We start from the raw sequence: 72,089 nt of genomic DNA, 5'->3' as shown, positions 1-72,089 counted from the left end.
GTAGGACTCTATAGCAAACTCTGACGTCAAACAGAGGTAGATAACGGTCTCAGCTTCATGCTTACAGGTAATACACCTGTTACACTCCTCTCTGCACAACACCAGTATCTTGTCAGTTGAACACATTTCCTGATAAAAAGAATAAAGGTAGTACGTTACATCCCAGCCTTTTTCCTTCCAGCTTGTAGGTGATTTTGAGTGCGTCTGCCACTAGTTTCTACTGGTATTACGAAAATCTTTACCAGCAGGATAACACCAGTTGAACGCCATCATGAATTTTTGAGATTTATTGCATTTTTAAGCGGTCTTTGTGTAGCGCTAAACGTATAGTTGTGTAATTAGGACAGATCTGTATGATTAATTAGTAATTAGGACCGATCTCTTCTTCAGTTTCCCAACGAAAATAAACAAAATATACTAACCTGAATTTGGACCGTTTCCATGTGTTGGGGAGGTGCACTTGGGCTTTCCATCCATGAGGACCAGGGTCTAAGTCCTGGAAAGCGCACTGCTGTTCTGAATTTCCCTCCTATTTCTGTGGGAGGAGGTGGAGTTAGACGTCAGCAGAGCTCTGGTACAAAGAATTCCCCCCAAATTTCGAAATTCCCGCTAAAATTCGAAATTACTCAAAAAATTCGGAATTCCAGGCAAAATTCGGAATTCCCGCCAGTAGGGTAGGTGGGGGAGGGTGAGAGTGTGAGATGGGGAGGGGAAACTGTGGGAAACCACGTTGAAGCTGGGAAAAGACATGATATCATCTGGGACTTTTTTTGGCTGGGGTAGGAATGAGTATGGGTGTGGGGGTAGTTAATTGATCAATTTAATTAAATCGCATATCAATCTGATATGAAAATTGCAGCCGCAGTCCAATCTCCCTATTACTGAAATCTACCTTATTTTGGTCCTCAATGCTTTCTTACTCTGAATAATACTAAACAGATTTTCAGAACACTTCCTCACGATTCCTGTACCGTAAATGTTTGTTGAATAAAATGTTATATAACAATACCATGTCCAAGCAAATGGTTACTATTTACCTCTGACAACAAGTGTTGTATATTGACCGCTGTCAGTCAGCAGCAAAGTTCTCTAAACGAGTTTTGTGAGATATTGCGGAGTGACTAGCTTCACTATCGCACTTTTGATTTATTTACAGTATTATGAGTAAATGGTTCCACATGGTTATGCAATGAATTTACCATCTTACTGCCAGAAAACGTTTCACAACATTTGTGCAATCATCAGTGAGTCATAATTGATTCAGGTTAGGTTTTGTAGGACATTCCTCATAAATTTGTATAGCTGGGCACAGTTTCCTCTGTAGTTCTTGTCCTCATGTCCTCTTATTCATGAAACATTAGTTTTAATAATCAGGGAAACCAAATTCCCATACTTTAATCTGAAAGACAGCTGCTTTTACAGAAATAAAATGACAGCAAATCTACAATACACAGCAAATCTACAATACACTGACCTGAAACTTTTTTCTTTTACTTTTTGAGAATGTAGCAATTGTCGTTCGCCGTATAAATTATTGACACTGCTAACTGAAAGTCGCTTTTGCAAGTTAATTTGTTACTTTTCGGCAATCGGACTCGAAAATGGGAGTATCACATAGAAAATAGAGTTGTTACCAAATAGCACGTGCGTCTTATACTTTTCAAATGTAAAACTATATCAGTTACGAAATCTAATGTGACGCTCTGAGATAATAACCGAACAAACCAATATAATTTCGTTATAATTATCCGTTTAACACGTAACACACACCTTATCAATGACTATGGTCATCCAGTCTCACATCCACAATAAAGCTTATTCATGCTGAACTAACTATTTCTGTATTGCATTACCACACTAATTTAATAGTCAATCACTGATCAGTGAAGCCTTTTAGTATATGTTCCAATAACAAAATGTTCCGCCACGGAAGTTACTGATTAACACTCACTATGCTGCTTCGTCTGAGTCAGTGCCGACTCTTTTTTGTCGGTTTCGTTGACGTTAAAAGAAAGACAACGCTGCACCAGAGGGAAAGCACGATCACCTACAACAATTTCAGAAGCCAGCGATGAGGAGGGCGTACAGAATCACCACGGTATAATCCTAAAGATAGCAGTACTTCTTACAAAGTCACTGCAGAAAGCTTTCAAAGATAATGCACAAACCAAAACCACAGACATTTTACCGTCTGCACGATGTAGCAATAATCGAAATATTACTATTACTATTTCATGTGAATCTGACTTGTATGTCAACTATTATTATTAATCTTTAACAGTTCGAATGCAGTTAATTCCTTCAGATACTTTCAGAATGGTTCGGAAACCTGCATTAAACAACGTCATATAATCTCTAAAATTCAATTCGATGTATTACTGAGTTATTAATTAATAAACAATTCACCACAAACGCATGGAGAATTCTATATGTAATACATGAACACTTTTGTTTTTTTATTGTCTACCATTCCCTTCCTCGAAGCGTAGTTGAGGTTATTTGAGATCTAGCCCAGTTTAGCACTCGATTTAAATCCTCTGCAAGCTGGAAGCTGGGTAGAAGGGTTCGGAATCGGGAATATTTCGGTTGCGTGCCAGTCCCATACTGTACCTTACGATCAATGTAAGCTTCACAAAAACCACGGGTGAGCTCTATTGTTCTGAAACGAGGAAATATATGTTTGTACCCAATTCTTTTAACCCACATGCAGGCAAGACGGGACGACGGTATTCATCATCTGACGGTAGATGAGAAGGTATTACTAGTTTCGGTATTTGCCTTAAGACGAAAGAAAACCTCGGGACAGTGTGCGGCGAGGCGGATTGGTCTCTCACTATTCATTTGACAATCATCTCACCTGCCTGGCTAGGCTTCAGGCTGTCTGCCCCTTCACTCTACGATGGTACATACTGGTTTAGCCGACAAAAGCAAAGTCGACTTAAATTCGACTATACAGGGTGCGTCACCTAACGTTACCGCTGGATATATTTCGTAAACCACATAAAATACTGACGAACCGATTCCACAGACCGAACGTGAGGAGCGGGGCTAGTGTAATTGTTTAATACAAACCATACAAAAATGCACGGAAGTATGTTTTTTAACACAAACCTACGTTTTTTTAAATGGAACCACATTAGTTTTGTTAGCACATCTGAACATATAAACAAATACTTAATCAGTGCCGTTTGTTGCTTTGTAAAATGTTAATTACATCCGGAGATATTGTAACATAAAGTAGACTCTTGAAACCTCCGATAGCTGCAACATACATCGCCTTTCTACAGAATGATCTGCCAACGTTGCTCGAAAATGTCCCACTGGAAACGCGTCGACGTATGTGGTATCAGCATGATGGTGCACCTGCACATTCCGCAATTAACACTAGGCTGACCCTTGACAGGATGTTCGACGGGCGTTTCATAGGACGTGGAGGACGCATAAATTGGCCAGCCCGTTCTCCTGATCTTACACCTCCGGACTTCTTTCTGTGGGGTACGTTAAAGGAGAATGTGTACCGTGATGTGCCTACAATCCCAGAGGATATCAAACAACGTATTGTGGCAGCCTGCGGCGACATTACACCAGATGCACTGCGGCGTGTACAACATTCATTACGCCAGAGATTGCAATTGTGTGCAGCAAATGATGGCCACCACATTGAACATCTATTGGCCTGACATGTCGGGACACACTCTATTCCACTCCGTAATTGAAAACGGAAACCACGTGTGTACGTGTACCTCACCCCTCATGGTAATGAACATGTGCGTCAGTGAGAAAGACCAATAAAAAGGTGTTAGGATGTGGACGTAATGTTCTGTTCCAGTCTCTTCTGTACCTAAGGTCCATCACCGTTCCCTTTGGATCCCTACGTGATTCGGTGCTCTCCGATGCACACGATCGAACAGCGGAGGAGTGGTACTCAAGCGTCAACTTTAGGTTACAATATCTCCGGATGTAATTAACATTTTACAATCCAACAAACGGCACTGATTACGTATTTGTTTATATGTTCAGTTGTGCTAACAAAACTAACGGGGTTCCATTTAAAAAAAACGTAGGTTTTTGTTAAAAAACATACTTCCGTGCATTTTTTTATGGTTTGTATTAACCAATTACACTAGCCCCTCTCCTCACGTTCGGTCTGTGGAATCGATTCGTCAGTATTTGATGTGGTTTACGAAATATATCCAGCGGTAATGTTAGGTGACTCACCCTGTATATCTACCACGCAAAGGGCACATCAGCTCCAGTCCATGAGGTAGTAGCTGAAAGTTAGTTAAAATATCGACTATTTTCCGGATTTTTCCACGAGTTGTTTGAAAAAAAATGTCAAAAATTTCGTTTTAGTTCGTTTATCTTTGAAACAAGAAAAATGGCTATCAAGCCCGTATTTAATATCCCGACGTCAATTATGCAATGTTACTTACTGTCTCTGTAACAAGTTCACAAAAGCAGCCAGAGGGTATTCAGTCCGACCCGATACTTTGAAGTCCTAAAAAGTCACTGACACACGACTACTTGCGAGTTAACATAGTCAGTCGTTCAGCAGCTCGCCGTAATGTCTCGTAATCTGCTCAAAACACTACACACGAAGTTTATGAAAGACTTGAAATGTTCACACGCGAAGCTCGCCCGGCCCAGTAGCCAGACCCAGCTCTTCGAGCTTGAGTACAACATCAGCTCTCCTCCCGGCTCCACGACAAGCTACGCTTTCAATGAAAGGAGACACCTCGTAATAATTTACTACGTGACAAGTGGGAATTTTAGTTTTGGGATAATGATGTTCACCACAGCAGATACAAATTGAATTGTGTCTTGACATTTTTCAACACAACCATTTTCAAAGTTACTACAAGCTACATCAACCATATTACACTGGTACCATCGCAAGTCCGAAAGCAAAAACAGGTTGGTGTAACATTAGTATTTCATAGTTCAAGACATGTTAAATTAATCAACCTTTATGTGAGATTTCTTTTGAATTTTCAATGCAGAGTTACTTTATCAGCTACTTGTGTTTCTTATTACTTTTTTAGGTGTATGAAACTAGCGGTACATTGTAACCGCTGTAATTATTTCTTAAATATTAATTTGTAATTAGCTTTAGAAGTTCACGACTTTTATTTTTTTCCATTAACGCAGGCATGACGAACCACTCATAGAGGCTGAAATCGAGAGACAGTTGCTGAAAGTAACAGAAGTTGTCAGTAACTTTAGTGACATAAGGAACGTTATGAGGCGTAGTGCCCTGCATCGCGTCTATTTAAAAGACAGACAGACAGCTACATACGTAAGTTATGTCTCGTATGATAGATGACATCGCATCCAGAAGCTTGCTACACGTAGTTTCGGCAGTGATCGAAACGTGTCAGCATCTTACAGACAGTGAAATTATCAATTATATTAGGGAACAAAGCAGTGTTTACTGAGAGTATTGCGAGTTTCATGAATTATTTGTAACATGTTTAATTATTAGTGTGAATGCCAAGTATGAGACAAATGAATATTGTTATGTCTGTTACTGAGTTTACGCTGGTGTGAGAACTGTACACTGGGAGAGTGAATCATACTAAGGGGAAATTATTAAGAGCATTTAGTCAGTTTATCGGACAGAGGGAACAAGATACATTTTACTATAATTCTGTTACTTAAAGAGGAACTTATTTTGATATCTGTGAATGTCATAAATTTGTTCATTTAGTAAGTTTCTCATAAAAGCTATTAAGTTATGATTCGTCGAACGTAAAAGATGCAGGATTGCACGGGTTAATACTATTATTGCCGCGCGGGGTAGCCGTGCGGTCTGAGGGGCCTTGTCATGGTTCGCATGGCTCCCCCGTCGGAGGTTCGAATCCTCCCTCGGAAATGGGTGAGTGTGTGTCGTCCTTAGCATATGTTAGTTTAAGTTAGTGTGTAAGTCAGTGTGATCTCAGCAGTTTGATCCCATAAGAACTTACCACCAATACTATTATCGGACTGGCTATGATGTTTATCAGCCAGTCAGAGGACAGTACGTTAGCGCGTATTTTGTGGGCTAACGAAATGGTTTGTGAAGTCTTAAGAGTTTAGTTCGATGTCAGTTGTGATCATGTTCGGATAAGGAACTCTGAATACATGAGAAAATCTTACGGAATAATTGTTAAAACTTGACTGTGAAGTGCTACAAAGTAGACGCAAACGTGTGAAAAAGACAAACCCCTGAAATTATGATTTTAATATGTACACTGTGACTTCTGAACAACCAAAATCCCCGTGGCTTGTTACACAAGGCGCGACGGCAAAATGAGCTTTTGCAGAGGTCAAATTGCGTAATATTAGGGCGAGCATTCTGTCACAGACGATCTGTTTGTTAATACTTTCGGTAACGGGTGTGTTAATTACCATAAGCTGGCAATTACGAGTGAGTGTGATTGCGTGGGAATGTCAAAACCGTAACTTAAAGTTTAGCACAGACCTGGCCACATTTTGTATCAAAGAAGTCACAATATATTTAAGTTTTTACTCGGAACCTACCTTCCAATTAATCGTTCAGCTAATCTGATACAGAAAAACATTTGTGGCACCGTTAGTGCATAGTGTGCCCGTCCAACGACAACTGATCGTCCCGGAACACAGTGCATCGCATTATCGTCGCAACAGGTGTTCAAAGTGGCCTCCAAGGGAAGCAATGCAAGCGTTCACTTGTCGCATCATGCGTTGCCGCACTCATTTGCACGTCCTGGACTCTGTTCGAATAGTGTCACAGGTGACACGGATTTGCTGATCAAGGGCCTGAACATCAGGAGCCACAACATACACAAAGCTATTCAGATGCCCTCAAAGGTAAAAATCCCAGGGGTTTAAGTTCGGTGATCTAGTACGCCATACAACAGGCCCTCTGAGTTTCACCCACTATCCAGAGATGCGGACGTGGAGTGGTGCTCCGTCATACAGAAACAACACAACCTGCCTTATTGTCAAAGGCACGTTATCAAGCACGCCAGGCAGCGTATTTCGCAGGAAGTCCTCCGTCGAGGCGTTCTGGAATAAAAACGGGTCCAAGGGCGTGGTCGCAAAAATCCCTGACGACACATTGACGCTGAACCGATATTGACGAGACGCCTAAACCATTCTCCGGAGATTGTCTGTAGCCCACAGATAACGATTATGCAGATTCATGATGCCAGTTCTGGTAAAGGCTGCTTCGTCGGTAAGTAAGACTTACGACAGAAATCCCATAATTGTGATGGTCTCGTGCAAAAACCACTGACAAAATCCTTCCCATAGAGGGAAATTCGCTGCTAATTGTCCTTGCACTCGATGCATGTGATAGGGATAATACCCGTTGTCATACATGATCCACATAATCGTACTTTGGCTAACACAGTGATGGCGGGCCATTTGCCTGGACCTTGTACTAGGGTTCGTCTCAATCAAACCTATATAAGAATATATAGCCTACAGTTGCAGGTTACCTTTATCGTTTACCTAGATTTCAACGTTAGTAATAACGTCTTCTTCAGAACCTGCAAAAAGTTAATATTATAATGTGCTAGTAAATTATATTAGATACGGTCATCCTACAGGATGCAACGTGTAGTACTTACATAAAATATTATTTAAATGTTTGCCTAAAACAAGCCATGTCCTAAGTCAACTCTATAAATCTTGATGCATAACCATAAGGTTTTGTCACTTCTATTGAACAAGCTGTAGCAAATTCACTTTAGGCCCGTTGTATGGGCCTCGTCGGGTGACTAGAGACTGCGGACCGCGAGGGCTTACTATTGTAAGTTAATTACAGTATCCAGCATGACTACGTTTTACATTCTACTACAGAGCCTAATAAACTGACCAAAAAATCTCGTATGAAAACCTGTAGGAAGGGTTCTATTTTTACAGAAACTGTAATGGTCACATGTTCATCCATCGATACTTTTTATGCTCCAGTCATACTGTGCCTTGTGTTCTTTTAATTGTCGCAGTGTGTGGCTTTTGTGTGCGCTACTTTTACACAGTTTTTTATCTCCATTTTATAGTCGCCCCTTTTTTTGTCTATTGCCTTCCATGATGTTCCCCCTTTTTTATATCTATGTTCACCATATTTTCTCCTTTGCATATTTTTAAATGTCTTCGATTGTTTGTTCTATGTCTTTTGGCTGAAGAGCAGCGCATATGCTGCTGCCAGCCCGCCCCGATGGGGAATTGAAATTCAATAAAGAAAAAAAATTGTCACATGCCTACTCTTTCTCCCTCTCTTGTGCCCCCTTTCAGTGTCTCTGCGTTCCCTCCTGCCCTGTCTTCCCTCTTCATCTCTCCCCCCCCCCCCCCCACGTGTCACCTGCCTCTCCGTGTACCCGCTGATGCCCCTACTCTCTTCATCCCGCCGCTCCCCCTGCTGCCCCTTGCTCTCCCATCCTCTCTGACCTTTCCCTCGGCAAGTCCCACCTGGCAATTTTATTCTTCGTCGTGTGCACTACAAGTGGGTTTTAAGTGTGTTGTTCTGTTTTTAATACTGTGGCCGACTTTCTGGTGACTTTTTTAACTGTCCCACAGGAACATCTCCATGTCAGTCTATTTTTACCTCCATTTTCTCCCTTTACTCTGTTTTATGTTCCCTATTTTTATCGCCTTATGTATGTAACATTTTATTCTTATTTTAGTTGCCATGTCACTCGGCTGAAGAGCGGCGGATTGTGCCGCTGACAGCTCTCCCCTGCCCATATGGGGCAGGGGAATGAAATCACAATAAAGAAAAGAAATGGTCACATACATTATGAATTATTGTAAACCTAATTATAGGCTGGAAGCCTTCGAAGTATGCCCTATTTTTTAGATACAGTTGTTTGTTCAGTAAATTGCCTCTATCTGTAATTATGTGTGCATAAATTTGTAGTTCCTCAAGCGTGTCGAGTCTATAGCCCTTAACTTCATGATGTAGTAGCTCTATGTCACGTAAAGGTTTAGGTGTATGAGCCATTTGCACCAGATGTTCCACAAAGGCTGACCCCGTGTTCCTACGCCCTTTATTGGAAGATGTTCTTTAAACCTTACTGCTATAGCTCTGCCTGTTTGACCTATGTAATAACATGGGCAATCATCACACATAATCTTATATACGCCTGATTTTGCTGCCTTATCACAGTATTTCTCAAGGGTATGAACCGAATTTCGCTTTAAACTAATACTCGTCGAGAAGGAAATTTTCTGAATTTTTCAACAGGTGCCCTAGCTTGTAGGAGACATTACCTGTATAAGGAACCGACAACCATTTCTTGGTCTGATCTTGGGTTTGAGTATTTGTGTTTACTAAAAATGTTAAAGATCAATCAAATCTGGTGTACACCACCTCCCTGCACTTTCCTCTGTCTGAAAGGACCCATGATCACACAAACACTCAAAAAGGGCTTGAAATTTTGTGTGATGTTGGTGTGTATGAGGGTTCTTGTTTTGGTACATCCATGCTGCCTCTCGACCGTTTCCATCTGCTCCACCGTACACAAACACCACATCTTGTTCCCGACATGACTACTGGAACATTCTGCTGCTTCCAGTACACTGTGTCAATCACACAGCCTGCAGCACATGACAAACACCCGACACGTGGTCAGAGGAACTGTTATTGCACAGCGCCATCTACCGCAGCAACGATGCATTTCCTGACACAACTTCACAGGACCTTCCTTCTTCTATTTCCAGTCAGGAATCCATCCCAGTAGTTTGTCAGTTTTATTGATGTTTACCCTATATACTTGTAAAGCAGGAAGAGATTTAAGGTATAGTTATTCTCCTGGCCCTAGAGGAGCCTGTCATCTATTCTGCTGAGAACACCAAAAGATCATCGCAGATGCAGTGCCCCTCAAGTTAGTCATCGAACTGGAAAAAGACCTAGGGATTATTTTAAAGCTGTAGGTTAAATTTTTACGATTTCGTTTATTTTTATTACTCACCTGAGACTCTATAGACAAATTACCTATTTATTTAAGGGCCAGTTCAAGGTAAATGAGAGGTTTCGAAGAACGCGACAAACAAAATGGGTAGTACCTCCAACTTTCAGGAATTAGCTGTTGGGTTAAACGTATTAAAGATGATTGCTGGAGCTGCAGCTATGGCATCTGAACCGTGTGTAATCTCTGGGATATGATGAATAGTACGAGGCATGGTTAATATGATGAGCTCAACTAGTTAAAAACCGTGTTGGACTATTGTTGGACAGAAAGGTTGTTTATTTGTGTGCGTGGTGCGTTTTATTTGGAACCCACAATTATATTAAATAGCGTTTGAAGGCATATTAAGTGACACAAACAGTATATTGTTATGAATAGACAATTTTTTGATGCATTATAAACTATAGGATCATTTATGTATTTGTTTAAAAACATGTAGGCAACGACAATTGAACGAAGGAAAGAGGAATGGAAACCATTCCCTCAAGGAGGTTCCGAAGTGCTGACATGTAAAGAGGAGAAGCAGCCAGCATATCAATTGTTTTGGCGCCGAAGCGATGAAATTAGGCAAAATATAGTCGGTTGCAAATACTTATATAATACGAGGTACAAAGATGAGGGGATAAAAGAGTAAGAGAAGTTATAAGGTCGTATTCTTTGCCTCTTTCATGTTTTAATAAGAGATATTACCGAAAGAAATGTTGCCATCCAGGGATAGAGAAGAATTTTTCACTACTTTATGGCTCGCTGATAACACGCTGATGGTACCATACGCTCCAAATAAAAATAAAGCATTCTAGCGTTTACTCTACGTGGAACATTTGACACTAATGCAGATGAGGATAAAAAGCCAGAGTTTATTTTATTCTACAACAGCATAGAATCTGGAGGAGGTAATGTTGACATGATGGCAAGGCAATATTCAATTAAACGGGCTAGTAGGAGATGGCATAGTGCTATTTTTTGTGATATGATAGATATGGCAAGTATCAATAACCATGTTCTTAACTGTAACGTAACCTCTATGCATGAAAAAGAGCAAGAAGGCAGTTTGTAATAGGCCTTGCTAAAGAAATGGCAGCACTCAAAAAAGGTAGAAGAATCAGAACCCATGGAAGAGAACTAAGGCCAAAATAGGTATAGTAAACTCAAGTGGTTTTCAACATCTGATAAGATTCTGACAGTGAAGGGGATGGGGAGGAAGAGAACTAAATGTGTCTTGTGTTCATGGAAAACAAATTGAACATGTTATGGCTGTGGTGACTTTGTATGTAATAATCATTTGATGTGAAAATTCTTTGTAATAAATGTCTTGGTCATTCTGTGAAATAGAATTGTGAGCTATTGAAATGAACACTTGGGTGAAAGAACTTTGAATGTTTTATGTAAGATTTATTCTATAATTTTGTTTAATGATTTGTATAAGTGTGGCACAGCATTCCACATAATAATTATCTTATAATTTTTTCATGAATTATTTAAGTGTAACAATTAAGTAACTTTGTATATCAAATTACTAATTAATATATAACAATAAATAATGGAAATACCACCAAAATAAAAAAATTAAAAAATAGAGAACAGTTAATAGCTTCAGAATAAGAACATAACAGACATAAACTACAAATGATGCACACACAGAGTTAATGTGATTCTAGAAAAAACTGAGTGCTGAGGTTAAATAGCGTGCTTGAAGTAGGAAAATTGAAGAATGAAATTGAATTGGCTATAGAGAAAATACTCTTCTTATTTCCTTAGAGATAAAATAAAACCACATAAAACAACATTCAAATTAGAGATTATCAGAAATGTCAAAGCAAAATCAATGAAAACTACCTTAAATGTTCTCAAGTGCTCCAATTCTGATAGTACTTTCAATGAAATTTTAAGCTCATACCAGTCATGATATATACAAAACTAGTGATAAGTTTTAATGCATTATTTTTACATCATATTGCAATGGTAAATGAATTGGTACCACGCTGTACAACTCTATTGGGATTCTGCATGCTTTGAATGTGTTGCTTTCTAGCTCTGTATCATACTTATAATTACATATTGAATGTTGTGAAACAATTTTCCATAACACAGCTAAACAGACGCTTCCATATGCACATTCATATAAATCCGACAAATATTCAAATAGAATATATGAGTGGTTTCTGTCATTATTCCCTGCATAGTGGTATTAATGTGAATCAGAATATACAGTTGGTATATGTGTTCATTATCCATGTTAAACTGCTCATACTGGAGCCTTTTGTCAGCTCTTATATCAGATCAATGTCTATACATGACAAATATGTGCAAACTAAGCATTTCAGACCTCTCAGAATTGACACATTAGTATACACTAGTTACATATATATATATATATATATATATATATATATATATATATGGTCACTATAGTAACAATAATTAAAATAATTACAGTTTTATGACAAGAATAACATCTATAAAGAGATCAGTGGTATTATAAATACTCTAACAACTATAGTTAAAAATAGATTTACTTTTCTCTTTCAGTGTCATGGACATGAGACAGTAGATGAATAGTTGTAGAGAATAAAAGACATGCGGGATAAATTGGAAGAATCCTTGATTGGAGCATGGAACTTGCCTTGAGTCTCAAGGCAGTTCAGAGGAACCATGAAATCATTAATTCTCATACTGGCGTGTTTGTTTAAAGGTTTGCCTTCGATATAACAAGTATGAACTTTATTCCTGGTGGAAAGCGAATCACATTTTTCCATTACCAAGAATTTATGAGTTGTTTCTGATTCTTTGAAAAAAATTTAAGGAATGAATGGCGTTCTCATGGATGTACAACAACAGAACATTACTACATAGGATTATGAGAAACGACTTCATTAATATTTTTTATTGTGTATTATAGCCTATTGCCCAGTATCTTACAATATTCCTTAATATCTTCCTATAATTATATTTCTACATTCAGTTATTGAAGTTAAATTTTAATGAGTTTGCTGTTTAGAATGTACGAAAATATTATTACTCGGACTCAAAATACTACCAATATACAAAATGTGTTTCAGGACTAATGCTCACGTCGTTCAAAATGTTCAAAGAACTGTCAGCATTATTTTAAAGGCAATAGTTGACGTTTGTAAGACATTATTGAAGGTGAACGACAAGCAAATTATGTAAGTAATCGGCGGAAGGCAAGTGAACAAATGTACAAAAGTACAGTACTGCTTGCCCAACTGGAACCTGTTGCAGGAATGAACAGTCGAATCTGTGAGGAACCTCCAGTGGCGTCAGGGACATCTGAAAGACGAAATGTGTTTATTAGGAAACTTAGAGCATCGATGTTACATTTCATAAGAGTCTGTATTCCTCATGTTAGGCAACTGTTATGATCTATGAGGCATGCATACCAGAGGCTCGGGTGAAGTAAGGCAGGACGCTGAGTGGAGCCGAGTAGTTGGTGAGCCAGATAGGGCCGTCTATGACTGGGTGTTTTGAGTCCGCCTCGTCCCTCCAGCTGCCCCTGGGCAGGTAGATGTCGCGGCTGACAGCGCCCTCCTCCAGCACCGGCGCCACCAACAGGTCTTCTCCAAGCAGGAACTCTGCACAGAAAACGGCACATGTCACAACCGTCTGCATAGTCCAGTCTCTTGGTAAGGGAAGAGCAGTACGAAAGTGCCAGACACGCAGTGGTATCACGATACAAGATATTAGTTCCTTAGTACTAAGGAATGACGAGATACGTTTGAAGTTCTGTAACGCTATAGATACAGCAATAAGGAATAGCGCAGTAGGCAGTACAGTTATAGAGGAATGGACATCTCTAAAAAGGACCATCACAGAAGTTGGGAAGGAAGCTGCGAAGAAACCATGGGTAACAGAAGAAATACTTCAGTTGATTGATGAAAGGAGGAAGTACAAACATGTTCCGGGAAAATCAGGAATACAGAAATACAAGTCGCTGAGGAATGAAATAAATAGGAAGTGCAGGGAAGCTAAGACGAAATGGCTGCAGGAAAAATGTGAAGACATCGAAAAAGATATGATTGTCGGAAGGACAGACTCAGCATACAGGAAAGTCAAAACAACCTTTGGTGACATTAAAAGCAACGGTGGTAACATTAAGAGTGCAACGGGAATTCCACTGTTAAATGCAGAGGAGAGAGCAGATAGGTGGAAAGAATACATTGAAAGCCTCTATGAGGGTGAAGATTTGTCTGATGTGATAGAAGAAGAAACAGGAGTCGATTTAGAAGAGATAGGGGATCCAGTATTAGAATCGGAATTTAAAAGAGCTTTGGAGGACTTACGGTCAAATAACGCAGAAGGGATAGATAACATTCCATCAGAATTTCTAAAATCATTGGGGGAAGTGGCAACAAAACGTCTATTCACGTTGGTGTGTAGAATATATGGGTCTGGCGATATACCATCTGACTTTCGGAAAAGCATCATCCACGCAATTCCGAAGACGGCAAGAGCTGACAAGTGCGAGAATTATCGCACAATCAGCTTAACAGCTCATGCATCGAAGCTGCTTACAAGAATAATATACAGAAGAATGGAAAAGAAAATTGAGAATGCGCTAGGTGACGATCAGTTTGTCTTTAGGAAAAGTAAAGGAACGAGAGAGGCAATTCTGACGTTACGGCTAATAATGGAAGCAAGGCTAAAGAAAAATCAAGACACTTTCATAGGATTTGTCGACCTGGAAAAAGCGTTCGACAATATAAAATGGTGGAAGCTGTTCGAGATTCCGAAAAAAGTAGGGGTAAGTTATGTACAACAACCAAGAGGGAATAATAAGAGTGGACGATCAAGAACGAAGTGCTCGTATTAAGAAGGGTGTAAGACAAGGCTGTAGCCTTTCGCTCCTACTCTTCAATCTGTACATCGAGGAAGCAATGATGGAAATAAAAGAAAGGTTCAGGAGTGGAATTAAAATACAAGGTGAAAGGATATCAATGATACGATTCGCTGATGACATTGCTATCCTGAGTGAAAGTGAAGAAGAATTAAATGATCTGCTGAACGGAATGAACTGTCTAATGAGTACACAGTATGGTTTGAGAGTAAATCGGAGAAAGACGAAGGTAATGAGAAGTAGTAGAAATGAGAACAGCGAGAAAATTAACATCAGGATTGATGGTCACGAAGTCAATGAAGTTCAGGAATTCTGCTACCTAGGCAGTAAAATAACCAATGACGGACGGAGCAAGGAGGACATCAGAAGCAGACTCGCTATGGCAAAAAAGGCATTTCTGGCCAAGAGAAGTCTACTAATATCAAATACCGGCCTTAATTTGAGGAAGAAATTTCTGAGGATGTACGTCTGGAGTACAGCATTATATGGTAGTGAAACATGGACTGTGGGAAAACCGGAACAGAAGAGAATCGAAGCATTTGAGATGTGGTCCTATAGACGAATGTTGAAAATTAGGTGGACTGATAAGGTAAGGAATGAGGAGGTTCTACGCAGAATCGGAGAGGAAAGGAATATGTAGAAAACACTGATAAGGAGAAGGGACGGGATGATAGGACATCTGCTAAGACATGAGGGAATGACTTCCATGGTACTAGAGGGAGCTGTAGAGGGCAAAAACTGTAGAGGAAGACAGAGATTGGAATACGTCAAGCAAATAATTGAGGACGTAGGTTGCAAGTGCTACTCTGAGATGAAGAGGTTAGCACAGGAAAGGAATTCGTGGCGGGCCGCATCAAACCAGTCAGATGAAAAAAAAAAAAAAATCCAGTTTTGGTACTGTGTTATTGGAATCATTATTTCCTTAATTTGAGGTTAACATCAAGCATTCCTATGCTCTGCCTGATTCACAAGTTACATCATCATCACGAAGGTTTTCACATGGTAGTTCTTCAGGCTGTCCGGTCTTCTGCCATCCTCTTCAGGTCTGCATGATTTCCTCTTCCCTTTATGTCGTCATCACCTTGTATCTCCTTCTTCCTCTCAGTCTTCTCCCACAAACCAATCCTACCAAAGCATCTACTAGCAAGCACTCCCTTCTCAATGAATGTCCCAGCCAGTTCTTTTTCCTTTCTCTTACAACCTTCAGCCGGCATCTTCTCGCACCAACCCTTTCCAATACTCTTTCATTACTCACTCTTTCCATCCAGCTTATTCTCTCCATTCTTCTCCACATCCACATCTCAAATGCTTCTAACCTTTTTTCATCCTCTCGTCTCAGTCCATGTTTCTGCCCCATATAGTGCCACACTCTAGACAAAACATTTGGCAAGCCTTTTCCTTAGTCCTTTATCTAATGTGTCACATAAGAGTCTCTTTCTGTTGAATGCCTCCTTCGCTATGGCAATTCGAGTTTTCACCTCCTGGTGACATCTCAAGTCTTCAGTTATTGTGCTTCCGAGATATTTAAATTCTCTTACTTGGCTAATGGTAGATTGTCCTATTTTAAGTCTGCGTCTTGTACTGATGACCATACTCTTTGTTTTTGCTGTGTTTATTTGCATCCCATATTCCACACAAGCTTCATTCAGATCTTTCAGTACGTTATTCACTGTCCGCTCACTTTCTGCCACTAATACCATGTCATCAGCCAATCTTATATATTCTATTCTCTTTCCACCAATACATATTCCTCTTTTCCCCTCTTATCTTTTTGCAATAATCTCTTCAAGGTTTACGTTAAACAACAGTGGGGAAAGGCAACAACCTTGTCTAACGCCTCGTCCAATGCTGCTTCCTTCTGACATTTCATTTCTAATCCTTATCCTTACTTTCTGGTGTAAATATAGATTCTGTATCAGTCGTCTCTCTTTCCAATCTACTCCTTTCCTCTTCAAGATATCCATCAGCTTGTTCCACTGAACTCTGTCAAAAGCCTTTTCTAAATCTATAAAAACAGCAAAGATTTCTCTACCCTTTTCCATATATCTTTCCCCTATAGTTCTTAGCAGGCCAATAGCATCTCTTGTTCCTTTTCCTCTTCTAAATCCGAACTGCTCCTCTGCAATCCCTCTATCCAGCTTGCCATATAACCTTCTGTTCAACAATCTCAGCAAGTCTTGAGCTGCATGAGAAATTAGACTGATGGTCCGGTGCTCTTTATATTTTTTAATATTTCTCTTTTTCTCTATTGGTATCGTAACTGTTGCAGCGAAATCCTCAGGCCATTCCCCTTTGTCATATATCTCGTTACAGAGGTAGACTATTTCTTTTCTTGCCTTGTTTCCCAGACTCTTCAACATTTCTGCTGGCAAATCATCTATTCCACATGCCTTCCTACTTTTCTAGTTCTGCTTCCAAGATGGTAAATCCCTTTCCGTCTTCCGGCACATATTGCTCCTCTTCAACCTTAATTTCGCTTTGTATTTCATCCCCCTTACACAGACATTCAATATATTCTTGCCATCTGTTGAAAACCTCCTGTGGTTCTTCTGCTAGAGTACCACCCGCTCTTTCTATTTCCATGTTATTCCTCTTTCTTTTACGTTCAAAAACTATCTCACATAAGTTGCAGGGAATGTTCATATCCTGGATTTGCATGTGCTGACTGTTGGGGGTGATTCCGTTGCTCCTAGCGTAGAACCCGTAATTCTATTAAAAAAATGGTTCAAATGGCTCTGAGCACTATGGGACTCAACATCTTAGGTCATAACTCCCCTAGAACTTAGAACTACTTAAACCTAACTAACCTAAGGACATCACACACACCCATGCCCGAGGCAGGATTCGAACCTGCGACCGTAGCAGTCCCGCGGTTCCGGACTGCAGCGTCAGAACCGCACGGCCACCGCGGCCGGCCGTAATTCTATATCCGACCTTCAAAAACCAGGCGCGAAATGTTCATATTCTCTCGTGTGCAACGCGCATACAATTGGACCTACAGAAGAAAACTGAGAATGATTTTTCTGTATGAAATTGAATGTAGTTAAATTGTACTGCGATTCGTTTTCGCTGTAAGACCCGCTTTTCGAGTTATTCAATAAAAAAGTACAAAAGTGACCTCCAAACGCGCCTCCAGTCCCACACTCACTCCTAGCTAGTCAGATTTCGTGTTACGTTGCTCGTGGTACTTCCTCCTACCACTTTACAAAAATTTCCGACTACACGAACTATTCGCGATATTCGACCTTTTTGCCCTCTATTGATTGGGCAGTTACATCATTACCTTAACATTATTAATTTAAACGTCCTCTTGACGGTGATGAAAGGAAAACTATTTTTGTAAACGTTACCCTAAAACATATTAAGTTTTGTATTTCGATCGAAACTTTTAAAAGCACTATAGATTCGTGGTCAGAAGGCCTGAAGAACACAACGATTTATTTGTTTCTTTTGTGCTGTTAAATCTCCACTATAAAGGTGGTGTCTTCCTGAATAAAGACCTAATACTGTACACCAAACTGATGGTGTACAAAGCTGTAGTCATTTCCACCCTGCTATATGGTTGCGAAACCTGGACGTTATATTGCTGTGATCTGAAGAAACTAGAACGGTTCAACCAACAGAAGCTAAGATATATCATGAACCTGAAATGGAATGACTTCATATCCAACACGGTTGTTCTTGAGAAAGCAAAAATGTATAGCATGGAAGCTCTTATCATTGGGCATCAACTCATATGGGTCGGACATCTCCAGCGGATGAAAAATGACTGACTTCCACGCCAAAAGCTGTACAGCGAAGTGAGCATAGGTAAAAGGCCACGAGGTGCCCCTCTCAAACGTTATAAGGATCAGTGCAAGAAAAATCTAAAAATTTGAACATCGATCCGAATAACTGGTCCACAATAGCAGGAGATCGAAGTCGCTGGCGCTCAGTTACCTCAAATGCTCTTCAAAACTTTGAGCTGGAACGTCGAAGAATGGAGAATGACAAACGCCAGAGACGTAAACTCCTCCAGGCTCAGCCACGTCCTCCACCTTCCATCAGCTGTAATGTCTGTGGCCGCCTGTTCCACGCTAGGATTGGATTGCTAAGCCATCAACGACACTTCCACGCCTGAACCGTGACAAAGGAAAGCTCAGGAGAGAAATGAAAACTCGGACACGAGTATCAGCCGACGACGATAAAGATGAACATGGAGTCTGTGATATCGTTGCACAGTCGATACCGCATAGGGTTCGGTTACCGTCGTAGACGCTGAAGTTGGCAGCACAAGTGCAGCGGCCGTACACCAGCGGTCGCTAATGCAACGCTCGCCTTCCAAACGCAAGCGGCGCCAGGCCCGCGACCCTTGTGCGACGGCACCCACCAGGGTGCGAGACACAGCCGCGTGTAGAGGCGTCGTCTGCAGTGGCAGACCACGTACTCTCCAGTTACTCTCCAGTTACCCTCCAGTCACACTCCGGGGCCCAGCCAGGCCAGGCCACGACGACGCCAGCGGAGCCACTTAGCAGTACAGTGATGTACATCGCTATTCAGTGTTTACCTGACCTCAGACAGGGGATATTTGAATCCATATTTTTAGATTTCCAGAACGCTTTCTACACAGTTTCTCACAAGCGTCTTCTAATCAAACTGCGTGCCTACGGAGTATCGCCTCAGTTGTGCGACTGGATTCGTGATTTCCTGTCAGAAAGGTCACAGTTCGTAGTAATAGACGGAAAGTCATCGAGTAAAACAGAAGTAATATCCGGCGTTCCCTAAGGAAGTGTTACGGGCCATATATTGTTCCTGATCTATATTAACGACATAGGAGACAATCTGAGTAGCCGTCTTAGATTGTTTGCAAATGATGCTGTCATTTACCGTCTTGTAAAGTCATCAGATGATCAAAACGACTTGCAAAATGATTTAGATAAGATATCTGTATGGTGCGGAAAGTGGCACTTGACCCTGAATAAGGAAAAGTAAGAAGTTATTCACATGAGTGCTAAAAGAAATCAGCTAAATTTCGATTACGCGATAAGTCACACAAATGACATCGAAAAAGTACAAAGAAGGGCAGCTCGTTTTGTATTATCGCGTAATACAGGAGATAGTGTCACAGACATGATACGTAAATTGGAGTGGCAATCATTAAAACAAAGGCGTTTTTCGTTGCGACAGGATCTTCTCATGACATTTCAATCACCAGTTTTCTCCTCCGATTGCGAAAACATTCTGTTGGCACCCACCTACATAGGGAGAAATGATCACCACGATAAAATAAGAGAGATCAGGGTTCACACAGAAAAATTTAAGCACTTGTTTTTTCTCCCGCGCACCGTTATAAAGTAGAACGGTAGAGAGACAGCTTGAAGGTGGTTCATTGAACCCTCTTCCAGGCACGTTGTTGTGAATAGCAGAGTAATCACGTAGAAGTAGATGTAGATGTAGATACTTCGCTTCACAGCTAGGACAGATAGCTTTATGAAACTTTAACTTCAGTCAGGGAAAACCGATTTATCGAATAGAGACTTACAATTATGCATGTCAAGGATATCAACAAAGGACTTTGTACTGCACCACATGCATATTTTCAATGTGTAAGTTGACTATTCACAACACAACTATTTTACAGTGATGTTTGTTTATTCGTTCGACGTTTCTTTTATGCAACAGTTCCTGTGCGCTTCCCTGAAGAGAACTGTTTATTGTACACGTGTCTACCACTCAGTCACATGAATGGTGCAGGCTTTGGCAGTTGACCCTGAACGTAAATAAATGTAACATATTGCGTATACACTGGAAAAGAAACCATCTACTGCCTAGTTACACTACTGATGACAAATTTCTGGAAACAGTGCCTAAGGTATCTAGGACTAAGTAGCCACAGGGACCTTAAGTCCAATGAGCACATAAAATAAATAGTAGGGAAAACAGACGCCAGACTGAAATTCATAGGATGAATCTTTAGGAAATGTTACTCATCTACTAAGGAAGAGGCTTATAAGGCGCTTGTTCCACCGATTCTTGAGGATTCTAGACCAGTGCGGGACCCTTACCAGGTAGGACTGATGGACGAGATAGAGACGTTCCAACGAAGAGCAGCGCATTTCGTCACGGGATCGTTTAGTCGGCGCGAGAGCGTTACAGAGACGTTCAAAAAACTCGTGTGGCAGACGTTACCAAAGAGGCGTTGCGCATCACGGAGAGGTTTACTGTTGAAATTTCGCGAGAGTACTTTCCAGAAAGAGTCGTGAAACGTTTTGCTTCCTCCAGCATACGACTCGCGAAATGACTACTGTTATATCCTAGCCAGTAATGCCACCCGAGCCCGCTGCCAAAAGGTTGGCAGCATCAAAGTCCGGACGCCGTCCGCATAAGCAGCGCCAGCGAGACAGGAAATCGCCGCAAGTCTGCGCGCGCCACCGCTGGCTTCTGGCTTCTTAAGCGCTGGAGTCGCGAGCGCTAGGACAGTTCTGTACTCGCCGCTCAGTTGTATACTCGCCACCGAATTGTGTACTTGCTAGTCCGTTGTGTGTTCATCGCAGCAGAGTTGTTGTTTGTCGTCAGCCGACGCTGACCTAGCCGCTCCGACTCGAACTAGACAGATTTCTGTAGACACGGAGTTCACTACTGTGTTTCTGTATCTTCGTTAATAAAGATAAGTACCGACTTTTATTTAATCAGAGTGTTTGGGTTTTCATCTTTCTGTTCACTGTTCCAGCGGACCGGTCGGCCCGCTATTAAAAGTGTGGCGGTGACTTCGTAAGCCGTTTCTACAGCGAATTGTTTGTCGCTACGAACGCCGCCACAAAACTGGCGACGAGGGCTTCCGAACTTGTGTGCAGGGCTGGTTCAACTTGTTTCTGGTTATACTAATTATAGCGATAAAATTTTGGGGGCTGGTTTTATTTGTGTTCACTATGTCTGCCGAATTACAACAGTTGATCTTGTTACAGAGTCAGCAAATACAAAGTCTGGTGGAAGCAATCGCCAAACAAGCGGCTAATCCTCCAACACAAAAGGAACAAGCACAGGCAGCACCACCTTTCCGTGCTTTTGATGCATCAAGAGAAGAATGGCGAGAATATTTCGCGCAGTTGCAGGCGCACATGACAGTCTACAAAATCACGGGTACTGAGCGGCAGCTTTATTTAATTTCCACTGCAGGCGTGGAAGTCTATCGACTACTTTGTAAGTTGTTCCCGGAATCCCAGCCAGAAGCTTTAGACTATGACGTTGTTGTTAACAAGCTTGCTGAGTATTTCGAGTCGCGAGTTCATGTGGCAGCAGCCAGATTCAACTTCTTCAGATTAAAGAAACTGCCACATCAATCTAATAAACAGTGGTTAACAGATTTACGGGGCCTCACCCGTCAGTGCCGCTTTAATTGTGTGTGTGGAGCTTCCTACAGTGATGTCATGTTACGCGACGCTATTACTCAAAACATTGCAGATTCTCGTATTCGTGCTGCTATCTTAAAGTTGCCTGACCCGTCATTAGAGACTGTGATGAACATTATTGAAGCCCAAGATACTTTTGCCTATGCTGAGTGTGAGTTAGATCAGCCATGTATTTCTCAAATTGCCTGTGCTAAGCAAGTTATGTCACGCCCGCGGCCCCACCGGCAGAGTCAGACTGTAAACACTCGCCGGCCGCGTCATGTGAAACACATTCGTCAGCCGCGTGTGCAAAATAATAGAGTTAAGTCTTGCCCTAAGTGTGTTCTTGCTCATCCTCGTGAACGTTGCCCGTTAAGAAACGCGGTTTGTCACTTTTGTCACAGGAAAGGACACATCCAGACTGTTTGTTTGCGTAAACGCAACAACAATTCTAGTGCTGCCCAGCCCATGGATATTCATGTTCTTCAAAGCCAGCCAGCCCAGAAGGTCGCGTTTAAAGACTCTTCCACGGTTCGTGTGGGTAATCAACTTGTTCGCAATACGCCACCCACCCAGCCCTCTGCTATGCGACCCGAGTGTCATTCAAACGCTGTAAAAAGTAATGTACAGACTGCAAGTGAAGCGGGAGTTGTTGTTCCACCCGCCCAACCCACGAGTTGTCGTAAGCAGCGAACACGCGCTAAACGCGCTGATTTTGTGTCTTCCGCCTCCGCTGCACCGATCCAGAGACAGTGTAATAAACTATTTGTGAAGCTACGCATCCAGGATAAGACCTTCAATTTTCAATTAGACACTGGTGCGTCTGTGACTCTCATAAATAGTGCTACGTATGCGGCTATCGGCCGCCCTAAACTTTCAGCTGCAAAACATTCTTTGGCTACTTATAGTGGAGAACAAATTCCTGTGTTAGGTGTATGTAGCGTGCCAGCCACATTCCGTGGCAATACAAAAACAGTTTCATTCACTGTGCTCCGCGCTACAGACAGTGTAAACATTTTCGGATTAGACTGTTTTGACTTGTTTGGCCTGTCTATCCAAGACAATGTGTTGCAAATTAATTCTGTTGTTGTTCCTCAAGACAGCATAACCGATTTGTGTAAACAATACAGTGACATATTTAAAGACGAACTAGGTTGTGCTGCGAACTTTGCCGCTCACATTACGTTAAAAGATAATGCTCAGCCTCGATTTTTTCATGCTCGTCCAGTGCCTCACGCCCTCCGGGCACCTGTAGCAGATGAACTTCGTCGTTGGCAAAACAACGGTGTTATTCAACCCGTTTCAGCGAGCCAGTGGGCTTCTCCCTTAGTTATTATAAAGAAACCGTCTAGCAAGTTACGTTTGTGTGCTGATTTTAAGTCGACAGTTGATCCTCAGACTGTCATTGATTCTTTTCCTTTGCCTAGACCGGACGAGCTGATGGATAAGTTAGGGGAAGCTCGTTTCTTTTCCAAAATTGATCTCCGTGAAGCATATTTGCAATTGCCCCTCGACGAGCCATCACAACAGTATTTTGTCATAAAAACGTCGTTGGGGTTGTTCCGTTTTCTGCGTTTGCCTTTTGGTTGTGCGTCCGCTCCAGCTGTTTTTCAACGTTTTTTGTCGCAACTTCTGGCTAATGTGCCCTCGTGTTGCAACTATTTAGACGATATTGTTGTGTCCGGTCGGACGCCTGCTGAACATTTCCGTAATTTGGAGTGTTTGTTTACAGTGTTGTCTCAGGCAGGCCTACGTTGCAACATCGATAAATGTTCATTTTTCCTTACGGAGATGGAGTATCTCGGACATGTTATTAATGCTCAAGGCATTCATCCCTCCCATTCACATTTAGCAGCTGTTCGTGATTTGCCCGCCCCTCGCAATCTGCATGAATTGCAAGCAGTTCTTGGCAAATTGACATATTATATTAGGTTTATACCTAATGCATCACAGATTGCTGCACCGTTGCATCGTCTCCGCCGTAAGAATGTTCCGTTTGTGTGGTCAGCTGATTGCCAATCAGCCTTTCAGCAGCTTAAAGAGGCTTTATTGAATGATCGTTGTCTGGTCCATTACGACCCTAACAAGCCTCTGGTGTTAGCTTGTGATGCCTCTTCTTTCGTCCTCGGTGCTGTGTTGTCTCACCGAGTCGGTAACACCGAACGTCCTATTGCGTTCGCATCTAAATTGCTAAACAAAGCTCAGTGTAATTATAGCCAATTGGACAAGGAAGCGTTGGCTATTGTGTTCGGTGTCACAAAATTCCATCACTACCTCTATGGTAGACCATTCTATTTAGTAACATATCACAAGCCCCTGACGTCACTGTTTCATCCGTCTAAACCAGTTCCTCAGCGGACAGCTCAGAGACTACAACGTTGGGCTCTTTTGTTATCACAATACCAGTATGAGATACTGTATCGCCCTACAGCTCAGCATGCAAACGCTGACGCGCTTTCTAGATTGCCGATTGCTGCGGATGATGTCTTCGATTCCTCTGATGACTCTTGCCATCAGATTGACGCCGATGAGCATCAATCCCTCCGGGATTTTCCGATTGATTATCGTCAGGTGGCACGTGAGACAGCTACGGATCCTCATCTGAGTTTACTATTACGGTTTGTTCAACGTGGTTGGCCGTCCAAGGCAAAGGACATATCGGATCCTGTGGTTCGTCGCTATTATCCGCAACGTCATCTGTTGTCTGTTTAGCACGGAGTTTTCCTGTTACGCACCGAGAATGACCAGCTTCGTGTAGTGGTTCCCCAAGTGCTCCAATCCAAGGTCCTCGACTTGTTGCATCAAGGTCATTGGGGAGTGGTCCGCACCAAGCAGCTTGCCCGCCGTCATTGTACATGGATCGGCATTGATAAGCAGATTACGCAGATGTCTACAGATTGTTCGACGTGTGCCGAACACCAAGCTGCTCCGCCTCAACGCTATTTTGAGTGGGCACGCCCTGCCGGTCCCTGGCAGCGAGTACATATTGATTTCGCTGGTCCATATTGGCATTCTCGTTGGCTCATCGTGATAGATGCATTTAGTAATTTTCCGTTTGTTGTGCCCATGCAGTCTACAACGTGTGCACAAACTATACAGGCGTTGACTTCAATTTTTTGGATTGAGGGTCTTCCAGAAGTTTTAGTGTCTGACAATGGTCCACAATTTACCTCTGCTGAATTTGGAAGTTTTTGTTCTGCCAATGGCATTCGCCATGTTCTTACTCCGCCGTTCCACCCTCAATCGAATGGTGCAGCGGAACGTTTTGTACGCACATTCAAGGCTCATATGGACCGCCTTCGTGCTACGCACTCTCGTCAGCAGGCCCTCATCACGTTCCTGTCGTCGTACCGGACCACGCCACGCGACGGCCCTTCGCCTGCGGAGCTTCTCCACGGCCGTCGTCATCGCACCCTACTACGGTTGTTGCACCCCCCGGATCGATCCGCCGCTTCTGAGCATCGCACGCGTTTTCAGCGCAACGACGCCGTTTTTTTCAGAGTCTATCACGGTTGCCGTCGTTGGGAACGTGGTACCGTGATAAGTGTCCAGGGTCGCGGTTTTTATACTGTTCAAGGTGCTACTGCGGTGCACAGGAGGCATCAGAACCAGTTGCGCCGCGCTGGCCGCCCGGATTCTGCCGCTCGTTCTTTGTCCGCCGATTTGGTCCGCGGCGGGTTCCAGCCGCGCCTTCCGACTTCGCTGCCGCCCCCAGGGCAGCGGCAGCAGCCGTCGCCGCTACCACGCCGACAGCCCGTCCCGTTGATGCCTCCCGCGCAGCTTCATCCGGGAGCGCCCCAGGTGGTCGCTCCGGCGCCTGCGGTCCCTCTTCAGTCGCCACCGCCTTCGGAGCTGATGGACGTCGACCCCTCAGCCGGGCCGCCTTCCCACGCGGTGGCTGTGCAGCCTGTCCTGCAGCCGCTTTCCTTGGGCACCCCCAAGGAGTCTGACACCGCAGCGCCTTGTCCGGCGCCCACTCAGCAGCCGTCGACGCAGCGTCAGGAGACGCTGCCTCTCTTCGTGGGTCCCGACGCCCCGTCGCGTCCAGTACCAGAAGCTGCGCCCGTGGTCACAGGCGTGCACCCTGACCTCGGTTTTCAGTCGGTGTTTCCCGAGGCCCCGCGCAGCCAATGCTGGGGTGCGGACCGGGGACTGCCACCGACAACAGTCTCCGCCCCGGTCTCTTCTGCTACGCCTGCGGCCCGACCCCTCCCCCGCCGTCGACGCTCGCCACGTCATTATTCAACGGTGGTGCGGCGATTTGGGGGGGAGGAGTGTTATATCCTAGCCAGTAATGCCACCCGAGCCCGCTGCCAAAAGGTTGGCAGCATCAAAGTCCGGACGCCGTCCGCATAAGCAGCGCCAGCGAGACAGGAAATCGCCGCAAGTCTGCGCGCTCCACCGCTGGCTTCTGGCTTCTTAAGCGCTGGAGTCGCGAGCGCTAGGACAGTTCTGTACTCGCCGCTCAGTTGTATACTCGCCACCGAATTGTGTACTTGCTAGTCCGTTGTGTGTTCATCGCAGCAGAGTTGTTGTTTGTCGTCAGCCGACGCTGACCTAGCCGCTCCGACTCGAACTAGACAGATTTCTGTAGACACGGAGTTCACTACTGTGTTTCTGTATCTTCGTTAATAAAGATAAGTACCGACTTTTATTTAATCAGAGTGTTTGGGTTTTCATCTTTCTGTTCACTGTTCCAGCGGACCGGTCGGCCCGCTATTAAAAGTGTGGCGGTGACTTCGTAAGCCGTTTCTACAGCGAATTGTTTGTCGCTACGAACGCCGCCACAAAAACTACAACGAGAAAATTTGAGAAATTAGAACTAACACATAGGCATTCCGTCAATCATTCGTGCCACTCGCCATTCGCGAGTGGAACATGTTAGGGTATCCTCAGCCGAAGATTGTAATATGACTTGCAGAGTATGATGTAGATATAGATTCGAGGAATATCATACTGTCAAATTAACAGCTATAGAAACACGACTGCACTACTGAGTACTGCGTGTACAATAAGTAAATAGTATTTGATTTAGTGTCAGTACCATTACTACGAAAAAGGAGCAAATGCTATGTGGTGTTATGAAGTAGTATTTTCTAAGGCGAAAACTTATTTTGCGGCTAATGGATACTGATGAGTCATCGCCCACACGTGATATAATCAGAAACAATAAAAAGCGATCATAAGTATCACCCATTGGTGTGTGAAAACACCAAAACTATTACGTATGTGCTGTAAGTTGCATCAGTATCTGGAGACTTGTTGCTGGTGATTAAGATCATCGGACTTTCTTACTTCAGTTTACAAGCTTGTATGGTTGGTAAGCAACCACCAAAGTATAGAGATAAAAAGTGTAATCAAGGGAAAATGTCATTGCGATGGCATGTGGACAAATAAGTAAGACTTTGTAAGCCAGCTTTGGTTACCAACACTGTATCTGTCAGTACGAGCAAGAAATTCCGTACCTGTCTGGAAGGGCACGAAATTACACTGAAGCAGCCAGCTCAGAACTTAAATTAATAAGGAAAGATTTAATAAACCAAAAAATGTAATAATATTTGAAAATATTCCCATTTGAAACGCTACCACACACATTTCAAAAGCGATTGCGACTATACTATACTTCTATTGCATGTTGTTTTTTGTCTTCATTGTGGTCGATACTGACTCTAATTAAATTTTAAATTACATTCTAATGTCATGGGTAAACTTAAGACATCACAAGAAGTCATAAGAAGTATCTGAGGTGAGAAACTGTAACAGTAGGATGAACACACACACACACACACACACACACACACACACACACACACAGTGTCAGAGAGGGAAGCCTCGCCCTCCGTACCTGAGTTTATGCCGAGGGCCGTGTCGTCGGTGGGGTCGACCCACCAGATTGGAGGGTTGACGGGGCTGCCATCCTCTACCGCCTTCCTCATCAGCTCCACGATGCGCGGGGCGTACTGGGCGTGCAGCGCCACCAGCTGACGGCTAAGCTCCACCGTCTGCAACAGCGCCGACACTCCCAGAACTTTCTGGCCAATTCACCCACACCCCACAGAGTACAAGAGATTGCAGTTATCAGAGAAAAAAGAGTGGGTAACAGGAACAATGAACCCTGTTGCGATTAACCATTCTGAATACTATAATTCTTTCACTACACGTAGTGGAACATGCCTACAATCTATTTACAATAAACTTATCACGTACAATGCTATCTCTATCTGAAGTACTTGTTAGACTATAATTCATTCTTTCTTCTTAAATAACATAACATTTTGGTGAGGACAAGAGGTCACTCTTAAAGACGTTATACACTGAGGTAACGAAAGTCAAGCGATACCTCGCAATATCGTGTCGGACCTCCTTTTGCCCAGCGTACTGCACCGACTCTACGTGGCATGGACTCAAAAAGTCGTTGGAGGTTTCTTGCACACACATTGAGCAATATTGTCTCTATACCTGTCCATAATTCCGGAAGCTTTACCGATGCGATAAGAATTGACCTCTGTTTATGTGTCACAAATGTGGGATGGGATTCATTTCGGGCGATCTGGGTCGCCAAATCATGAGCTCTAATTGTCCAGAATGTTCTTCACATTGATCGCGAAAAATTGTGGCCCGGTGATGTGGCGCGCTGTCATCCATAAAAATTTCATTGTTGTTTGGGAACAAGAACTACGTGAATGGCTGCAAATGGTCTCCAGGTAGCCGAACATAACAATTTCAAGTCAATGATCGGTTCAGTTGGACTAGAGGACCAAGTGCCTTCCATGTAGACACAGCCAATACCGTTACGGAGCCTCCACCAGCCTGCACAGTGCTTTGTAGACAACTTGGTTCCCTGGATTCGTGGGGTCTGTCCTTGCCGACTGAACTCTGTCCAGGCCGACGTCATGCTGTCAGCCAAGCCACTCTCTTCGGTCGTCTGCCCCTATAGCCCATTAACGCCAGATTTCACTGCACTGTTCCAAAAGAATGGTTCGTGGTACGTCCCACATTGATTTCTGCCGTTGTTTCACCCAGTGTTGCGTGTCTGTTAGTTTGCTCGTTACGTAAACCCCCCTGCTCATGGTCTTTAGGAGAAGGACGTCGGCCACTGCTTTGTCCATGGTGAGAGGTAATGCCTTAGGCCTAGTATTCTTGGCATACTTCGGCAACTGTGGATCTCGGAATATTGACTTCCCTATCGATTTCCGAAATGGGAAGTCCCACGCCTCTAGTTCCAACGACCATTCCGCTTCGAAGTCTGTTTATTTCCGCCGCACTGCCACAGTAACGTCGAAAACATTTACACATTGTAACCTCCCCACAAAAATTTCTAAAGACAAAAATTTAAATGTTGTGCTAAGTGTAACCTCCCCGTAATTATATTTAATCACAACGACAATAAATAGGAAATATCAATCTGACCCAAGTATAAGTTCCTCACAAAAATGAAAGTCAATTCAATGATAATGAAATCTCAGTTACAATAAAAATGCAAATAGACCGAAATGTCGATCTTAGGCCCTGTGCAATAATTAAACTCAAATTCTTACCTCAGTAAAACTGCATCTGCTCTTATTTTTCGTCATAGCTTGGAGGAAATGCATCGCAAACATTGTTTGAACTTAACTAATTTTTTTTTAAAGCAAATGGAAGGCAAATATTCTTTCAATAAAATGTTTGTTTTGTTAAAGTGCTTGGTTTGAAAACAAAAATTATTATTGGGGCGATTCTTGAACAAATTAGTTACAGTTAATTTACACTACATTATCAGATGTGCGCAATGCTGCTTCATTATCTTATTAAAAAATATAGCTTGTCGTGAATCTTGACCAGAGTGCCATGTCGACGCCCGCCGACTCCTTACACAACAGCTAACTCCCTACATGCTACTGAACTCTACTGCGACTCGACCGCAACAGCCTCGCAACTGTACTGAACTGCGACTCGACCGCAACTGCCTCGCAACTGAACTGCACTCTCGCGCAGTCAAGCGCAGACTAGGAACGACAAATAGCTCTCTGGTCAGAGACTCTGCAATGCCTCGCCATCGCCGCCACACAACATACGTGTTTCAACATGAATGACCTGAGTACAAACAACGGCTCCGCCAATGCAATGGCCATTTAAACCTTGTGTACGAGATACTGTATATGTGCTAACCTATGACTTCCGTCACCTCTCTTCATGCATTCTCTTCGTGAAATATTGCGTCGTCCTCTGGGAAGGTAACTTTACGATCAACACAATCTTCGAGTTTGTATTCGTACTCTAATCACCATAGGTAGTGTGTTGTAATGTGGCATACGGCAGACATACACTGATAAGTCAAAACATTATGACCACTGCCCATCGCGGCGTCCTGTTCTGCCTGGTGGTATTGCAGGCATGTGACGCGCTAACGAAAGTATATAAGCGGTGCAGAGGCGGACAGGTGATCACCTTAGTGAAGATGTGAGCTGCAAATGAGGAATAAGCGACTTTGACAAACGGATGATTATTATTACGCAGAGCCCGTGAACGAGTACCTTGAAAGCTGCACGAATGTTCACGTGCTACTGTACACACTTCACAGAATGTTCGGATTCGGAGGCTTGTCTGCTCTGTAAAGTAAGATAGATGGTAATCGATACCATCTCTGCCGAAACAGCACAATGTTGGTGCATGCACAATTATTTCAGAGTACACCGTTCATCGTACATTGGTGAACATGGAGCTCCGCAGCAGGCTACCCCTTCGGGTTCACATGTTGACACAACGACATCGTCAATTATGATTGTAGTGGGCGCGGGAAGATCAGGATTCGACTATCAGTGGCAACATGTCGGCTCTTCGGGTGAATCACAGGTCAATGGTCACCTCCACAAAAGACGTCATCGAGGTGAACGGCGGCTCGAAACGTGCAGCGCGCCACAGATACAGGCTGGTGGGAGCTGTATTTTGCTATGGAAAACATTTTTCTGCACTTACATGGGGCGTGTGGTAATAACCGAAAGCACGGTGAAGCTGCAAACCACCTGGATCCCTTTTTACTTGATGTCTTCCCCGACGCCGATGTCGTGTTTCAGCAGTATAATTGTCCATGTCTACCCGCCAGGTTAGCCGAGCGCGCTAACGCGCTTCTTCCTGGACTCGGCTATGAGCGCCGGCCCCGGATCGAATCTGCCCGGAGAATTAACGACGAGGGCCGGTGTGTCGGCCAGCCTGGATGTGGTTTTTAGGTGGCTTTCCACATCCCCCTAGGTGAATACCGGGCTGGTCTCCACGTCCCGCCTCAGTTACACGGCTCGCAGACATCTGAACACTTTCGCACTATTCCATGGCTTACACTAGTCGCAGATAATTGGGGAACACTAATTCCTTCCCGGAGGATATGGTGTGGCGGCAGGAAGGGCATCCGGCCACCCTTTCAACTAACATTGCCACATCCGATTAACCACGCCGACCCTGCGTATCCGCGGGATATACGGCACAAGCAAAGGAAAGAAAAAGAATTGTACATGTCTCGGAGCCAGAGACGTGCTGAAGTGAGCTGAGGAACATTAGGGCGAACTCACGTTGACGTCTCAGCGACAGTATTCGCCTGGTGTAAATCCTATGGAATCTATCTGAGTAGCTTAGTCGCACCACCGCGTACGCAGATCAGCGGCTCGTTATTTATGCGAATTACATGTCCTTGCGTGGACATCTAATGCCACATCATCTAGTAATCTACCAACAAACTGTCGGATCCGTGACACGCAGAATCAGTGATGTATTTCGTTCTAAAGATGGGCAAAAAGCTATTAAGCAGGTGGTTATAATGTTTGGACTCATCAGCGCACATTGTGACTTTCAGTATCATTCGCAGGGTGTTTTTTCTCTCATGTCATCTGCTGACGGCCATGAGAACCGAGAAGCGAATAAATTGAATTTAATGGAGAACGAGTTTAGCTTCCAGACTTCAGTGCCATAATTTAGATCCTCTAGGGGACAAGAAGATTTTCTGAAATGATGTGAACGAATAAGGTGACCCCATGGCATGACACCACACTCGTATTCGAGAGGAGAGCGGTTAAAATCTGGATTCCACCATTCGCGATTTCCCTAGTTCCTTCCTTTGAAACTGACTTGGGCGACTTTCATCCGCATTCTTCCTCAATCTTTTTGCACTCATTGCCGTTACAGTTATTCTCGTAGATAATTCGTTGAACCCTAAACTTCTTCCATTTTATATGCTGTAGTAAGCATGGAGGTAGTCATGGTCGCTCTGTTTGGGACAATATTACTCAGTTGGGCTCGCTCATCTACTGGGGTTAACATTCCAGTTGTGGCAGAAATTTACCTCTGCGCTGCTCCAATATTATATAAGCCTGGATTGTAGGCAACTATCTGAAAAGATACACCTATAGCACCAGATCAACGCGTTTACACAACCGATATATATCATAATCACCCACTCAACTCCCAGAACGATATTTATTGCTGTAGTGGTACGCGAACACTTAACACGTACTTCCAACGTGAAATAAGGACAGAACAAGCAAATTAGATAACATTAATTCTTTATTGTGATTCTGTGACAGCTGCGATTTATTTTGCTGCAAAGTAGATTCCAACTACCAAGTTCATTTTCAAGAGATCCCTATTGAAACTAAAATACAAAACATAAAAAATTTGAACAGAATAACACAGTTACTGAAAGTTTCCGTAGTTGTTCACTCAACTATGAATACCTTGAGTAATAGTGCGTGGTTGGGTCACAACAAATTCAGATATAGATAATATACACATAACACAATATCACATGGAACCTCGGATCACTTTCACGGTATAGATGTATTCATGACGTGCAGTTAAACAAGACAAAGAACTAGCGCTGGAGACATTTCCAGAGGAAAGCAGCTGGTGTCGCCAGTGTATCGCCCTATGTATCCGCGCACGCTCCTGCAGCCAACGGAGACTTGCGTCTCATATCCAAACTCTTCATGTATGTGCAACATTTGCATAAATCAATCTACCGTAACACAGTTCGAATTACATAATTTACAGCGCCATGTACTTATCACTAACAGTTATTTTGTTACATCACGAAACCTTATTGAAAAACACGGACTTCAGCGTTAACATCCTTACATAGGAATAAAACAAATAACAAAAGTTTGACATGCATATCACTCCTGCGTGATGCCCTATATAAAGAAATACATGAAGAGTTAGGATCTGATGTGCAACTCCCCGTTGGTTGTTGGTAGGCCCACGTACACTAAACGAGACATCAGCTATTTTCCTTAGGAACTTTCTCCAGCGAAAGTTCGTAGTTTAGTTTAACTGCACTTCATGAATACATCTACAAAGTGGAATTGGTCTGACATTCCATGTGACAATGTATTATGTGTACATTACCCATGTGCGAACTGATTGTCGCCTAACCAAGCAATATTAGTGCCGGTATGCTACAGTTCAGTGAACACCGACTGAAATTTTAAGAAACGTATTTTTATGATTCCTAATTTTGTTTTTACGTGTTCTTACAAATGTTTTGTGTTTTACTTTTAGTAGGCCTCGTTTGAAAATGTGTTTGGTGGTTCGAAACTAGTGGCGGAGTCAAAATAAGGCACTAATGCAAAAAGTTTAATTATGCGATGTTTCAGGAACACTGATTCCTGTTGCTCCAGAAACCGAAATACGTTTAGTCAGTCTTTATTTTCCTATTTTTGTCTGTGCCCAATGTAAGCCCATGGCGTCAACATGACGTACCATTTTCATTAATATTCACAACCTGTAAATACACTCCCCAAACTCTCATCTACATCTACATCTACATCCATACTCCGCAAGCTACCTGATGGTGTGTGGCGGAGGGTAATTTGAGTACCTCTATTGGTTCTCCCTTCTATTCCAGTCTCTTATTGTTCGTGGAAAGAAAGATTGTCGGTATGCCTCTGTGTGGGCTCTAATCTCTCTGATTTTATTCTCATGGCCTCTTCGCGAGATATACGTAGGAGGGAGCTTGACTCCTCGGTAAGGTATGTTCTCGAAATATCAACAAAAGCCCGTACCGAGCCACTGAGCGTCTCTCCTGCAGAGTCTTCCACTGGAGTTTATCTATCATCTCCGTAACGCTTTCGCGATTACTAAATGGTCCTGTAACGAAGCGCGCTGCTCTCCTTTGGATCTTCTCTATCTCTTCTATCAACCCTATCTAGTACGGATCCCACACTGGTGAGCAATATTCAAGCAGTGGGCGAACAAGTGTACTGTAACCTACTTCCTTTGTTTTCGTATTACATTTCCTTAGGATTCTTCTAATGAATCTCATTCTGGCATCTGCTTTACCGACGACGAACTTTATATGGTCATTCCATTTGAAATCACTCCTAATGCCTACTCCCAGATAATTTATGGAATTTACTGCTTCTCTTTGCTGACTTGCTACATTTTAGCTAAATGATAAGGGGTCTTTCTTTCTATGTATTCGCAGCACATTACACTTGTCTATATTGAGATTCAATTGCTATTCCCTGCACCATGCGTCAATTCGTTGCAGATCCTCCTGCATTTTAGTACAATTTTCTATTGTTACAACCTCTCGATATACTACAGCATCATCCGCAGAAAGCCTCAGTGAACTTCCGATGTTATCGACAAGGTCATTTACGTATATTGTGAATAGCAACGATCCTACGACACTCCCCTGCGGCACACCTGAAATCACTCTTACTTCGGAAGACTTCTCTCCATTGAGAATGACATATTGTGTTCTGTTATCTAGGAACTCTTCAATCCAATCACACAATTGGTCTCATACTCCATTTGCTCTTACTTTGTTCATTAAACGACTGTGGGGAACTGTATCGAACGCCTTGAGGAAGTCAAGAAACACGGCATCTACCTGTGAACCCGTGTCTATGGCCCTCTGAGTCTCGTGGACGAATAGCGCGAGGTGGGTTTCACACGACCGTCTTATTCGAAACCCATGCTGATTCCTACAGAGTAGATTTCTAGTCTCCATAAAAGTCATTATTCTCGAACATAATACGTGTCCCAAAATTCTACAACTGATCGACGTTAGAGATATAGGTCTATAGTTCTGCACATCTGTTCGACGTCCCATCTTGAAAGCGGGGATGACCTGGGCCCTTTTCCAATCCTTAGGAACGCTACGCTCTTTTAGAGACCTACGGTACACCGCCGCAAGAAAGGGGGGGGGGGGCAAGTTCCTTCGCGTACTGAGGACTATTTCTTCATAATGGATGTTGAAAGTAATGTAGAACGATATTCATGAACTATAACTGACAAAAGGGAGAGCGATGATGTGTCCACAGAGAGTTACGTACCTCGTCGTCAAAGTCCCAGGGCACGTAAGAAAACTGAATGGCTGGCATGAAGACGGTGGCCTGCAGCCAGCGTATGAAGAGCTCCTTGGTGAGGACGTCGCTGCCGTAGCCGTTGCCGCCCACCATGTCTGGCAGAACGAAGGGGTAGCCCACCATGTTCATCTGCAGCAGCGTCGTCACCAGCGAAGCCAGGCCGTTGTCGAAGCCCCACCTGCTGTCCTTGTCGAGCATGCGGACGTAGTACGGGAACTGCTGGCTGTGTTGGCCGACGCGAACCTCTATCATTGACCCGAACTGGGCGGCGTTCTTCACATAGTCCATAGAGTACTGCACGGGGTTCGTCTCCGTGGGCCTCAGTACGGGAAGCTCTGGGAGCCAGCTGGTCTCGCCGGCGTCGAACTTGAACGAGTCGATTCCCGTCTCAGTCTTGATTTTCTGAAAGGAATTTGCGAACAGGTAAAAATTGAGGCTTATGTGTCACGAAGCTGGTGATATATTGTGTAAGTTAAAGACAGCTGTGTAATGAACGGCCACTAATGGCGTGGAAGTTAGCAGGGTCGGTGTATTAGTTTATCACGCTGAGATTTATTCCACCTGACTACCATTATGACTAAACCGAATGCTGTAATGTGTTATAACCTGAGCTGCATACTATTATTAATGTATCAGAGCCAGTGGTTAGTCACTTGAGAGGCCTGGTTCCACTTGGGTTGTATTAAATCGGACGCGCAGCGGGCCAACGTCCACCTAACGTTTGTTACGTGTCATAAGCAACACAGACCCCGACCTTCATATTTCTCGAAGATATTTGGCTCTCAAAGATAGTCCAGTTCTCCCGCTCTCAATGCTACTCACTGTAAGCAATCCTGGGAAGCGCCGGCCGGAGTGGCCGTGCGGTTCTAGGCGCTACAGTCTGGAGCCGAGCGACCGCTACGGTCGCAGGTTCGAATCCTGCCTCGGGCATGGATGTGTGTGATGTCCTTAGGTGAGTTAGGTTTAATTAGTTCTAAGTTCTAGGCGACTGATAACCTCAGAAGTTAAGTCGCATTGTGCTCAGAGCCATTTGAACCATTTGAATCCTGGGAAGCAACAATTCAACCAATATTGTAATGAAAAAAGGTGTTGCAGAAAACAAGAACATGCACCTACCGTGATAAATAGATATAATTCAGAGGCGCAGTGTCCTCCTGTAAAGCATATGTCACAACTACAAGGGATTGTTATTACAGTAGTGTTTGGCCCCTGTAGTTAATCCGAGAGCATATATATGACATAGCATGAGGCTAACGTCTTCCCACACACGACATATGATGACACATCTGTCATGTATCTTTTGTATGTCCATCCTTTTAGCAGGACGTCTCTGGGACGACGGCCGTTTATTATCGTGACAAAAAATAAAAACACCTACAGTCGTCCTTATGATTTTATTTTATTTTGTCGCTTCATTGCGTCATCTTCAGGCTGTTTCGACGCGGTACAGGTTGATACGATCCCCATGCATAACCCATCAGTTGCCAGCATTACTGGATTCGCAGATAATGTGTCAGCACTCCAACCGTCAACTGTCTCTCATTTATGTTTATAAATTATCATCACAATGAATCAGACTGTATCCTTCAGAACAATGCAATATACGTTAGCCCCTTCTAGAACAATCTGTCTTCTCCTTACATACATAGAATTTAGATACTGGTTTCACTCAGAGTTAAACAATTAATTTCGCACTGCCACGCGAGATTTCTAACGATGCAACTACAACAAACACTCGCTCTCCTGAACATTATCACATTACACGACGAATTTAGATTTTCTTAACTGCAATCGAATATACGCCCATCTTGCGTACAGTAAAACCTTGAAGAATTACAGGAAATTCAAAGCAGCACCGAGCCATGCAAGAAATCAGTTACCCAAGACGATAAGACTACATCTTGATTGCGATACGTGGTTCTACGGTTGTTCTAAAGTTCATCACAGTCCCAGTGAGGCTTCGTATCACACAATCAAACTCACAGCCTCACGTATGCTTTTACTGGCGTATTAAGTTGCGGAATAACCTGTCGCTACTCAGCTTCTGTTCCAGACACTCTGAGCAGTGCCTGGAAAACTATTTCTACTGTAAAAGTACTAACTGACGGAATAAAGTTAGCATCTCACCGGGGCGGACAGATACGGGTCTGTCCATCAGGAAGGACCCAGAGCGAGTCTCGAGAGTGAAAATGTCAACGCCAAAAGCGCTCCTCTCCACTTTATCCTTACCTCCGCGTCGATAAGTAACCACGTCGTTACTAATTTTATAAAGCAATGAAAGAGGAAGTTTTCATAAGCCCTGTCCTCTATTACGTCCTTCAGATTACATTTAAAACACATTTTTCTTAACCTGAAGGGTTAAGAACAAGTGGGACTATTCTCTTGGCACCAAAATCTCGCAATATCGCCATCGAAGTTCCACAGGGTGGAGGGCAACTGAATGTTTAGTTGCAGCTTTCTGAGGCCACAGTAACCAACTAGAATTATTTTATCCAGTTTGGTTAGAGAACGCTACCAGCTGTTTTCGTAAGCAGCTCCTTCGAGTGTAGGTGAATCTAGAGCGAGACGATTTTAAGTGGAATGACCGTATAAAACAAATACTAGGAAAAGCAGACGTCAGAGTGAGATTCGTAGGAAAAATCTTAATGAAATTTAGCTCTCTCACAAAGGAGGTGGTTTACAAGGAGCTTTTTCTTGAATATTTTTCATCAGTCCGGCATCCTTACCAGATAGGACTGATATTGCGAAGGTTTTACATTCCTTGCCGTGAATCTGAAGAAATAAACAGCAGTCCCCAACATGAATTCGCAAATTCATGTGTATTTCTCCTGTGATCTATAACTACTATAAGAAGCCAGTGATTGCTCGTGAGGGACACAACGATCAAGTATTAGAGAACTGTAATATCTTTTATTGTGATGACTGACCACATTGGATGTTAAAGTGAAATAAGTAGTGAACTTTGTCGACTAATTTTTTACAAAATATAAATGGTAAGGTCTTCTGTATACTGTGTTGTGTTTTGATGAAATTTGTTCATCACATAAAATTATAATTACCATAGTAATGTTAAGGTGAACAGAAATTTGAGTTATAATTAAAGGTGGCTCTTCAATCTGCATTTAACTTTAACTGTAGTTTCCTGAGTTTCCTCCTGCACTGGAGTTACTCGGTTTGGCCTCTTAATGGCACAGTTGTCGAAGGGAGGATGAATGCTACACAGCTCATGGTTGAAATGGTAAAACCCTATCGTCATACCCTTCAGCCCTCGGATCCAAATGGCATGTCGCACCAGGTTGTTGCAAGACCCACATTGCAGTTCATATTACAAATACCTCGAGAAACGTACGTATTACTGACTGTTCTGCCCAGTCCTCTGATTTGTCATACATAGAGCGAGTCTGGCATGCGACGTATACTTTCATGCCAGACTAAAGCCACGAATTTTCGTTAAATGAAGCAGTATGTGTTGCAGAGAGGACAACAAATTCCTCAAGATGACATGTGGAGGTTGCTTGTGTATTTCTCACTGTGGGGGCTACACGCGATGCTGATGCTGATGTTGATGATAGCACCAGTTCCAAATAGGATGGAAGTTTAATAAAGTTATTTCCATTATGTAATGAAGATCTCTATTCATTAAATATCGCACTGGTGCTTTAAGATTTGACGTTTTCAGAGATCATCCATCTCTTGGAGAATAGGTACTTTGGATCTCTCATTGAATCCAATGCAATAACCACACATCGGCCAGGTGCACTGTCCTAATGTACTGAGTTTTATTTTAGAAATTCAGTCCTATTCTGCATATTTCTGTTCCAAATTGTCTAGACATCTTGTGTGGTATTCATGAAGTACTGTTTTGCTCGATGAGAGGATATCAGTTGAAATAATAATATTTATGTCCGATGAAATTAGATTCACCATTTCTTATGCAGAACCACAAATTCACCCGCTCCTCCCCCCCCCCCTCCCGTCCAACACAGAGACTGATATTACTGGTGTTTCATTTCTTAGATTAAGTTACTGATTCACTGTACATGCGGAGCAGTTACTTGATTCGCAAAAATCACGAGCTTTTTTTAATGATCCAGATTGTTAATGGAATTCGTGTGGGTATGTGACCTGACAGAAGGGCGTAGCCACGATTATGTCAAAAAGGGGGTCCAATTTGTTAAAGAGGATCTTATAGCGGCTCAAGTTTCTCATTTATTCTCAAAACATATATTTTTTTAAAATTTTGATCTGTGTAATTAGGTCTGTAAAATTAAGCAAGAAAAGATTTTCTTGGAAAAGTATAACATATACTCTCAACAGTATGTAAGAAATACTCAAATGCACTATTAAATATTTCTTTCTTTGACAACGAGATAACTTTATTGCCAAGCGAATTATACACTACTGGCAATTAAAATTGCTACACCACGAATATGACGTGCTACAGATGCGAAATTTAATCGACAGGAAGAACATGCTGTGATATGCAAATGATTAACTTTTCAGAGCATTCACACACGGTTTGCGCCGGTGGCACCACCTACAACGTGCTGACATGAGGAAAGTTTCCAACCGATTTCTCGTACACAAACAGCAGTTGACCTGCGTTGCCTGGTGAAATGGTGTTGTGATGCCTCGTGTCAGGAGGAGAAATGCGTAACATCACGTTTCCGACTTTGATAAAGGTCGGATTGTAGCCTATCGCGATTGCGGTTTATCGTATCGCGACATTGCTGCTCGCGTTGCCCAGATCCAATGACTGTTAGCAGAATATGGAATCGGTGGGTTCAGGAGGGTAATACGGAACACCGTGTTGGATCCCAACGGCCTCGTATCACTAGCAGTCGAGATGCAAGACATGTTATCCGCATGACTGTATGGGATCGTGCAGCCACGTCTCGATCCCTGAGTCAACAGATGGGGACGTTTGCAAGACAACAAACATCTGCACGAACAGTTCGACGACGTCTGCAGCAGCATGGACTATCAGCTCGACCATGGCTGCGGTTACCCTTGACGCTGCATCACAGACAGGAGCGCCTGCGATGGTGTACTCAACGACGAACCTGGGTGCACGAATGGCAAAACGACATTTTTTTCGGATGAATCCAGGTTCTGCTTACAACATCATGATGGTCGCATCCGTGTTTGGCGACATCGCGGTGAACGCACATTGGTAGCGTGTATTCGTCATCGCCATACGGGCGTATCATCCAGCGTGATGGTATGGGGTGCCATTGGTTACACGTCTCGGTCACTTCTTGTTCGCATTGACGTCACTTTGAACAGTGGATGTTACATTTCAGATGTGTTAAGACCCTTGGCTCTACCCTTCATTCGATCCCTGCGAAAACCTACGTTTCAGCAGGATAATGCACGACCACATGTTACATCTCCTGTACGGGCCTTTGTGGATACAGAAAATTTCGACTGCTGCCCTGGCCAGCACATTACCCAGGTGTCTCCCCAATTGAAAACATCTGGTCAATGGTGACCGAATAACTGGCTCGTCACAATACGCCAGTCACTACTATTTATGAACTGTGGTATCGTGTTGAAGCTGCATGTGCAGCTGTACCTGTACACGCCATCCAAGCTCTGTTTGACTCAATGCCCAGGCGTATCAAGGCCGTTATTACGGCCAGAGGTGGTTGTTCTGGGTACTGATTTCTCAGGATCTATGCACCCAAATTGCGTGAAAATGCAATCACATGTCAGCTCTAGTATGGTATATTTGTCCAATGAATACCCGTTTACCATCTGCATTTCTTCTTGGTGTAGCAATTTTAATGGTCAGTAGCGTAATTCTAATATAATGTATTGCCTCTTTGCTATTAAAGCACAGTTTAGTCTTCTAATATAAGCTTCACTTTAACCTTTCCAAATTCCGGAAGCGCCGTGCTAACGGGAGCGGGTATCCATGCAGGTCGAACCAAATTCGAGTCATTTTAAACTAATCAGTACCATTCGTGCCATGTAACTGCAAACTTCAGAGCTTTCTCGTGCATGTTCGCATATTCCACATTTTGATTTTTTTTATACTTAATGTGATATGTTTTACACCTTAATCCTGCGTATTATACTCCCTTGAGTGCATAATAATACACTGCGTACATAAGAGTACATTTTCTTAATTTTGCTCCATAAAATATGGAATTTTCCGAAAGAACGTTAAACCATTTTATTCACAATGGTCTCGGGACTTTCAGCAAGCACAGATATAATCTGGTTACTTTACAGTGGTGTGTTTTGGCAAACAACTACGAGGCAGTCATGCTCTACTCTACCTTCAGCTTCCAAGGTTATATTACACTCTTCTTTCAATTTCGATTTGAGCTGAGGAAGTGATCAGGATCAAAGAACGTGAATTTTTCGGGTGGCAGCAGCCTTTTCAGTAGTTGCAGGGGCAACAGTCTGGATGATTGACTGATCTGGTCTTGCAACACTAACCAAAACGGCCTTGCTGTGCTGGTACTGCGAACGGCTGAAAGCAAGGGGAAACTACAGCCGTAATTTTTCCTGAGGACTTGCAGCCTTACTGTATGGTTAAATGATGATGGCGTCCTCTTGGGTAAAATATTCTGGAGGTAAAATAGTCCCCCATTCGGATCTCCGGGCGGGGACTACTCAAGAGGATGTCATTATCAGGAGAAAGAAAACTGGCGTTCTACGGATCGGAGCGTGGAATGTCAGATCCCTTAATCGGGCAGGTAGGTTAGAAAATTTAATAAGGGAAATGGATAGGTTAAAGTTAGATATAGTGGGAATTAGTGAAGTCCGGTGGCAGGAGGAACAAGACTTTTGGTCAGGTGAATACAGGGTTATAAATACAAAATCAAATAGGGGTAATGCAGGAGTAGGTTTAATAATGAATAAAAAAATAGGAGTGCGGGTAAGCTACTACCAACAGCATAGTGAACGCATTATTGTGGCCAAGATAGACACGAAGCCCATGCCTACTACAGTAGTACAAGTTTATATGCCAACTAACTCTGCAGATGATGAAGAGATTGATGAAATGTATGATGAAATAAAAGAAATTATTCAGGTAGTGAAGGGAGACGAAAATTTAATAGTCATGGGTGACTGGAATTCGAGAGTAGGAAAAGGGAGAGAAGGAAACATAGTGGGTAAATATAGATTGGGGGAGAGAAATGAAAGAGGAAGTCGTCTGGTAGAATTTTGCACGGAGCATAACTTAATCATAGCTAACACTTGGTTCAAGAATCATAAAAGAAGGCTGTATACATGGAAGAATCCTGGAGATACTAGAAGGTATCAGATACATTATATAATGGTAAGACAGAGATTTAGGAACCAGGTTTTAAATTGTAAGACATTTCCAGGGGCGATGTGGACTCTGACCACAATCTACAGGTTATGAACTGTAGATTAAACCTGAAGAAACTGAAAAAAGGTGGGAATCTAAGGAGGTGGGACCTGGATAAACTGACTAAACCAGAGGTTGTACAGAGTTTCAGGGAGAGCATAAGGGAACAATTGACAAGACTGGGGGAAAGAAATACAGTAGAAGAAGAATGGGTAGCTCTGAGGGATGAAGTAGTGAAGGCAGCAGAGGATCAAGTAGGTAAAAAGACGAGGGCTAGTAGAAATCCTTGGGTAACAGAAGAAATATTCCATTTAATTGACGAAAGGAGAAAATATAAAAACGCAGTAAATGAAGCAAGCAAATGGGAATAGAAACGACTCAAAAATGAGATCGACAGGAAGAGCAAAATGGCTAAGCAGGGATGGCTAGAGGACAAATGTAAGGATGTAGAGGCTTATCTCACTAGGGGTAAGATAGATACTGCCTACAGGAAAATTAAAGAGACCTTTGGAGAAGAGAGCCACTTGTATGAATATCAAGAGCTCAGATAGAAACCCAGTTCTAAGCAAAGAAGGGAAAGCAGCAAGGTGGAAGGAGTATATAGAGGGTCTATACAAGGGCGACGTACTTGAGGACAATATTATGGAAATGGAAGAGGATGTAGATGAAGATGAAATAGGAGATACGATACTGCGTGAAGGGTTTGACAGAGCACTGAAAGACATGAGTCGAAACAAGGCCCCGGGAGTAGACAACATTCCATTAGAACTACTGACGGCCTTGGGAGAGCCAGTCCTGACAAAACTCTACCATCTGGTGAGCAAGATGTATGAGACAGGCGAAATAACCTCAGACTTCCAGAAGAATATAATAATTCCAATCCCTAAGAAAGCAGGTGTTAACAGATCTGAAAATCATTGAACAATCAGTTTAATAAGTCACGGATGCAAAACACTAACGCGAATTCTTTACAGACGAATGGAAAAACTAGTAGAAGCCGACCTTGGGGAAGATCAGTTTGGATTCCGTAGAAATATTAGAACACGTGAGGCAATACTGACCCTACGACTTATCTTAGAAGCTAGATTAAGGAAAGGCAAACCTACGTTTCTAGCACTTGTAGACTTAGAGAAAGCTTTTGACAATGTTGACTGGAATACTCTCTTTCAAATTCTAAAGGTGGCAGGGGTAAAATACAGGGAGCAAAAGGCTATTTACAATTTGTGCAGAAACCAGGTGGCAGTTATAAGAGTCGAGGGGCATGAAAGGGAAGCAGCGGTTGGGAAGGGAGTGAGACAGGGTTGTAGCCTATCCCCGATGTTATTCAATCTGTATATTGAGCAAGCAGTAAAGGAAACAAAAGAAAAATTCGGAGTAGCTATTAAAGTCCATGGAGAAGAAATAAAAACATTGAGGTTCCCTGATGACATTGTAATTCTGTCAGAGACAGGAAAGGACTTGGTAGAGCAGCTGAACGGAATGGACAGTGTCTTGAAAGGATGATATAAGATGAACTTCAACAAAAGCAAAACAAGGATAATGGAATGTAGTCGAATTAGGTCGGGTGATGCTGAGGGAATTAGATTAGGAAATGAGACACTTAAAGTAGTAAAGGAGTTTTGCTATTTGGGGAGCAAAATGACTGATGATGGTCGAAGTAGAGAGGATATAAAATGTAGACTGGCAATGGCAAGGAAAGCGTTTCTGAAGAAGGAAAATTAGTTAATATCGAGTATAGATTTAAATGTCAGGACGTCGTTTCTGAAAGTTTTTGTATGGAGTGTAGCCACGTATGGAAGTGAAACATGGACGATAAATAGTTTGGACAAGAAGAGAATAGAAGCTTTGGAAATGTGGTGCTACAGAAGAATGCTGAAGATTAGATGGGTAGATCACATAACTAATGAGGAGGTATTGAATAGAATTGGGGAGAAGAGGAGTTTGTGGCACAACTTGACTAGAAAAAGGGACCGGTTGGTAGGACATGTTCTGAGGCATCGAGGGATCACAAATTTAGCATTGGAGGGCAGCGTGGAGGGTAAAAGTCGTAGAGGGAGACTAAGAGGTGAATACACTGAGCAGATTCAGAAGGATGTACGTTGCAGTAAGTAATGGGAGATGAAGAAGCTTGCACAGGATAGAGTAGCATAGAGAGCTGCCATCAGACCGGTCTCAGGACTGAAGACAACAACAACAACAACAACATGATTATTAGCGACAGAGTTGTTGGGATAAACAGATCTGATGTTGGTGTGTTCGACAGACTTGCTAGGGTAATTTTTGGTAGAGAAAATGCAAACGATCTGGAATTATTCAACATTACACTTTACGAAATTTCCTCCCTTAAATATTTATCTGTCGCTTCTTGCAGTGGAGAAACATAAATCTCTGCAGATGCACGCGTTAACCTATATTAGGAGAATTTAGGTTGTTATTTATCAACGGGAAAATGTTCCTATCAGTGCACAAAAAAGATGAATATGCTCCTGTTTGAAAGACTGACTCGGAAGTACTGTGCCAGATGCCTCATTCTACATTCCTCAGCACTTTTCAAAATTTTAGCGAACGTTTTGTTACTCATTTCTAACGTGCAACTCACCCTCACTCTCAGAAGCTCCAGTAACTTAACTCGCCCACACCCACTACTCCATCGCTGTAAGTCACTCATATCCATCCACTCCCACTTGCCCAGCTCAGTCACTTGTTCAGCCTAACTCACTGTCATGATCTCTTTGTGTCTCTCTGTCATTCTCCCCTGTCTCATGGCCGCAGTCTCCTTCGTTCTGAAGTACTAGTACTGTCTTGTGCCATTCTCATTGTCTCCCTCTTGCTCTCTCTTACTGCTACTATCTCATTCATTTATTCTCACTGCTGCTGTCTCTTCTCACTGTTACTGTCTGTCCCTTCTTCGTTGTTATTCTCATAGAGGCTATCTCTCATTACCACTGACTCTCACTCATTTTTCCACTTTCTTCATCTCTTTATCCCCTCCCCACTGGCACTGTCTCCTTCACTCTTTTTCCAGCACTGTTCTGCCACTGTGAACTACGTTCCGCAGCCGCTGTGTCCCTCTCTTTCTCCGACACTGCCATCGTCTTCTTAGATCTTTGTTTACCACGATCACTGCTTACTACCATCCAGTATTTGTTACTTCTCCATTTCTCTCCCACTGCCAGTCTTCTTCTCTCTCAGCATAGCAAAGTGCGAATAAGTATGCATACCAAACTATTAGGAAAAATTTTAAAGGTGCCAAGGAAATAGAATGCGGTAGCTGGTATCCCAACTTTTCAGTCAGAATTTTTTAAACGTGAATATATTCACCTTTTTTGCGCTCCAGTAGAGGCATTTTTCCTTCTCTTCCCTGCTACACCAGAGCATGTTACTCATATGGAGAGAACTGTATGGGTCAGTTACATTTTTATAGTTTACTTATGTGAAATTGAATTTTACGTGCACAAGTATTTTGCATGTGCTTCAGTACTACAGCATGTGGTTCCCAGAACCCTTCTGATGATAACGGAGAAGCATATTTGTCTGCGCTACGTAGTTTTATAAACTACATTTTCGCCTCACCCCAGACTTTACGTTGCATTTTACATTTACAAGTACGGTGACGTTTGTACTTCTGTATCTCAGAAACAGATAAAGATACCAAGAAAATTTTCGCGATTTTTTGAGATCGGGATCTTAGGAAGCCACCGTAAAAATTTTAACCATTTTCTGTGCGTAACCGTCTTCGAATCCGCGACTCCGTTTCGTTTCGAAAAAATGGTAAGAAAACCTTTTTGTGTGTTTTAATGGTGCCTACATAAGCCCCTTAAGGCCAATCGTAGACCACAACAAATGCAAAAGGAACCAAACGATGTTCTCCATTTGCCTCAGCAGGAGTAAGCGTGTAACAGTCATATTATGACCGATTTATCGTGAGGTTTTTATCGCTGGGAATCTACGAAGGGATACCCTGTTCGCCTTCGATACAGTTCTTTCCCTTTAAGCAGAGAGGCTGCATTTAAGAGAAGTAGAATCTGTGAGGAAAGAAAGGAATTTTGAAGGAATTGGCTGTGACCTGTAATAAGCGACCAACAACGGCATTCGCCTGAATTGAAAATGCGAGACCAAAGAAACCCATTTCAAGGTAGCCGGCGGATATATTCGAACAACCATGTTACCTCCTGAATTCAGGCGTTGTTAGTTCAGCGCCTTTACGCATGAATCTAGACCGGTCATTACAGAATTTGGGAAAATCTGGTTGTTGTAAATTTTTTTAGCATCGAATGGATCAGAACAAAAGGAAAAATTTTGATACCGCATTTTTTTCCTTTAATTGTGTGTATCTGGTCATTTGATGGTGTACGAATGCATGCATTTAGATTAAATTTACTTGGAATATCTGGCTTCGGTTATTACAACATTAGAAGACCGTAATAGATTTTGTACGAAAGGGCGGAGCAGATGCAGGCCGCAGTTAACTGGATCGAATTCAAGCAGCTCGCTGAAAATAATCTTTAAGAAACGAACGAACTGTTGGCTGTGCTGTCATCACATACTCTTGTCAATCTGCACAAACCCCTCCCCATCGTTCCATACCGGAACTGGTTTTCGTAATTGATTACCAACTGGGTGACCAGACTGCGCGATATTTTGCCATTCGGGCTACTAACGGTAGGTTCAAATGGCTCTGAGCACTATGAGACTGAATTTCTGAGGTCATCAGTCCCCTAGAACTTAGAACTACTTAAACCTAAATAACCTAAGGACATCACAAACATCCATGCCCGAGGCAGGATTCGAACCTGCGACCGTAGCGGTCGCGCGGCTCCCGACTGTATAGTGCCTAGAACCGCTCGGCCACTCCGGCCGGCACTAATGGTAGAATTTTGAGAAATTATTTTTTAATGAAATGCAACCACGGATGTTTGGGCAAAATTTTTGTTTATGAACACAATTTTTGGGCAACACAGGCAAGTCCAATTGCGTTTTGATGCACTGGCCTTACCACTCCGCTACTTTGTGAAGCACTGAATTATTTCAGCTTCAGATTGCTACCAGTATCCAAATAATGACTCCAGCGCTAACATTAAACAGCTGTAGGTAGGAAATGACGCTACTATAGTTGTGCGAGTATAATTTTAACTTATCGTAACGCTAGCGAATGAATCAAAATGCTTTTTCCTCTTCTTTCTTGTTAAAAAACTTATCCGTAATTAGAAATTATGAAAACAGCACACAGTACAAAAACAATAAACGGTAGCAATCACATTAAATGCAACTACAGATAGGAAGTGAACTGATTGATAAAACAACAACTGAGTTCAAGTGAGAGCAACGCTGCACAATAGTTGATCTTGGCTTAGTTAGTGGTTGGTGATAATCGATAGAGCTATCAGTATATCGATAGTTTAAATCTGCTGCACACCTTGGTCACTATCGATACTACGTATCCCTTTTTTGTCGTATGGTTGAAAATCAAAATACCTTTCGATACACTACACAGCAACTAGGTTGTGTGTAACTTTATTTAGGTGATAGAATGAGCTGGACAGCCCACACTAAGCCTCTTCTTTGGCGAAGTCCTTGCCTGACAAGACACTCTGAGGAAGGCCATTTCCAAAGTGACTGGAACGTCGGAGAATTTTAAATATTGACAGTGCTGCCACATACCCAGAAGTATTTTAACGGCAGTGACAATAGCTGCATGTTTCCTTTGGATCAGCGTTGAACAAACATGACAATTTTTTCTTCATGGACTGTCTGACAGCAACTGAATGAAACACAATTTTAGTGCCATACGCGTTTCGCCTTTATTTTCTGCAAGGCATCTTCAGTGGCAGGTTGCGTGGACGATTTCCTACAAACGGCCCATAAAGTAAAAATTATCAATATACCGTAATATTATACGCAACTGAGGAAGACAGGACTGCAAAAGTTGAAGATGACGTCTAACAATTTTCTATGTAGAACGTTTACTTTTTCTTACGACATTTCTATAACTCCCATTATATTACACTGTTGATGTAAATGTCAAATGCGATTCATATGAACGTATGGTCTCTTTTGAATTCAGCTATCCACAACTTACCTACCGCAGATGGGTTGGATATTACATTGTTGTTGTTGTGGTCTTCAGTCCTGAGACTGGAGCTCTCCATGCTACTCTATCCTGTGCAAGCTTCTTCATCTCCCAGTACCTACTGCAGCCTGCATCCTTCTGAATCTGCTTAGTGTATTGATCTCTTGGTCTCCCTCTACGATTTTTACCCTCCACGCTGCCCTCCAGTACTAAATTGGTGATCCCTTTATGCCTCAGAACATGTCCAACCAACCGATCCCTTCTTCTAGTCAAGTTGTGCCACAAACTCCTCTTCTCCCCAATTCTATTCAATACTTCCTCATTAGTTATGTGATCTACCCATCTAATCTTCAGCATTCTTCTGCAGCACCACATTTCCAAAGCTTCTATTCTCTTCTTGTCCAAACTATTTATCGTCCACGTTTCACTTCCATACATGGCTACACTCCATACAAATACTTTCAGAAACGACTTCCTAACACTTAAATCAATACTCGATGTTAACAAATTTCTCTTCTTCAGAAACGCTTTCCTTGCAATTGCCAGTCTACATTTTATATCCTCTCTACTTCTACCATCATCAGTTATTTTGCTCTCCAAATAGCAAAACTCCTTTACTACTTTAAGTGTCTCATTTCCTAATCTAATTCCCTCAGCATCACCCGACTTAATTCGAAACATTTACAAATTTTGCGGGAAGTTACGTGGCCAGTAGCAAAGTATTTACAGCCAGACTACACTGCAAAGGAAGTTAGCTCCTGACTCCTGCCATTGTGTAACGCGCAGTGCAACACAAGAAGTTTAATCAAGTACAAATATTTAATTACAAAGATCTTTTCAAGTCACAAAGATCTATGATGTATACATGCAAACTGAAGCGGCAAATGAAAATTTGTATCAGGCCGGGATTCGAAAACCGTTCTCCTGCTCACTAAGCAGACAATCTGACCACTACGCCACCCTGGCACCATGGCTCTGCACATCCGCGTGGAGAGCATTGCAGAGGCTCTCAATTATATCGTTTTCCAGTGGAGTTGGAGATCCTCAGCAATACTGGTCGAGTTTAGGGGGAGTACCGAGGGAGCTGAAGCGTGAGTGGGAATTTGGATTCAGAAGGGAGGCATGCTACTGCAGTTAGAGCAGTTGTGCAAAGCCACTGCTCCGGTGTGGGGTAGCGGTTAGTGCTCTGCCTAGTGATCAGGAGACCCGGGTTCTAATCCCGGCCTTGGTGCAACTTTTCATCTGTCGCTTCAGTCTGCATATGTATATATCACAAAAAGTTTAGCTGATATGCGTACCATTTTTACCACAAACAGAAAATATTCTGCCATCGTTTGGAAAGAAACGAGTCGGAGCCACAGATGTCCAAAACTCGCAGCAGCGCAACTCACCCAGAGCATGCAGGACCATCGGCCCGAGGCCGCATCGCTGTTGAAGTCGATGATGCCGCCCTGGCCGTTCCACCAGCTGGTGTTGGTGCTGCCCTCGGAGTCGCTGACGAACCAGTCCTCCTCCAGCGCCCTCGAGTAACGCGGTTCGCAGTCAGAGTTGATGAACGGGTGCACCCACAGCGTGACACGGAACCCCATTGCGTGCAGGTCGTCTACGAGCGCTCTGACGTCAGGGAACTTGTTGGGGTCGAACGTGAGGCTGCCGTAACAAGTCTCCCACTTGTCGTCTATCTCAATCTGGCTGTTGCTGAAGCCGTGTTCGACTATCTCGCTGGCGAACTGCCTCACTGTCGTGTCCTTGATATCTCTCTTGTAACGCGCCCACGTCGACCATATGGGATGCGTGGTCATGCGCTCGTCTGGAATGCCTAGGGGTTTGTCGAAGTGTTCTGCGATGGCCTCTTCGTGCCCTACCCTTGCGTTTTCGTAGTAGCAGACTGTGAACTCCAGAACAGTCTCTGACCGATTAACTGGGTAAGGTGGCTTGTTCTCTGCAATGAAACATAGTTGATCCTCCGACGTGTTTGTATTCTGTTCGATAAAAAGAGGCACATATTGAGGAATGTAAACGTATCGGCCATCGGAGAAGAGCCAGTAACGCTCTGCCACGCCGACGTTGTCTTGCTGTTTGCTGACGTACGAGTAATCGCTGTACACGTTGTCCTCTATTAGCCAGGTCTGATTGTACTGCTCGGGTCCTCCATAGATATGGCTGCCCGAATGGTCGACACAGCTCCGAATAGTGATCCCACTACCCCCCGCTTCCATCTTGTATGTGGCACAAATGAGGGCTCGACCTTGACGATGTGTGGTGATTGTTGGCTCGGGGAATGGTAGACAGTTATCATCAGACTCAGGGTCAGAGCACAGTTTGCGAGAGCCCGTGGTGTCTTCAACTGTGACATAGCCGACTTCAACATCCTCGCCATCTGAAAATTAACGCAGCTATTATTCGAGTCATTAAATGTTGAACTCTTCTTATGAGCAAAAATGATGCACTTGATGATGACTGTGAATGGGATAATTTTACAGTAGCGAAAACAATATGATGGTATGTGGTTACTTTTAATTGCACTGGTACACTCAAGGGGATTTTATAACACAGTTTCGGTACTAGATTCATCTGAACACGAGAAAATATCGCTATTTGTAGTAAAAAACGGCTCCCAGAATTGACTGAGGATAAGCGTATGAAATGGATTATTGTTTTCAGTTAGTTTTCTATAGCTAACACATTGTGACATTCCAAATAGTATTCCTGAAATCTGTTGTGGCAGCCATATATGGTTTCTATGCTAATTCGCTGCTTCCTGGACTCGGGTAGACGCAACGGCCCCGTATCGAATCCACCCGGCGGCTTAACGACGGAGGCCGGTGTGTTGGCCAGCCTGGATGTAGTTTTTAGGCGGTTTTCCACATCCCACTAAGTGAATACCGGGCTGGTCCCCACGTCCCGCCTCAGTTACACGGCTCGCAGACATCTGCACACATTCACTCTAGTGGAATCCAATGGATTCCACTAGAGACAGTTGGGGTACAGTAATTCCGTCCTGGGGGGTACAGGGTGGTGGCAGGAAGGGTATCCGGCCACCCCTTCAATTAACCTTGCCAAATCTGATTAACCTTGCCGACCCTGCGTCATTGCTGGAAAAAGGCACAAGCCATATATAGATTGTAGTACTGAAGAGCAAGTACCGTGAGCTGTAGTGGAATCCTACATTACAAATCATGGTGCAGTAAAATCCGTAACACTGTAATTGCTCCATGAAAATATTTTATATAAACAATGAAAGGGCCTGTGATACGTAAAAGAAACTGAAAACTATGTATTTTTCAAGACGTTGCATCATCTCTGGTGACCCTCTGTATTGGAAATAAGTTAGTTTAACGATGTCGGAACTGCTTGCACCGGCTCGGGAAAAAATAAAGTATTAATGTGAAACGCTAAGTTACAATTCCCAAGACGCTTGAACAATAAGAATCATAGTTGGCACGAAGAGTCGCTTGAGCAATAAGAATCATAGTTGGCAGGAAGAAACGACCATAATACTGAACTTGAATGTCCATTTAAATAGCTACAAGCAGCCAGTATGGTGTGTACTATCGTCTCAAGGAATCGACTAAAGTTGTTCGTTTTTATAAATGCTGTATTTGGATGTCGAGGTGCTATACCGTGTTCTTCAACTTAGCTTTACAACCGCTAACTGCGATAAAAGAACACTGACGTTTCTGATGTTGTATTTCACTTACAGTTCATCTCACGTGTTAGCTTATTCGAATATTCAGCATCACGATGCAACTAGTAATGTATGACTGTTATAACTGTAATTGTTTTCGAATGACGATGGATTAATCCATCGTGAGTTTCTAAACACAACGAACCTATCATGACTGTGAATAATGAACTAAAATCAGTACGTTTAACAACAGTGGCGAATTTATAAAGCACCAGGAACCATCTCCTGTATCGCGATTATACCACTTGACCTGTCTAGCCTAGTAATACGGTAATTCTCTTGACTTATAGTTTCACTGAGATGGTGAGTAGTGGCGTGTAGCAGCACGTCGAATACTAGTTGAGGTGATTAAATCCGCGTGAGTAAGCGTCCAATATATTACTGCAACTCGGCGGGAAAGGGTAGTATACGAGTTTATTAAATATTAATTTTTTTTACTTGGTTTAAATTTTGTTTCGTGTTACGCTATACTGTGACACAGGTTGCCAGTCTCCAACTAGCGAATGTAATTGGTGTCCGTGGTAAGGGCCCCTGCTCTTGTAATTGGCGTCTGTGGTAAGGGCTGACTCACATTATAGGGTAACTCAGTCCAGACCCGAGTGACTTAGTATCTAAACGTGTTTGGCGAAAATTAGAGTACTCGATCTAATAAAAAGGTATCAGACATTCGGATACCTTCCTCCAAGTCGAATCGCTTATCAGTGTTGCACCACTGGACGGGCTGCAAAACAGTCTATTCTGTAGGGTCCTCCCTGTTTTTGAGGTGCTGTAATGTACTGGAGTCAGGATAGGACAGTCAAATTTGTCACAGCTTATGCTGGAAAGGCGTGCTTGCAGAATCTGAATTAGCCTAAGGATTTGAGTAATCTACTCGAAAGAAGTGCGTTATGGTTATTAAAGTGCATTTAGTGCAAAGCATAATAACAAATCTGAGAATTTATAGTTATACCTTCCTAGCAATATTTAAGAGCGGAATGGATATCAGCCTTTACCTTCTTATCAAACAGTGGAGCATGTTTTTGACATTTTAGTGTCTGTAATTATTCTTTTGTGTTTCCAGACAAACATATCAGTACTCTTTGCCTACCATATCCACAGCTAGATTCCCGTACACTCTACTGTTTCTTCAGATACCGATGAACGCTGTGATGCCGGGCTAGGCACTCACCGTTTGTCGTGGTGATTACGAGGCGGTTGCTGCTCTCATCGAGTCGAGTCTGGAGGTCGGTGGCTGCTGACGTCACCAACAACACCAACAGCAGCGCTGCAACCTCGGTCACTGAAACGCGGCCAGGGCATAATGAGGTCTCTTACATCCCGTTACTCTGTACACAATAATTACTCGTACATAGTATACAATTGTTCTCTTATTAATTTCCATTATATATAACTTCTATGTATATAGGTCCTTTAGATCGGAGCTTGACACCCCTTATTGAATGTAGTTACACACTCTGCTTAAATTCTGTTAAAATGAAATTTTATATTATATACACATTAACATAAACGAAAAAAGATTCAATTAGACTAAGTTCAGTTTCTAGGCAACTAGAAATTATGTTAGGAAATGAATAGCAGTGATAAAAATATAAACAACGGCAGTAAATAAGGGATTTAAATGTTTAGAGGAGACAGTTATTTGGACAGTAACTTTTGCAGCACTGTACGTAAAGGAAGAACAAGGAGAGATGGAGTCAGAATAAAAATACAAATGATGTGGAGGAAAGGTGTATTTGTTGGAGAGAGATAAGTTACAGTATATACACAAAGAGAAAACAGAAAGTATGGAAACTTGACAGAGTGTAAATGCAGATTTCTGTTTCTGTTGTACACTCCTGGAAATGGAAAAAAGAACACATTGACACCGGTGTGTCAGACCAACCATACTTGCTCCGGACACTGCGAGAGGGTTGTACAAGCAATGATCACACGCACGGCACAGCGGACACACCAGGAACCGCGGTGATGGCCGTCGAATGGCGCTAGCTGCGCAGCATTTGTGCACCGCCGCCGTCAGTGTCAGCCAGTTTGCCGTGGCATACGGAGCTCCATCGCAGTCTTTAACACTGGTAGCATGCCGCGACAGTGGGGACGTGAACCGTATGTGCAGTTGACGGACTTTGAGCGAGGGCGTATAGTGGGCATGCGGGAGGCCGGGTGGACGTACCGCCGAATTGCTCAACACGTGGGGCGTGAGGTCTCCACAGTACATCGATGTTGTCGCCAGTGGTCGGCGGAAGGTGCACGTGCCCGTCGACCTGGGACCGGACCGCAGCGACGCACGGATGCACGCCAAGACCGTAGGATCCCACGCAGTGCCGTAGGGGACCGCACCGCCATTTCCCAGCAAATTAGGGACACTGTTGCTCCTGGGGTATCGGCGAGGACCATTCGCAACCGTCTCCATGAAGCTGGGCTACGGTCCCGCACACCGTTAGGCCGTCTTCCGCTCACGCCCCAACATCGTGCAGCCCGCCTCCAGTGGTGTCGCGACAGGCGTGAATGGAGGGACGAATGGAGACGTGTCGTCTTCAGCGATGAGAGTCGCTTCTGCCTTGGTGCCAATGATGGTCGTATGCGTGTTTGGCGCCGTGCAGGTGAGCGCCACAATCAGGACTGCATACGACCGAGGCACACAGGGCCAACACCCGGCATCATGGTGTGGGGAGCGATCTCCTACACTGGCCGTACACCACTGGTGATCGTCGAGGGGACACTGAATAGTGCACGGTACATCCAAACCGTCATCGAACCCATCGTTCTACCATTCCTAGACCGGCAAGGGAACTTGCTGTTCCAACAGGACAATGCTCGTCCGCATGTATCCCGTGCCACCCAACGTGCTCTAGAAGGTGTAAGTCAACTACCCTGGCCAGCAAGATCTCCGGATCTGTCCCCCATTGAGCATGTTTGGGACTGGATGAAGCGTCGTCTCACGCGGTCTGCACGTCCAGCACGAACGCTGGTCCAACTGAGGCGCCAGGTGGAAATGGCATGGCAAGCCGTTCCACAGGACTACATCCAGCATCTCTACGATCGTCTCCATGGGAGAATAGCAGCCTGCATTGCTGCGAAAGGTGGATATACACTGTACTAGTGCCGACATTGTGCATGCTCTGTTGCCTGTGTCTATGTGCCTGTGGTTCTGTCAGTGTGATCATGTGATGTATCTGACCCCAGGAATGTGTCAATAAAGTTTTCCCTTCCTGGGACAATGAATTCACGGTGTTCTTATTTCAATTTCCAGGAGTGTATTTTGACACACTGGAGGCAAAAGACGACAGGCAATTGTTATTCTGATTTGCACTTGTATACCACAGCAGTTCACTAATTCACCATGAATGGTGCTTATCTGCAGCCAGTGGGTACTGACCGTTCGTTATGTGAGACCACTTCAACACTCTCTGTCGTATTAAACACAGGAAAGGGGGGGGGGGGGAGGAGTGTTGTAATATCGTGGAGTTTTCTTGATTGCTAACATAAATCCCCAAATAATTATTGGCAGTGTAAAGTGAAATCGCTTTCAGTTCTTCTAGCGATTGTTACACTTAAAACGTTGCGTGGAACTAGAGTACTATAACTGAACAAAACAGATGTCTCAGATTGTAGGACACGTGTAATAAGATCCTATCCGAACATCTGGCATTATGTGTGTGACAGCGTAATCTTAAAATCTGAGCTTCCATTTTCATGGCACTGAAAGGGCTTCTTACTTACTAGAGCCTTTTTTTGTTAACTATTTTTTGTACTTAGATTTTAAAGACTGCATATACCAACAGAGGCGAAACACATTAAAAGTAAAATACTGGTTATCAAAAAGCGTGAAATGGTTATAGATGCAACAAACAATGACACTCAAACTGTCTTGAAGTGATGGTTTTCATTCTAACACTGTTGATTTTGAAACATAATGCCACCAATCTATAATATGTATATTGATAACTCAGTACCTAGCTTTGCCAGGCTGTGTATTGATGCTAATTGTATTTTGTCAGTTTCTTCTCCCCCAAACCTTCCTCTCTGTCCATCTCCTCCTCCAGCTCTATCTCTCCGTCTCCTTCTCCCCATCTCTCTGTCAACCTCCTCCACCACTCCGCTGACTCTCTGTCTACACCTTCCTACCTCTCGCTCTGTTCGTGTGCTCCTTACCTTTCTCTCCATCTCCTGCTCCCTCTCAAACTCCATCCCCCCCCCCCCTCCTTCTACTCACTCCATGCTTCCTCTCTGTCCATCTCATCCTCTCCCTTTCTCAGTCCATCTCCTTCTCTATTTCCTTTCTCTCCCCATCTCTTCTTCCTTGTCCTCCCCTTTTCCTGCGGATTTCCCCCTCCCCTCTTCTGTTCATCTCCACCTCCTCATCATCTCCTTCCCCCCCCCCCCCCCCCCTCCCCTCTGTCTGTCCATCTCTTCCTCTCTCTTCCCATTACCACTGTCACTCCAGTAGGATATTGGTCGGTTGATTTGGGGTAGGGGATCAAACAACGATTTCATCGGTCCCATCGAATTATGGAAAGATGGGGAAAGAAATTGACTGTGTCCTTTAAAAGGAACCATCACAGCATTTGCCTTAAGCGATTTAGTGGAATCATCGAAAAACTAAATCAGGATGGCCAGACGCAGGTTTGAACGTTTGAACTGCTTTCCTCCCGAATGCGAGTCCAGTGTGCTAACCAGTACGCCGCCTCGCTCGGTACCAATAGAAGGTTGCTGGTTCTTAGCCACATTGAAGGTCTTTCCAGATAGTAAGTAATGCGTGTACCAAGTTTGGCTGAAATCGATCCAGAGATTTAGAAGGAACTTTTTAGCTGCGGATTTGCCAACAAGAGCACATGGCTCATATATTTAGCATATTGCACCTGTATCTCTAGCAAATTTCGACCTACAGTTTCGTTTGTACGCGGATCAGTGTTTAAGACGTCGTTTCTTCTGAACTGTAAATCGTACAATGGCACAATTTTAAAGTTGTATTTAGTAGTATATTAGACACTATCTTCGAATGTGTGACGGGTAGCATTATCAGTAATATGCATCGTACAATGATATAATTTTTCAGGTTTATTTAGTAATATATGTAGGCAGTGTCTTAGAAATTTGTTAGAAATAGAGATATTAGTAAAAACGTAATGAAAGGACATTCCCGCTGCAGTAGGTTTACTGGACGAAAGCGAGAATATAGTAAGCGGTATACTTTTTTTCCTTTCATCATTTCGTGAGGGGTGTGAGCGAGAAAAATTTCGTACGGATTTCAAACTATGTCTAAGGTTTGTTGCAAATCACTAAGTGCTCTCATTCTCAGGTACTACATGAATGTTGTGAGGCTGTGCGCGCCTAGTGAACCGCGCTCCTTTACGCACCCTTCCCCCACGCCTTTGAGAAGTCCATGGTTCTTGCGCGCTTAGTGGTTCTTTTCAGACAGTAAGAGATTGTCTACCAAGTTTGCTTGAAATCGATCCAGTGGCGTGGGAGGAGATGTGGAACATAAATACATACACCCACTTTTATAACATGTACTGGTAATTCTGCCAAGAGAAACCTGCTGATGTCAAACACAGGCCTTAATTTGCGCAAAAAAAAAAAAAAAAAAAAAAAAATCGGAATTTACGATACGGAAACAGAAGTGAATGGAAGTATTTGAGCCGTTATTATACAAAGTAGTGTTGAAATTTAAGTAGACTGATAAGGTAAGGAACGAGAGGAAAGGAATATATGGAAAACACAGGAAGAAGGGACTGGACGATAGGATATTATAAAGACATCAGGGAATAACTTCCATGGTAACAGAGGGATCTGTAGAGGGTGAAAACTGCAGAGGAAGACAGAGACTAGAATACAACCAGCAAATAATCGAGAACATATGTTGTGCTACTCTGAGGTGAAGACGTTGTCATGTGGAAAGAGTACATGGCAGGATCCATCAAATCAGAAGTCCGATGGCTCAAAAAAATGGGTAGTTTATGATATATATTTAAATTATAAGTGGTTGTTAATATAATTTTATGGTAGTCTCAATACCTAATGGACACATTGTGTACACTTATGCCACAGTTTATAAGAGCATGGCTCGTCTCAGATTCACATGTTTGCCCGGCGTCCCTACTACTTTGCATGGTGCTGAAAGAGATGAATTGTGATAGCATGGTATAAAGCGACAACGTGTCGGGAAGTAAAGTAATCTTCTGTAGTATGTGTGAACTGATGCTTAATTCTGTGTACGTGACAACCACTCACCTTTTTCCATACTAATTATGCAGTCCACACCTGAACAGCTGCTTACAACTGGTCTACTCTGCCTGCCGTGCATATTTATAGGAACGCTTTATCACCGCAGCGCTTCCTTATCACTTACGACTCCTAGCCAGTGCGTCATACATTGATAGAGATAACTAATCATTCAGATCTCATGGCCGGAACTTCCGGAGCAGTTGCGCAAATTCATCTCGTAAATGGCGTGGTAGTATGTTCTTATGGAAGTACTCGAAGCATGTGGAGTATGTTAATTTTTTTGGAAGAAATCCCAGACTCCACAAACGTTACAATAAGCTCATGATCTGCAGACATAGGAACAGAATGTGGACTCCATAATCAATCTCTTATTTAGCAATATTGTTTCTTCTCGGAGTGATAGACACGGGAAGTATACTGGAGAACTTCTGTGGAGTTTTGGATGTACAGGAGAGATACTGGGAGAAGTAAATCAGCGCGGAGTATTAGTGAGTTATAGCTGATTAACTCAACAAGTAAAGACATTATTCGTGAGAGACGAAGTTCTAAATTATATCCTGCTGTTCAAGTTGTGTATCTGAGAAGCAATTATGTAATTAAAAAGTAGGTTCAGGTGTGGGATTAAAATTCAGTGTGATGGGATGTAAAACATGATTCACTGATGACATTGCTATTCTCAGTGAAAGTGATGGAAAAAAGAACAACAACAGAATGAAAGAGCTATCTAAGGAGCACAGACTATCGACTGAGGAAAACGAATATTACGGAAATAAGATCTCTAGCAGATATGAGATAAGGTTAACATCAAAATTTGGAACTACGTAATAGGGAAGTGAAGTTGTTCAGCTACGTTGGTCGCAAAATAACGCGTAATGAATCAAATGCGTAAGGAAGCAGAGTAGTATGGACAAAAACGGCAATCTGCTTTACAACAAGTTATCAAAAAATGGTTCAAATGGCTCTGAGCACTATGGGACTTAACTTCTGAGGTCATGAGGCCCCTAGAACTTAGAACTACTTAAACCTAACTAACCTAAGAACATCACACACATCCATGCCCGAGGCAGGATTCGAACCTGCGACCGTAACGGTCGCGCGGTTCCAGACTGTAGCGCCTAGAACCACTCGGCCACCCCGGCTGGCCAAGTTATCAAACGCAGGCCTTAATTTGGGAATAAGTTTCTGAGAATTTATGTCTGGAGCGCAGCAATAAATGGCGCTGAGTCGTGGACAATGGTAAAACCGGCGAAGTTGAGAATCGTACCGTTTGACTTATGGACACCGAAAAATGAGTTTAGGAGTGAGTAATTCGTCTGATAATAGGACGGGGGAAGGAATAGGAGGAGAACACTGGCAATGTACAGTACGGTATATGTTAAGATATGAGGGTATAGCTCCCAGTCTAGCAGACAGAGCTGCAGACGACTAAAACTTAAGGGAACTAGAGACTGGAACATGGACAACAAACATTCGAGAACAATTAGTGGAGATGTTTCCGGGAGATAAAGGGGTTGTCATGAGAGAGTAAGTGGTGGCGGATCGCAAGAAACCAAATTAGAAGTCTAACAGAAAGAAAGAAAAATGACAAGGAAGTTAAGAAGGCGCCGGATGGAACCATCAGGTTCGGTGCCCATGTGAGCGGGTTCCTCACCGGTGCCGGAAGACGTCAGGTTCGAAAGTCCGAGCATGAAAAACTGGAGAGATGTACGTTAATTCGTATCACCATAAGTGTCGGTTATTATCCTGTTGTATCGTTCCCTACATGGATCTGCTGTTCAAAACTCTATTGACACTGAAGAAGAATGTAGGATAAAGTTCCAAACGTGAAGGTTTAAAGTACTATTTGGAGCTGAGGCTCCTTTCAATTCCTTGCCTCATTATAAATCCGTAATCATTTAGTATAAATTTGCCCCACTATTTCTTAGGTCACATTATTGAAATTAGTGTTGATGAAATAAAAATAATGACAGCTGCTGTCATGAATATTTTGTCTTTTTTTATCCTATTATGGCCATTTTCACTGCTGTGTCACACCAAACATCCACAATTTTTACGCATTAGATGTATTATCTCCTTTGTCCACTTCTCGACATACTGCTATCTTTTACTGGCCCTTGGCTTAACTTCCTAGGATGTAGCTATTCGTATCTTACGCGTAAGGTATTCAATGAAAATTCTTTTCAAGTTACACGTGTTATCAATAATTCCATCACTGTTACACACAGACAAAAAGAAAGACTGCGACATATCACCAAGGAGTTATACGAACTGTCGAATGGGACGGAAATCTGTGTAAGCCGTGGTAAAATTTGCTGTTTTGAAGAGCGCGCTGCAGCAGGTAGTGTAAAGCAGTCGCCCTCCGTTTCTGGCGGTGGCGCTGCTGTGGCAATCGCAGCTTTGGTGTCTCCCTCTGGTGTGAAAGGGGAAAGGTTGCCTGTTGAAGTGCATTTAAGGAGCGCTATAAGCTCGCCAGTGGCAGTTGGGCAATCTGTCAGTCTCGGCGAGTCTGGTCACTTGGGTCAGCCGGGTCAGTGTGCGGCAGTTAGTGTACGTCCGTCGTTCGGAGTTCTAGTACGTCTGTCGTTTGGATCAAACTTTAAAGCCAGCACGAGGGGGCGAGTCTGGTCAGTTGGTCAGCCAGGTCAGTGTGGGCCAGTCAGTGTATCTGTCGTCCGGAGTGCTAGTATGTGTTAGGCCGTCAGTCTGCTCGAGTTTGCTCAGGCAATGGGCATTGGCGGTTGGATCGATCGGTTGGTCGGTCGCGCACTGAGACACCAGATGACTTGTCCGCCTGGAGCGTCGGGGCATGTGAGGTCCCCACGTCAGTCCAGTGTTTAAAGTAATCTGCTGTGTTATAGATTTGCACCAGTGTACTCTTTCAGAGGTTGTTAGGAGCGGTCATGACTACGGCCGTGTTGAAAGGGAGCAGGCAGGCTTCTCAGCCCGAAGGCTCCTACTGTTAATATTGTTCTGTCTGCCTCGAAATAAAATTGTAACTTGATATTTCGAGGGTGCTTTTCTGCTTATAATTTTAAATCTGTTTTTTGAAAAGGCTTTTAGGAATAAAATTCACATTTGTTAAAATAAATTTTATTTTCCATCAATTACTTCCTGGCTACTACTTCCACGCTCACCTAGTGTGATTAAATGTGTTAATGTTCTTGAAAAATCGCTAGTAGATAAAGTAAATTCCTTAAGAAAAGATTTTGAAAGTAAATTCACGGTTCACTATGTATGTGATGCACGTGCGCAGACAAGTACATGAAGAAATGATTATAATTTGAGGAGAACTGGATAATCGCACAAGAGAAAGAACTTCAGAAATAGAACAATAACGTGTTGGTCTACTCCGGAGGCCCTTATGCATGCAGTTATTCGGCTTGACATTGATTGGAGGAATTGTTGGATGTCCTCCTGAGGGATTACGTGCCAAATCCGGCCCAATTGGCGCGTTAGATTGTCAAAATGCCGAGCTGGCTGCACGGTCTTGCCATTACGCTACAGAAATTCTCAACTGGGAAGAGATTGGCTACTTTTGCTTCCAAATTAGCGTTTGGCAAGCACGAAGACGAGCAGTAACAACTCTTTCCGTGTGCGGACGGGCATTATCTTGCTGATATATAAACCCATGTAGGCTTACCACGAAGAGCAATAAAACGGGGCATAGAATATCGTCATAAAATGCCGTAAACCCGCTGCGGATAACAACTAAAGGGGTCTTGCAATGAAATGAAGAGGCACCCCACATCGTCACTCCTCCACTTCGGGTCATACGGAGGGCGAAAGTCAGGTTGGTATCTCACAGTTGCCCGCAGCGTCTCCAGAGACTTCTTCAGTAGTTATCGGGGCTCAATTCGAAGCGGAAATCACCACCCCTACTTCGAACCGAGCCCCTATGGCCAGCGACGATGTGTTTGGTTACACCCCAGACAGTGGTGGGATACCAACATCCAGGAGTGATGGTCTGGGGTGCCATTTAATTTCATTGCAGGACCCTGTGATTGTCATCAGCGTCACCCTTAAAGAGCAACGGTACGTCTACATCTACATCTACACGTATACTCCGCTAGTCACCAAGCGGTTGAAACGCCAGCTGAACTCGCTGGGCAGAACAGGTAATAGGATTGGGAAAGGGCCAAACAGGTTGATGGCAGTTTCGCCCTCTAATTGTAATTTATTGTAATTTAATAACTTTTACAACCAAAGCGGCACATAACCGGACTTTTACCGAATGCAACTATTTCACGGTTGAAGGCCTCCAAACAAGAAATCTTAATATATCAACAAGATAAAATCCAATTATCAATAAAAAATTTAAAAAAAATCACAACAAAGTAGATAGAACAAACATATGCGAGGTGCAAAACAAATGGCTGATGGCCAAAACTAAATTTCAAAATTTTAGAATATATTACCATAGACTTTTAAAAGCAGAAGGTGAGAATAAAAACAAGAAATCTTAAAAATCAACAAGATTAAAATGCAATTAAAGAGCAAATAAAATAAATAAAACAACATATCACGGATACGTGGATAGCCTTAAGGCTAAGCAGACAGAACATACATATGCAAGGTCCAATACCAAAGGCTGAAGGCCACAATTAAGTTTCTTTTTTCTTAAAAATTTTGCAAAATTAATTCTTAAATTTATCTTTCAAGCTTAAACATTGCGGCTTTCTGCCTTTAAAATAGGCAGAAGGCCGCAATGTTTAAGATTTAAAGATAAATTTAAGAATTGATTTTGCAAAATTTTTAAGAAAAAAGAAAAAATAACCATAAACCTTAAATTTAAAGTAGCACACAACAGATAATTAAACACCGGTGGTACTCAGAAGCCTCCAGGGAGGTCGGTCTGCCCTCGTTCACTTAGGCGAGACAGGTGGTGCGCCCAATTACACTTGATCCAGGGGACAGCCACAGACCGACCGACACAATCACTTGCTTCCTGTCAATTAGTACATGAGAACTCAAACCGGCAATGTTACAAACGTGATAATACACAATGGAGTATGTATTAGCTGTCAAAATTACACACCATGTTGGACAGCGACAACAGGTGAGGAAAGGACGCTGCCTGAAATTACGTTAGTGGCTGGGGCAGGTAACCGGAACACTAACGGCCACTATAGTCCGTGAGACGAGTGATTGGTACTGACAGTTCCGGCGGGCAGACGGCGCTCTTGCCGAACGTGGCTCACAGCACGCGGCGCCCTGTCTGCTACACGCATTCTCTAGCAGCAGAAATAAAAGCAAGACAAAATACAAGTCGTATTGGTACGCGTGAATTTATTTAAAGTTGATGCTTGAAATATATTAACTCGAAAACTGATAAGAGCTATTTAGTACAAGTATCTAAGATGCTGAAACATATAATAAAGTTATTTGTTAAACTTCACAACTGAAATGAAAACTATTTTCGCAAGTTGTTGAACATTAGCAGTTTTGGTTTCCATTGTTAAGTATTAGCATTATTAATTTGTTCTACTACAAGCTACAGAATAATTGGTCAGTGCATTAAGAGTTATAATCTGAAGAAAGTACTCACAATATGATGATCTGGTTGTAGATCGATAGAAAACTCCCTCCTTACATTCCTGAATACGTAGTAGTTACTGTAATGGAAAAACACCACTCACATCACTGTCAGAATCTGATTTGACATTGTCTTCCTCAGCACTACTCGAACTATCACTGCTCTCTCCCAGACGTATAATTAAATTTTCGATGCATTCTTCCACAACCCCTTCGGTTTTGGCCGCCTCTCTGATGGCACTTGCAGTGCTGTTTACAATTTTAGCCCACGTCTCGCTTGTCACTTTATTGATAGCTGCTGGAAGGAGAGTTTCCACTTCAGAGATCGTGAATTTTTTATTGTTTGCAGCAATGTAATTTTTTATCTGCGCCCACACTCCTTCAATTGCATTGAAGTGACAGTGGTATGGAGGAAGCCGAACGATTTCATGCCCGTGCATTTTAGCAATCTCGTCAATTACATATGTTGGAAACTGGGGTTTCTTTTGTGCCACAATTTCGAGCAGTTCCGCCTTCCTTAAATCTTCTCTGAAATCTACTTTTTGCCGTTTCAACCACTGAATGATATAGTCTTTTTTTGTTGCCAAGGTTGGTGCCGTGAACAACGGAATGATAAGGCGTATTGTCCATAACAATCACTGATGGACTTGTCAGATTCGTCATAAGCGATGTCTCGAACCATTCTTGAAATACTACGCTGTTCATTTCTTCATGGTAATCTCCCGTCTTTTTTGACCGAAACATTTTCAAGCAGTTTGGCACAAAACCTTTCGATGTTCCTGCATGTAAGACAATAATACGCCCTCCTTTGCCAACATGCACTGCCATTGTCCCCTCGGGCGTTCCATCATTTCAGCCTCTACGTAAAGAATGGCTGGCATTGACCCAAGTTTCATCTAACCACACTATACTTTCGAATTCCACACCCATGATCCTGCGCAGAAATCTGCACCGCCATGCAACTACATCTGTCCTTTCCATTAATATTTAGCGTCCGTTAAACAGTGAATAGCTGAAGCCTATGTCTTTCAACACTGTACGCAATGAAAATTTGCTCCCTTTAAAAAGGTCGTCTTTCTGAAGCGACACCTGTAATTTAGATAGAGTGGGATGTTCCCTTCTCTTATAATAGCTGTATAAATGACGACGAATTGCGTCTTTCTGAAAATCGTCCAAAGCTGTCACCTGCTTATTTCTCGGTCGCTTCTTTCCTGGTGTGTGCAGCTTTGTTGTGCCACTCTCGTCACAATCTACACTATACTGTTCTTTCCCTATCTTTACAACAGTGTTCTTACTTATTTTCAATGCTGCTGCAGTTCTCTTCATAACCTGAACAACAGGAATTAAGGGCCCACCTTTGTCCTTTTCTTTCTCAAAGTAATCCCTCACAGAGCACACGAATTCACGGGCCTGGGTGTGTAGCACACTTTTCTTCCTCCGTTTCACTTCTTGTGTTGGGCTGGTACTACCCGCCGCACTAGACATTGTTTACAACGAAACATAAACAAAGAAACACTAAAAACAACATAAACGAAATAAACTGCGAATTCAACTTCAGACAAACGACGAACGACCGCACCGCCTGCACGCGAGACAGTCATCAGGCCGTCATTGGCTGCCTGCCTGCGGTCGCTAGGCAACGGAAAGACGCTACCGAGCTGTCAATACCAAAGACTCGTCTCCCAGACTATAGGCAGAAAATTCCGCTGGTACACTTGAATTTGAAACACGGTAATATAGTTAACTTCACCCAAAAGAATACTGCCCGAATGTACGTCAGTGCCCAGGTCAGGTAACCCGAACATTAACAGCCACAAGGCAAAAAATTCCGCTGGTGCACTCGAATTGAAGTCAACCAAAATAATTAATTACACCACATGGCGGATAAATTTCAGCAGAAGAAACACTCTGCGTTGCTCACAGGAAATCCATCCCAACAGGAAAGCACCGAAACGAACCACTACAACATGGATGGACGCAGCTTTGGTAGTTAAAACCATTACTCAGCTTTGGCGTCCTGGGTCGGTGAACCACGAAGTTCATAGTGATCGGACAGCTCCACACACGCTCCGACACTGTGCAGGGGCTGCCAGCGGTCCCAGCCGACTGCACCGCGAGGAGATAACTTACCTCGTCCGCAACAACCGACCGACTGCTTGCAGAACACCTAGTCGGAAACTATATGCACCAAACCAAAAATGGTACACGGCGCAATTATCGATACACATCACTGCTGTCACACGTAGAAGGAAGAAGAACCACGATGTAACCGCAACAAGAGTGGGAAACCAAACACAGATAGACAGCGAAGTTCACGAAAACGCATCGCTGGGAGTGAGCACGGCTCTGCGGTGTGTGGCGGAGGGCACAATTCGCGCCAAAGTCATATTTGCCCCCTTCTGTTCCACTCGCGGATATCGCGAGGGAAAAACGACTGCCTGAACGCCTTAGTACGAGCTCTAATTTTGCCTTATCTTTGAATAGTGATCATTGCGCGATTTGAAATTTGTTGGTAATAATATATGCTCTACATCCACGGTGAAGATCGGAGTTCGGAATTTAGTGAGCAACCCCTTACGTTTAGCGCGCCGGCTATCTGCAAGTGTGTCCCACTTCAAACTTCCTATGAGATTTATAACGCTCTCGCGATGGCTAAATGTACCAGTCAGGAATCTTGCCGCTCTTCTTTGGACCTTCTCAATCTCCCCACACAGACGAAAAATACTTTAAGACTGGACGAACTAACGCATTGAAGGCTATTTCCTTTGTTGAAGGACTGCATCGCTCCAGGATTCTACTAATAAACCGCAATCTAGAGTTCGCCTTACCCGGTACTTGTTGTAGTCTGATCATTCCATTTGAGATCATTTCGAATAGTCACAGCCAGATACTTGACGGATGTTACCGCTGCCAAAGACTGGGCATTTATTTTGTACTCGTGCATTAATGGGGACTTTCGCCTTGTTATACGTAGTAGGGTACACTTACTAATATTGAGATATAGCTGCCAGTCATTACACCATGCATTTATTTCCTGCAAATCCTCATTGATTTGTTCACAACTTTCGTGTGATACTACTTTCCTGTAGACTACAGCATCATCGGCAAACAGTCTAATGCCGCCGTCAATACCATCAACCAGATCGTTTATGTAAATCGTAAAAAGCAGCGGACCTATTACGCTGCCCTGGGGCACACCTGAAGTCACCCAGTTCAAGACGACATACTACTCCCTGTCTGTTAGAAAACTTTCTATCCAACCGCATATGTCATCGGATAGACCGTAAGCGCGCACTTTTTGGAGCACGTGATAGTGCGGAACTGAGTCGAACGCCTTTCGAAAGTCGAGAACTATGGCATCAACCCGGGAGCCGGTATCTAGAGCCTGTTGTATATCATGCACAAAGAGGGCCAGCTGTGTCTCGCATGACCGCTGTTTCCTAAAACCGTGCTGGTTGCTGCAAATGAGCTTCTCAGCGTATAGAAAGGTCATTGTGTCTGAACACAAAATATTTTCTATGATTCTACATCAAATCGATGTCAGTGAAATTGGCCGGTGATTATATACATCCGATTTTCTCCCCCTTTTATAGATTACTATGACCTAGGCCTTCTTCCACTCCCGTGGAACTTTCCTCTGTTCATATTATCTCTGACAGATGATGGATAAGAATGGTGCTATATTTGTAGCAGAGTCAACATATAATGTTACGGGGATACCGTCTGGACCAGATGCCTTCCTGACGTCTACGGATCTTAACTGTTTTAAAATCCCAGATGCACTATGTCAGCCATCCTTGCGATTGTTCGATAGTTGAATGAGGGCAGTCCTCTACCGTAAACGAGTTTTTGAAAGCTAGGTTTAGAATTTAGGCCCTCTGTTTATCATCATCCGTTACATTACCCGTATTGTCAGCAAGAGAAAGTATTTAATTATTTCTAGCATTCATTGTTTTTACGACCAAAGTTTTTGGGGTTATTATTAGAATCTGCAGATAAAATACTGCTTTCAAATTCGTTAGAAGAATCTCTCATTGATCTTCTGACAGCTGCTTTCATTTCACATAATTTCTGTTTGTCAGCTGGGCAGTGACTACGTTTGAAACGACTGTGCAAAATTCTCTGCTTTCTCAGCAACTTCCTAATATGTTCGATGTACCAAGGTGGAATCTTTCCCTGCCCTATATTTTTGCTAGACACATACTTCTCTAGCACATGGTGGACAATACCTTTAAATTCCGACCAAAGATACTCAATATCTTTGTGTCCCGGTGTGAATGGTTGGAGCTGACTATGAAGATATTTATTAATGACAATTTTATTTGCTTTCCCAAACAAGAAAACTCTACGCTGTTTCTTTGTTCTTTTTTTGCAACTTCCACTGACACAGAAGCGATAACGACAGTATGGTCGCTAATACCTTCTTTTAGATTAACTTCCTCAAAAAGATCACGTCTGTTTGTCGCCAAGATTTCTAATATATTCCCATCTCGGGTTGGTTTTCTAACCAATTGCTCAAGGTTGTATGTTGAGAGCGCTCCTAGAATAACTTCACACGAATCTTTGCTTCTGCCCCCTGTGTTAAACGTGTAATTTTCCCAATCAATGGATGCCAGGTTAAAGTCTCCCACTAATGGATAATTTGGATATTTACTTCCTATGTACTCAATACTTTCCATGAAACGTTCTGCGACGTTTGTTGCGGATGCTGGTGGTGTATAAAAACATCCTAATACAATGGTCAATTCTTGTCTGATTGACAGCTGTATCCAGACTATTTCACAGTTCGACCCAGTATCGATTCCAACTATGCTTAAATCTACACTCCTGGAAATGGAAAAAAGAACACATTGACACCGGTGTGTCAGACCCACCATACTTGCTCCGGACACTGCGAGAGGGCTGTACAAGCAATGATCACACGCACGGCACAGCGGACACACCAGGAACCGCGGTGTTGGCCGTCGAATGGCGCTAGCTGCGCAGCATTTGTGCACCGCCGCCGTCAGTGTCAGCCAGTTTGCCGTGGCATACGGAGCTCCATCGCAGTCTTTAACACTGGTAGCATGCCGCGACAGCGTGGACGTGAACCGTATGTGCAGTTGACGGACTTTGAGCGAGGGCGTATAGTGGGCATGCGGGAGGCCGGGTGGACGTACCGCCGAATTGCTCAACACGTGGGGCGTGAGGTCTCCACAGTACATCGATGTTGTCGCCAGTGGTCGGCGGAAGGTGCACGTGCCCGTCGACCTGGGACCGGACCGCAGCGACGCACGGATGCACGCCAAGACCGTAGGATCCTACGCAGTGCCGTAGGGGACCGCACCGCCACTTCCCGGCAAATTAGGGACACTGTTGCTCCTGGGGTATCGGCGAGGACCATTCGCAACCGTCTCCATGAAGCTGGGCTACGGTCCCGCACACCGTTAGGCCGTCTTCCGCTCACGCCCCAACATCGTGCAGCCCGCCTCCAGTGGTGTCGCGACAGGCGTGAATGGAGGGACGAATGAAGACGTGTCGTCTTCAGCGATGAGAGTCGCTTCTGCCTTGGTGCCAATGATGGTCGTATGCGTGTTTGGCGCCGTGCAGGTGAGCGCCACAATCAGGACTGCATACGACCGAGGCACACAGGGCCAACACCCGGCATCATGGTGTGGGGAGCGATCTCCTACACTGGCCGTACACCACTGGTGATCGTCGAGGGGACACTGAATAGTGCACGGTACATCCAAACCGTCATCGAACCCATCGTTCTACCATTCCTAGACCGGCAAGGGAACTTGCTGTTCCAACAGGACAATGCACGTCCGCATGTATCCCGTGCCACCCAACGTGCTCTAGAAGGTGTAAGTCAACTACCCTGGCCAGCAAGATCTCCGGATCTGTCCCCCATTGAGCATGTTTGGGACTGGATGAAGCGTCGTCTCACGCGGTCTGCACGTCCAGCACGAACGCTGGTCCAACTGAGGCGCCAGGTGGAAATGGCATGGCAAGCCGTTCCACAGCACTACATCCAGCATCTCTACGATCGTCTCCATGGGAGAATAGCAGCCTGCATTGCTGCGAAAGGTGGATATACAATGTACTAGTGCCGACATTGTGCATGCTCTGTTGCCTGTGTCTATGTGCCTGTGGTTCTGTCAGTGTGATCATGTGATGTATCTGACCCCAGGAATGTGTCAATAAAGTTTCCCCTTCCTGGGACAATGAATTCACGGTGTTCTTATTTCAATTTCCAGGAGTGTATTTTTGACTGCAATGAACACACCACCTCCCATAGCATCAGTCCTATCCTTCCTAAACATTGTCCAATCCGAGATGAAAGTTTCACTGCTATTAGTGTCTGGTTTCAACCAGCTTTCGGTACCTAATACATTATTGGCACACCCTCATCAGTGTCATGAACTGGTAATTTTTCAGGCCAACGGTTTGTTTCCCTTGGGGAGGAACCTAATCTAAAAAAAAAAAACAAAAAAAAATGTGTATGCCACATGTACTGTGCAACACATGTAGCTGCTTCCTGTGTGTAGTACACCCCTGATCTATCGAGGGGCGTCATACAACCTTCTACTCCATAGCGTGGGTCGTGCTCTACATCCCGTTTTGTCGCGATTCACGGCAAACCATTCGTCGCTTACGTTTCAGCAAGACGAGGCCCGCTCGCACACACGGCGGGAGTTTCTACTGCTTGTCTTGGTGCTGCCCAAACCCAACCTTGACCAGCAAGGTCGCCTGATCTCTCCCGAATTAAGGATGTTTGGAGTATCATGGGCAGGGCCATCCAACAAGCTGGACTCTTTGACGATCTAACATACCAATTGGTCTTAGTTTGCCACGATATCCCTCAGGAGGACAACAAACAACTCTATCAGTCACTGCCAAGTCGAATAACCGCTTGCTTAAGGGTCAGAGGAGGTCGGACGCGTAACTGACTTGATCAGTTTCTCAAGCTCTTTCTCTCAAATCAGTCTACCAATTTTTCTGTAAATGTAATCATTTGTTTGTCTATACATGCACACTATTTTATTTTCTGTCCCATTTGAATAATTCCTTAGTGGTGTGTCGTTTATTGTCTTAGGGTGTATAAAAGAAGTTAAACAAGAGGTAAAGTGGAATAAATTTGAACGTGTATATACTTTGCAAAAATTATTTCCCACTCATGTTTAAAATTCTGACTCTCTCTCTCTCTCTCTATGCGAATTGACAGGGAGATGGCGATTCAGCCGCCGGACAGCGGTCCTTGTTTGAGTTTTCTGCGCTTCCTTAGATCATGTAAGACCATTTGGATGATACGTACTTCACAAAACATTTTAATTTTTCCAATTTTGTCTGTTTCGGTCCAGACGGCCATCTCTAATGACGTCTAGCTGGTTTGGTAGCGACAGCAGTTGTTTTGTTCCGACAAATTCCATTGTACTAATGTCCGGAAAGTTCCTACAGAGACGTTTTCTTTCCCACGTAGGTATAGTTCTTGGAAGCGGGCTACTTCAGACGTCTATTGTTCTCTTTAGTATTGAAAAATTCAGATTAGATGATACCTGAATTTGATGAAATCATGATTTGCGCAGACAGCAGTACATCTCTTGAATGGAGCCAGCACGTGATTGTGACAACATGAGAAGGCGTATTTCACTACAAAAGCAATGGATTTCTTGAATGGAGCCAGCACGCGATAGTGATAAGAATGTCGCACAGCGTATCTCAGTGATAAGATATGTCGACAAGAAGTCGTTGTCATCACAGTCGCAAAGCGTAATTA

At 43.4% G+C, this 72,089-nt stretch overlaps 1 protein-coding gene across 1 annotated transcript; it reads right to left on the bottom strand.

The window, feature by feature from the left end:
- Positions 1–12,845: 12,845 nt before the first annotated feature.
- Positions 12,846–58,834, bottom strand: LOC126198993 (myogenesis-regulating glycosidase-like). The gene is made up of 7 exons (XM_049935666.1): positions 58,805–58,834; positions 53,745–53,855; positions 50,280–51,268; positions 35,459–35,893; positions 28,000–28,156; positions 13,334–13,525; positions 12,846–13,223 (listed from the first exon to the last, which is right to left on the bottom strand). The coding sequence occupies exons 1-7, from the start codon at positions 58,812–58,814 to the stop codon at positions 13,096–13,098; spliced, it is 2,022 nt and encodes a 673-aa protein (XP_049791623.1). The 5' UTR covers positions 58,815–58,834; the 3' UTR covers positions 12,846–13,095.
- Positions 58,835–72,089: the final 13,255 nt, after the last annotated feature.

Source organism: Schistocerca nitens, chromosome 8, assembly GCF_023898315.1.
Source record: "Schistocerca nitens isolate TAMUIC-IGC-003100 chromosome 8, iqSchNite1.1, whole genome shotgun sequence".
NCBI lineage: Eukaryota > Metazoa > Arthropoda > Insecta > Orthoptera > Acrididae > Schistocerca > Schistocerca nitens.
Note: the sequence above shows the minus strand (reverse complement) of the source record. Positions and strands in the feature narration are given on the sequence as shown.

Excerpts from the sequence above, each read along its gene's own strand:
- LOC126198993 (XM_049935666.1), bottom strand. Across the intron at positions 35,894-50,279 it reads GATGGTCCTGCATGCTCTGG|AAAATCAAGACTGAGACGGG; the intron begins GTGAGTTGCGCT and ends AATTCCTTTCAG. Across the intron at positions 13,526-27,999 it reads GGCCCTCGGCATAAACTCAG|AGTTCCTGCTTGGAGAAGAC; the intron begins GTACGGAGGGCG and ends TTTTCTGTGCAG.